The sequence below is a fragment of the Eubalaena glacialis genome, chromosome 1 (assembly GCF_028564815.1).
Source record: "Eubalaena glacialis isolate mEubGla1 chromosome 1, mEubGla1.1.hap2.+ XY, whole genome shotgun sequence".
In the NCBI taxonomy this organism is placed as follows: Eukaryota; Metazoa; Chordata; class Mammalia; order Artiodactyla; family Balaenidae; genus Eubalaena; species Eubalaena glacialis.
The window spans coordinates 160544296-160616384 of NC_083716.1; positions in this window are offsets into that span (position 1 = coordinate 160544296).

A 72089-nucleotide genomic window follows, 5' to 3' on the forward strand; every position below is an offset into this window, starting at 1 on the left:
AAAGTCCTTTGCTCACTTTTTAATTGGGTTATTTGGTTTTTAACCATTAAGTTGTAGGAATTCCTTATATATCTTGGATATTAATCCCTTACCAAATATATGGTTTGCAAATATTTTCTCCCATTATATGGGTGTCTTTTCACTCTGTGGATTATTTCCTTTGCTGTGTAGAAGCTTTTTCATTTGCTGTCATCCCACTGTCTACTTTTGTTTTTGTTGCCAGTGCTTTTGGAATTATACCCAAAAAACCATTACCAAGACCAATGTCATGAAGCTTTTTCACTATGTTTTCTTCTAGGAATTTTACAGTTTTGGGTCTTACATTTAAATCTTTAATCCATTTTGAGTTGATTTTTGTGTATGGTGAAAGGTAAGGGACCAATTTCATTCTTTTGCATGTGTATATCCAGTTTTTCCAGTACCATCTGTTGAAGAGACTATCTTTTCCCCATTGTGTATTCTTGGCACCCTTGTCAAAGATCAGTTGACCATATATACATGGGTTTATTTCTGGGCTCTCTATTCCACATTTTTTCATGATAAAAACTCTCAATAGCTTAGGTATAGAAGTTATCTTTAGAGGTATAAAATTCAAATATGAAAAGTCCACAGCAAACATCATACTCATTGGAAAAAACTGAAAGCTTTTCCTATAAGATGAGGAACAAAGGCAAGGATGCCCACTCTTGCTACTCCTATTCAACACAGTACTGAAATCCTAGCCAGAGCAATTAGGCAAGAAAAAGAAATAAAAGATATTCAGATAGGAAAGGAAGAAGTAAATTTATCTCTGTTTGCAGATAACATGATCTTATATGTAGAAAACTCTAAAGATGCCAAATAAAACTGTTAGAACTAATAAATAAATTCAATAAAGTTGCAGGATACAAAATCAACATTCAAAACTCAGTTGCATTTTTATGTACTAAAAATGAACTATCCAAAGAGGAACTAAAAGACAATTCCATTTCTAATAGAAACAAAAGAATAAAATACTTTGGAATAAACACTTAACAAAGGAGGTGAAAGACCTGTACAGTGAAAACTATAAGACATTGAAAAAGACAAATAAATGGAATGACACCCAGTGTTCATGTATTGGAAGACTTAATATTGTTAAAGTGTCCATACTATCCAAAGCCATCCACAGATTCAATGCAACCCCTAAAAAACCCAATGATATTTTTCACAGAACTAGAAAAGCAATCCTGAAATTCATATGGAGGCATGGAAGACCCTAAGTAGCCAAAGCAATATTAAGAAAGAAGAACAAAACTGGAGTCATCACACTGATTTCAAAATATATCACAAAGTTCCACTAACTAAAACAATATGGTACTGGCATAATAACATCTTCTCGAATCAATTTTTCTCTCAGCTCTCTTCCAGTTAGATAAATGGACCAATGAAAGTGAGTGGATTGCCTAACCACCAAAGATATTTCAATGTTCCCCCCCCAAAAAAGCTCCAATTTGACTTGTGAGGATATGTTTACCAGAGCATTTCCATCAGCCCAGAAGCGGGTTGGGAGAAAGAAAATTATTAATAGGCCTCAACTGCACTCAAGCTCTGGTGGCCCAGAGAAATCATGAATATCATTTTGGAGCCAGGACTTCATAAGAATAATTAATCTTTAACAATATCACTACTGCAAGTCTTAAAGGAATGTTTCTTAACACATAAACCTGGATAAAATGGAAAGTGAGCGCATATTAACATCCAAATGCTCTAATTAGCAGTCTCACTGAATGAACTGTTTCAGCCATACTAGAAATTACATCAGTTCCTTTATCAAGAAATTTTCCAACAACTTTTCCAGGAAATAGTCTTGCTTAACAAACCCAGATATGCAATGTCTTTTTTCCAATATCAAGCGGATTCAGTGGCAGCCCCAAATCATGGACGAGAAACCGGCCCAGTCCACTTCGTAGACCAATATCTAAACAGCCCAAACAACCTTAGCCTGCCACATCCTCTTCTCTGGGCAGAAGAACTGGATTAAGTTCCACTATCAACAGTTTACTAAAAAATGAACAACCGAGTGTCTGAAAATTAGCCAAAAGGACCATTAAAAAGAACTGACAGGTATATTATTGGCCCCAAGAATAAAAACATAAAGTAAGCCAAAAAGAATACTTGAAATATGAGCAGCTTAGAGAGAGACTTGTTATGCCAGACCTATGACAAAGGTACAAGTGAAAAAACCTGAATATTCTACTTATAATCTAAACATGGGGATTTATCAAAACCAGACACACTTTTGACTACTGAGATTAGTTTGAATGATTAAATATTCCCTCTTCTTTGGGAGCAGAGAGTAGCTTCTGTTTCACTATGGCATGAAATGTAATGTAACAAGGACTTAATTAAGTGGAGAATGTCATCCCTCCCAGATGAATCTGCGTTATGGGAGTACATAAAGGGTTTTGTCACTTGTCACTCTCTTGTAGTCTATGGGCAAATTCCTGAAATATTAATTTACCCTTAGTTGCATGAATTAATCAGCAAGTTGAGAGCCCTGTCTTAAGATGGAAAAATAAAATTCTACATTTTTGTGCCTATTTGATTATAATATCTTACCAAGAGCACCTGCCACAGCATGTGTTTGACAATAACAAAATACCCAGGTTTGCTCTTTGTATTTTTCCTGTTAGTTTCAGTTGCTCCCTAAGCCATAAAACCAGAAATAAATCAGTTTAAAAGATAAGCTTGAGATTCTGAAACAGAAGAGAAAGGAACCAATGAGATTGTGAAGCAAAGAGATATAGAGGACAAAGCAAGCAATCAAAAGCTGAATCCAAGAGGAAACGAGGGTTTGGGGAGCCTTTCATTTCTAGATAACCAACTCAATCTGTCAATGATATGTCCCTGTTAGCTTTTGCTAGAAATTGCCACCATCTGACAGATACCTGGTGGATGCTAAAATTCTGTTGTCTGATCTGCTTCTGGGGAAAATCTGAGCCAACCTTTCCTTCTTACCTCTAGCATACAGTCGTCTAGAGTCCCCTTAGCAGATCGGATATCTGGACTCAAGGAAAAACTGCCACAGATATAATGTATAACCACCCTCATCATATACGAAATGTGTTCTTTCCTCTAGAGGGCTGATATATTCTATTACAACCTTCTTACTCCCCTAAGATTGTATCAAAAATGTCTGTCTCCTTGACAACGGCAGACCATGTGGGTTCCCGTTTCTCTCTCTTCTTACTCAAATTAATTTCTACTCCCTAAAATGGAATGCATTTTACGTGACCTCTCGGGCTGTTGTAGAAAATAAGACCACAACACAGAATCTAAACTAAGACCTGGTTGATTTACCAAAACCTACTGTTCTAGTTCCTTTTTTTTAACATCTTTATTGGAGTATAATTGCTTTACAATGGTGTGTTACTTCCTGTTGTATAACAAAGTGAATCAGCTATATGTATACATATACTCCCATATCCCCTCCCTCTTGCGTCGCCCTCCCACCCTACCTATCCCACCCCTATAGGTGGTCAAAAAGCACCGAGCTGATCTCCCTGTGCTATGCAGCTGCTTCCCACTAGCTATTTTACATTTGGTAGTGTATGTATGTCACTGCTACTCTCTTTTTGTCCCAGCTTACCCTTCCCCCTCTCCATGTCCTCAAGTCCATTCTCTATGTCTGCGTCTTTATTCCTTTCCTGCCCCTAGGTTCATCAGAACCCATTTTTTTTTTTAGATTCCATACGTATGTGTTAGCATATGGTACTTGTTTTTCTCTATCTGACTTACTTCACTCTGTATGACAGACTCTAACTCCATCCACCTCACTACAAATAACTCAATTTCGTTTCTTTTTATGGCTGAGTAATATTCCATTGTATGTATGTGCTACATCTTCTTTATCCATTCATCTGTCGATGGACACTTAGGTTGCTTCCACGTCCTGGCTATTGTAAATAGTGCTGTAATGAACATTGTGGTACATGACTCTTTTTGAATTATGGTTTTCTCAGGGTATATGCCCAGTAGTGGGATTGCTGGGTCGTATGGTAGTTCTATTTTTAGTTTTTTAAGGAATCTCCATACTGTTCCCCATAGTGGTTGTATCAATTTACATTCCCACCAACAGGGCAAGAGGGTTCCCTTTTCTCCACACCCTCTCCAGCATTTATTGTTTGTAGATTTTTGGATGATGGCCATTCTGACCTGTGTGAGGTGATACCTCATTGTGGTTTTGATTTGCATTCCTCTAATGATTAGTGATGTTGAGCATCCTTTCATGTGTTTGTTGGCAATCTGTATATCTTCTTTGGAGAACTCTCTATTTAGGTCTTCTGCCCATTTTAGGATTTGGTCGTTTCTTTTTTTGGTATTGAGCTGCATGAGCTGCTTGTATATTTTGGAGATTAATTCTTTGTCATTTACTTCATTTGCAAATACTTTCTCCCATTGTGAGGGTTGTCTTTTTGTCTTGTTCATGGTTTCCTTTGCTGTGCAAAAGCTTTTGACTTTAAGTCCCATTTGTTTGTTTTTGTTTTTATTTCCATTTCTCTAGGAGGTGGGTCAAAAAGGATCTTGCTGTGATTTATATCAAAGAGTGTTCTGCCTATGTGTTCCTCCAAGAGTTTTACAGTGTCTGGCCTTACATTTAGGTCTTTAATCCATTTTGAGTTTATTTTTTTGTATGGTGTTAGGAAGTGTTCTAATTTCATTCTTTTGCATGTAGCTCTCCAGTTTTCCCAGCACCACTTATTGAAGAGGCTGTCTTTTCTCCATTGATATTCTTGCCTCCTTTATCAAAGATAAGGTGACCATATGTGCATGGGTTTATCTCCAGGCTTTCTATCCTGTTCCATTGATCTATATTTCTATTTTTGTGCCAGTACCATACTGTCTTGATTACTGTAGCTTTGTAGTATAGTCTGAAGTCAGGGAGCCTGATTCCTCCAGCTCCGTTTTTCTTTCTCAAGATTGCTTTGGCTATTCGGGGTCTTTTGTGTTTCCATACAAATTGTGAAATTTTTTGTTCCAGTTCTGTGAAAAATGCCATTGGTAGTTTGATAGGGATTGCACTGAATCTGTAGATTGCTTTGGGTAGTATAGTCATTTTCACAGTGTTGATTCTTCCAATCCAAGAACATGGTATATCCTCATCTGTTTGTATCATTTTTAATTTCTTTCATCAGTGTCTTATAGTTTTCTGCATGTATGTCTTTTGTCTCCTTAAGTAGGTTTATTCCTAGATATTTTATTCTTTTTGTTGCAATGGTAAATGGGAGTGTTTTCTTAATTTCTCCTTCAGATTTTTCGTTGTTAGTGTATAGGAATGCAAGAGATTTCTGTGCATTAATTTGTATCCTGCTACTTTACCAAATTCATTGATTAGCTCTAGTAGTGTTCTGGTAGCATCTTTAGGATTCTCTATGTATAGTATCATGTCATCTGCAAACAGTGACAGCTTTACTTCTTCTTTTCCGATTTGGACTCCTTTTATTTCTTTTTCTTCTCTGATTGCTGTCGCTAAAACTTCCAAAACTATGTTGAATAATAGTGGTGAGAGTGGGCAACCTTGTTTTGTTCCTGATCTTAGTGGAAACGGTTTCAGTTTTTCACCATTGAGTATGATGCTTGCTGTGGGTTTGTCATATATGGCCTTTATTATGTTGAGGTATGTTCCATCTATGCCTACTTTCTGGAGGGTTTTTATCATAAATGGGTGTTGAATTTTGTCGAAAGCTTTTTCTGCATCTATTGAGATGATCATATGGCTTTTATCCTGTAATTTGTTAATACAGTGTATCACATTGATTGATTTGCACAGATTGAAGAATCCTTGCATCCCTGGGATAAACCCCACTTGATCATGGTGTATGATCCTTTTAATGTGCTGTTGGATTCTGTTTGCTAGTATTTTGTTGAGGATTTTTGCATCTATGTTTATCAGTGATATTGGCCTGTAGTTTTCTTTTTTTGTGACATCTTTGTCTCATTTTGGTATCAGGGTGATGGTGGCCTCATAGAATGAGTTTGGGAGTGTTCCTCCCTCTGCTATATTTTGTAAGAGTTTGAGAAGGATAGGTGTTAGCTCTTCTCTAAATGTTTGATAGAATTCGCCTGTGAAGCCATCTGGTCCTGGGCTTTTGTGTGTTGGAAGATTTTTAATCACAGTTTCAATTTCAGTGCTTGTGATTGGTCTGTTTATATTTTCTATTTCTTCCTGGTTCAGTCTCAGAAGGTTGTGCTTTCCTAAGAATTTGTCCATTTCTTCCAGGTTGTCCATTTTATTGGCATAGAGTTGCTTGTAGTAATCTCTCATGATCTTTCGTATTTCTGCAGTGTCAGTTGTTACTTCTCCTTTTTCATTTCTAATTCTGTTGATTTGAGTCTTCTCCATTTTTTTTTTTTGACAAGTCTGGCCAATGGTTTATCAATTTTGTTTAGCTACTCAAAGAACCAGCTTTTAGTTTTATTGATCTTTGCTATTGTTTCCTTCATTCTTTTTCATGTATTTCTGATCTGATCTTCATGATTTCTTTCCTTCTGCTAACTTTGAGTTATTTTTGTTCTTCTTTCTCTAATTGCTTTAGGTGTAAGGTTAGGTTGTTTATTTGAGATTTTTCTTATTTCTTGAGGTAGGATTGTATTGCTTATAAATTTCCCTCTTGGAATTGCTTTGGCTGCATCCTATAGGTTTTGGGTCATTGTGTTTTCATTATCATTTGTTTCTAGGTATTTTTTGATTTCCTCTTTGATTTCTTCAGTGATATCTTGGTTATTTAGTAGTGTATTGTTTAGCCTCCATGTGTTTGTATTTTTTACAGTTTTTTTTTCTGTAATTGATATCTAGTCTCATAGCATTGTGGTCAGAAAAGATACTTGATACGATTTCAATTTTCTTAAATTTGATAAGGCTTGATTTGTGACCCAAGATATGGTCTATACTGGAGAATCTTCCATGCGCACTTGAGAAGGAAGCGTATTCTGTTGTTTTTGGATGGAATGTCCTATAAATATCAATTAAGTCCATCCTGTCTTATGTGTCATTTAAAGCTTGTGTTTTCTTATTTATTTTCATTTTGGATGATCTGTCCATTGGTGAAAGCAGGGTGTTAAAGTCCCCTACTATTATTGTGTTACTGTTGATTTCCCCTTTTATGGCTGTTAGCATTTGCCTTATGTATTGAGGTTCTAGTTCCTTTAACACAGCAAAACTATAGGTTTTCTCTTATACATAGCCACAATCTATGACCCTCTTACATAGGTACATTACAACACTCAAGGAATGTGGAAGGGAGAATTCTGTGATAATCAGAGAGGGGAAAATATAGAGCATTAAAAGAGGGTTACAGTTGATGTTATCAAACTTTTACTTAAAAGGCTCTTCCAAAAGAGTCTGTAATTCTCCAGTAAAGTGTCAGCAGTCTGTTAGTTTTCTTCCTCTAATAGGTTATATTACCTGATGACATGCCTATTAGGGAAGCTGATTTCCTCATCAACACTCACCAGTAGACACTGAATGCCACTGAATGACTGATATCAGTGAAACACTCCAGAACTCAAAGCCACCCCAGAGCTCACAGCCCTGAGGATCCCAGGACTGAACCTTGCTGGACGCTGAGCCCCACAGCTCAGCATGTCAATGACATTTGAATGTTCTTCTCCCTTCCCAGTCTCACTCAGCTGGTGGGCTATCATTGTTATAAATCCAAAGACATGGGTTCAACGTATGCACTGCTATATTTAAAATGGATAACCAACAAGGACCTACTGTATAGCACAGGGAACTCTGCTCAATGTCATGTGGCAGCCTGGATGGGATGGGAGCTTGGAGGAGAATGGATACATGTATATGTATGGCTGAGTCGCTTTGCTGTGTACCTGAAACTATCACAACATTGTTAACTTACTATACTCAAATATAAAATAAAATGTGTAATAAAAAAAAAAAAGACATGGGTTCAATTTAGCCCTAAGCCAAATGGTTTTGCCCTGTTCCAAGAGTGTAAAGTGACTCCTTAACCCACAGCCTTCATGCAATTATCCAGTCCAGGTCCAAGTGGGGATGGACATCAGTCCAACTGTGTCTCACTTCTGTAAGGAAACTAAAAACACCCACTCCTCCTGAGGTATGTCAGCTTGCACTTGCTGAGAAGAACAAGGACTCCATGTCTTTTTATTGAATGAAGGCCTTATTCAGGAGATGTGGAGAAAAAGTAATGTTATCCAACAGGACTGCCAGGGGTAGGTATTATGTTCATGTTGAGAGAAGCATACTGGGGTCCAGGCTGTCTTGCATATCACCCTCAAATCTGTCACATTTTGGATTCAAAACAAAGATTTGCAGTGACAATGATGAGTTGTCTCTACAATACCCAGGAAAGTCAGCTTACTGGTCTTCCTACCACCATGCGTCAGAATCAGGGGAGAGTGGCTGGCTGTGTAGGAACCTTGCTGTGCCAAGATGGTACTACCTATATAGGAAAAACATACTCCTGTGTGTTTATCCTTTACTATTCACACAGAACACTTCACTTCTGACACTTCTGGTCACCAAATGGGTGGGGGTTTTTCCCACACCAATCAATTCTCTGCAACACCAGCTGGGTGTCCTCCAATTTCACTCAATTCTGACACCATCTACCTGGAGACAGCATCAGATCCCACAGGTTAAGGGTTCAGTCCCACAAAGCTGCTACCCTCCACTGCAGATGCCAATCTCCAGTCATAGGTTCTCATCTGTACTTCTGATCAACTGCCTGTAAGTAGGGGCTCCCATGATGCTCTCCTTGGATTTGATAATTTGCTAGAATGTCTCACAGAACTCAGGGAAACACTTACATTTACTGGTTTATTATACAAGGATATGATGAAGGATACACATGAACATCCAGAAGGAAGAGATGCCTAGGGCAGGGTATGGGGGAAGTGGTGCAGAACTTCCATGCCCTCACCAGAGGCATGCTACCCTCCCAGTACCTCCATGTATTCAACAACCCAGAAGCTAACCAAACCCCATACTTTCAGGATCTGTATGGAGGCTTCAACACATAGACAAGATCAATCATTAACTCGGTCTCCAGCCCCTCTCCCCTTCCCGGCGGTGGGACTGAATGTTCCAAGCTTCTAGTCATGGTTTGTTCTTTCTGATGACCAGCCCCCATCCGGGAGTTATACACTCAGAGTCACCTCATTAGAACAAAGGATGCTCCTGTCATCCAGGAAATTCCAAGGGGTTTAGGAGCTCTGTGTCAGGAACTGGGTCAAAGACCAAATAGAACAAAAGGTGTTCGTTCCTATCACCCTGGAAATTACAAGGGTTAGAGGAGAGCTACACCAGGAATTAGGAGCAGAGATAAACAGATAGATGAATAGATAGATAGGTAGATGATAGACAGACAGATAGAGATACATAGATAGATACACAGATTTTGCTATTATTTCACACTGCCCATCTGTCCCTTCTTCTCTAGGGGGTCTTCTTGTTCCCAGGTTTCTCACGGTCCAAGAACACTGAAATTGATCCCAAAAGATAGTAAACGCCAGAACCTCCTGGGTTTTTCTGTTTTGTCACTTAATAATTCACAGCATTATCCATTTCATCATCCCCATCAGTGAGCATTCACAAACCTCCCCGGCTTCCCAATACTCCTCCCTGAACCCCTGTGCTGCTTGTTTTATTTTTGAACATCCAAAGGGTTTAACTGTGTTACTATAACTAAGAGGAAAGAGTAAATTAATCAAAATTGTTACCTCACATATTGTTGTCTTGACTCTAAATAGCATTTACTCCATTCTGCCTTAAGATGTTTGTGTCAACTCTGGTAGAACTAAAAAGGGCATCACCTCAGGTTCTAAGCTTTGTGAATAATTGAAAACTATGCTAAAGGAGATGATAAAGAAGGAGAGTGCTTGCCATCTTCGCACTTTGCTGTGACTGGGAACTATCACTGTAGTGAGTCTTCCATGTTTGACACATGAAAATGTTTGACTTCTTACCAGAGGAGGATTACATGTATGGTCTTCACTATCAAAACTCATCTTACCAACCAAAACAAGAGGCAGTTTCAGAGAACCATTCTCTTATCCTAGTATTGTTTGTTTCTCTTCTTCCATTAACTTTTTAATCTTCATTCTTTTTAGCCCAATTACTGATGTACAAATGAACGTTCTTTTAACTTAGGAGTTGCTTTGTCTGCTTCTAAGAGGTATGAAGGGATTTATCATAAAGCTGCCAGGATCTATATTTTAACTTAACATATTTCCTTAGTGTGTTGTACCTGATACATGTCCAGCCCTAGAAATTTCTCTGTCAGATTAAGTGACATTTCATGACTGGATAAGACTTCACTCCACCCCCCGCAATGCTAATCTACCCCCATAAATGAAAGCAACTGCTTTCACAGCCGAAGCCAACACCGAGTCTAACAGGAAATGCCTGAGAATGCTTAGTCTGTCAGGTGGCAATAGCTAGGGCTCATTAGGGAGGCTCTGGTTCCAGTTTTGCCATGGTAACCTCTAAAGATACATATCTAGTATGTTAGTGACATGCTGACATCACAGTTTGCTCCTTGAAAGAGGAACAAACAGAGGCGAGACTCCCTGATTTTCATGTGAGGTTAAAATGATGCCATGTATGGGGAGTGCAGAGAGAGAAAGCTGTTTTTACATGGTTTAAACCGCTGTCCAAGATAAGGGCAGTGAATATGTTACTGTTTTGCATCTTCTTTTTCAGAAGAAATGTGATCTGCTATAGACTAAAAAAAAAAGCCTTTTTTACAGATAAAAAAAAAGTCTATTGGTATCTAACAACAACCAAAAATCTCATTTATTTTTTAAGTTTCCAACCAATACTTTACCTCTTGTGAAAAATAAACTACAGAATACTGTTTATTTGTAATTATGCCACAAAGTTTACATCTTTTTAATCTTAATCATAATTCTTCCTTTCCTTAAGCACTGGAACAACAACGGATTATTACTTTAGCAGGATACTGCAATGAGGGAATATTATTTTTGTGGGAAACTGCAATGATGACTGGACAGGGCATTCAGGTTCTTTCAAAACTGTTGGATTCCACTTCGGTACCCCTGAAGACAGAATGGGCACAGAGAATATGGAGCATACAGGGAGTTAGTGATGATTTTTGAGAGTCACCCTCTCTGTGCTACTCTTTGAGTTGGAAGGAGAGATGTGGAGAGTAGCAAGCAAGTCAGAGAGACAGTAGAGTTGGCAGGGAAGAAGGGGATTATGCTCATCAGAGCCTGATGTGAAGGATTTCCTGTTAAACTCGACCTCTGAATCTTTCAGGTGCGCTTCTAGATCTGGGAAAAGGGGAGAGAAACCGCACAGCCGAATTGAAAAGGTCCCTGTGGCCTGGGTGCTGTCTTCAGGCCTACCCAAATTGGGACCATATCTCTTTCTTTTTTATCATGATGAGACAGAAATTGCAGGACACTAGGAGACACAAACTGGCTAAAAATGTCTCCTCTCACTTTATTCCCCTTTAAATGAAGCACCAAGTCACATCTACACATTATGTTGATTCCACTTCTTCCACCAGCTTCCACCCTGTTTCTTTGCTCTCTGATCTACCCCCAAGGCCTTCAATTCTTTCCCCATTCTCTATTCAAACCAATCCAAAGAGAATTTTGTCCACCTCCTTCAACCAAATCCACTCTTACCACAGTCATAAATGACCTCCCATGGTCCAAAGGACTCTGACTCCATTTGTCTCAGGGATACCAGAGTCTCCAAGTTTTCCCCCTTCCTCATTAGATCACTCTTTTTTCATTTCCTTGGCTGCTTCATCCTCTTTCTCCCCTCCCCAAACTCACCCCAGGACATTAACTCCCTTGATCATCCCAACTAGTCTGGTGGTTTTAAACACCACGTGTGTGCTGACAACAACCAAATTTAACAACTCAGACATGTTCTCTAAACTCCAGACAAAATAGCTTACTTAATATCACCACTTGAACGTCCAATAGAAATTTCAAATTTAGCATGTCAAAAACGCAACTCCTATTTCTGGCAGTGAGAATGGAGGATAAAGAAGCTGCCTGCGCCTTGCAGCTCAGAGCATCGCAGGCTGGATGCAATGGCAGGACATGGGGTTGGCAAAGGATAATTAAAGACCTGTGAGGAACTCCACTGTAGACTATGGAGGTGTTAGTAGTGACAGTAGTCACTACTTTATGTGTGGCATCTACAGTGGGTCAAGGGGCTTCCCTGGTGGCGCAGTGAGTAAGAATCCGCCTGCCAATGCAGGGGACACAATGAGTGATGAGTGGGTTTGATCCCTGCTGGAAAGATCCCACATGCCGTGAAGCAACTAAGCCCATGTGCCACAACTACTGAGCCTGCGCTCTAGAGCCCACGAACCACAACTACTGAGCCCAAGTGCCACAACTACTGAAGCCCACGTGCCTAGAGCCCATGCTCTGCAACAAGAGAAGCCACCCAATGAGAAGTCCACGCACTGCAACGAAGAGGAGCCCCTGCTCGCCGCAACAACAGAAAAGCCCACGCACAGCAACAAAGACCCAATGCAGCCAAGAATAAAAATTAATTAATTAATTTTAAAAATAAAAAAAAAAAATAAGAATAAAAAAAATAAAGTGGGTCAAATATAGGGACTTCCCTGGTGGTCCAGTGGTTAGGACTCCGTCCTTCCACTGCAGGGGGCGTGGGTTCAATCCCTGGTCAAGGAACTAAGATCCTGTATGCCGCACGGTGTGGCCAAAAAAATATGCAATCTAAAGTGGGTCAACAGAAACGGGAAGGACCTTCAAGATGGCAGAGGAGAAAGACGTGGAGATCACCTTCCTCCCCCAAATACATCAGAAATACATCTACATGTGGAACAACTCCTACAGAACACCTACTGAACGCTGGCAGAAGACCTCAGACTTCCCAAAAGGCAAGAAACTCCCCATGTACCTGGGTAGGGAAAAGAAAAAACAGAGACAAAAGAATAGGGACTGGGACCTGCCCTTCTGGGAGCTGTGAAGGAGGAAAAGTTTTCACACACTAGGAAGCCCCTTCACTGGTGGAGACGGGGGTCGGCCGGGGGGAAATTTCGGAGCCACGGAGGAGAGCGCAGCAACATGGGTGCAGGGGGCAAAGCCGAGAGATTCCCGCACAGAGGATTGGTGCCGACCAGCACTCACCAGCCTGAGAGGTTTGTCTGCTCACCCGCCGGGGCGGGTGGGGGTTGGGAGCTGAGGCTCAGGCTTCGGAGGTCAGATCCCAGGGAGAGGACTGGGGTTGGCTGCATGAACACAGCCTGAAAGGGGCTAGTGTGCCACAGCTAACTGGGAGGGAGTCTGGGAAAAAGTCTGGATGTGCCTAAGAGGCAAGAGACCATTGTTCAGGGGTGCGTGAGGAGAGGAGATTTAGAGCACCGCCTAAACGAGCTTCAGAGATGGGTGTGAGCCGCGGCTATCAGCGCGGACACCAGAGATGGGCATGAAATGCTAAGGCTGCTGCTGCAGCCACAAAGAATCCTGTGTGCAAGCACAAGTCGCTATCTACACCTCCCCTCCTGGGAGCCTGTGCAGCACGCCACTGCCAGGGTTCTGTGATCCAGGGACAACTTCCCCGGGAGAACACATGGCGCGCCTCAGGCTGTTGCAACATCACGCAGGCCTCTGCTGCTGCAAGCTCGCTCCGCATTCTGTATCCCTCCCTCCCCATGGCCTGAGTGAGCCAGAGCCCCCTAATCAGCCACGCCTTTAACCCCATCCTATCTGGGCGAAGAACAGATGCCAGACCGTGACCTACATACTGAGGCGGGGCCAAATCCAAAGCCGAACCCCAGGAGCTGTGCGAACAAAGAAGAGAAAGGGAAATCTCTCCCAGCAGCCTCAGGAGCAGCAGATTAAATCTCCACAATCAACTAGATGTACCCTGCATCTGTGGAATACCTGAATAGACAACGAATCATCCTAAAATTGAGGCGGTGGACTTTGGGAGCAACAGTAGACTTGGGATTTGCTGTATGTGACTGACTAGTTTCTGATGTTTATGTTTATCTTAGTATAGTTTTTATCACTTGTTATCATTGGTGGATTTGTTTGTTGGATTGGTTGCTTTTTTTTTCATTACTTTTTTTATTTTAATAATTTTCTTTTTTTATTTTAATAACTTTATTTTATGTTTTTTCTTTCTTTTTTTTCTCCCTTTTCTTCTGAGCTGTGTGGCTGACAAGGTCTTGGTGCTCCTGCCTGGTGTCAGACCTGAGCGTCTGAGGTGGGAGAGCCGAGTTCAGGACATTGGTCCACCAGAGACCTCCCAGCCCCACGTATATCAATCAGCAAGAGTTCTCCCAGAGATCTCCGTCTCAATGCTAAGACCCAGCTCCACTAAATGACCAGCAAGCTCCAGTGCCGGACATCCCATGCCAAACAACTAGCAACACAGGAACACAACCCCACCCATTAGCAGAGAGATTGCATAAAATTATAATAAGGTCACAGACACCCCAAAACACAAAACTGGACACAGTCCTGCCCACCAGAAAGACAAGATTCAGCCTTATATCCCCAGAACACAGGCACCAGTCCCCTCCACCAGGAACCGTACACAGCCCACTGAATCAATCTTACCCACTGGGGACAGACACCAAAAACACGGGAACTACGAACCTGCAGCCTGTGAAAAGGAGACCCCAAACACAGTAAGTTAAACAAAATGAGAAGACAGAGAAATATGCAGCAGATGAAGGAGCAAAGTAAAAACCCACCAGACAAAACAAATTAAGAGGAAATAGGCAGTCTACCTGAAAAAGAACTCAGAGTAATGATAGTAAACATGATCCAAAATCTTGGAAATAGAATGGAGAAAATACAAGAAACATTTAACAAGGACCTAGAAGAACTAAAGAGCAAACAAACTATGATGAACAACACAGTAAATGAAATTAAAGATTCTCTAGAAGGAATCAATAGCAGAATAACTGAGGCAAAAGAACAGATGAGTGACCTGGGAGATAAAATAGTCTAAATAACTATCACAGAGCAGAATAAAGAAACAAGAATGAAAAGAATTGAGGACAGTCTCAGAGACCTCTGGGACATTAAACATACCAACATTCAAATTATAGGGGTCCCAGAAGAAGAAGAGAAAAAGAAAAGGACTGAGAAAATATTTGAAGAGATTATGGTTGAAAACTTCCCTAATATGGGAAAGGAAATAGTCACCCAAGTCCGGGAAGCACAGAGAGTCCCATACAGGATAAATCCAAGGAGAAACACACCAAGACACATATTAATCAAACTATCAAAAATTAAATACAAAGAAAAAATATTAAAAGCAGCAAGGGAAAAGCAACAAATAACATACAACGGAATCCCCATAAGGTTAACAGCTGATCTTTCAGCAGAAACTCTGCAAGCCAGAAGGGAGTGTCAGGACATATTTAAAGTGATGAAAGGGAAAAACCTACAACCAAGATTACTCTACCCAGCAAGGATCTCATTCAGATTCGATGGAGAAATTAAAACCTTTACAGACAAGCAAAAGCTAAGAGAATTCAGCACCACCAAACCAGCTTTACAACAAATGATAAAGGAACTTCTCTAGGCAGGAAACACAAGAGAAGGAAAAGACCTACAATAACAAACCCAAAACAATTAAGAAAATGGTAATAGGAATATCATACCAATAATTACCTTAAATGTAAATGGATTAAATGCTCCACCCAAAAGACAAAGGCTCGCTGAATGGATACACAAACAAGACCTGTTTATATGCTGTCTACAAGATACCCACTTCAGACCTAGGGAAACATACAGACTGAAAGAGAGGGGATGGAAAAAGATATTCCATGCAATTAGAAATAAAAGAAAGCTAGAGTAGCAATTCTCATATGAGACAAAATAGACTTTAAAATAAAGACTATTACAAGAGACAAAGAACAACACTACATAATGATCAAGGGATCAATCCAAGAAGAAGATATAACAATGGTAAATATTTATGCACCCAACATAAATACATAGGAGCACCTCAATACATAAGGCAAATGCTAACAGTCATAAAAGGGGAAATTGACAGTAACACAATGATAGTAGGGGACTTTAACACCCTGCTTTCACCAATGGACAGATCATCCAGAATGAAAATAAATAAGGAAACACAAGCTTTAAATGACACATTAGACAAGATGGACTTAATTTGTATTTATAGGACATTCCATCAAAAAACAACAGAATACACTTCCTTCTCAAGTGCTCATGGAACATTCTCCAGGATAGATCAAATCTTCGGTCACAAACCAAGCCTTGGTAAATTTAAGAAAATTGAAATCATATCAAGTATCTTTTCCAACCACAATGCTATGAGACTAGATATCAATTACAGAAAAAAAAACTGTAAAAAATACAAACACATGGAGGCTAAACAATACACTACTAAAGAACCAAGAGATCACTGAAGAAATCAAAGAGGAAATCAAAAAATACCTAGAAACAAATGACAATGAAAACACAATGACCCAAAAACTATGGGATGCAGCAAAGCAGTTCTAAGAGGGAAGCTTATAGCAATACAAACCTACCTCAAGAAATAAGAAAAATCTCAAATAAACAACCTAACCTTACACCTAAAGCAATTACAGAAAGAAGAACAAAAATAACCCAAAGTTAGCAGAAGGAAACAAATCATCAAGATCAGATCAGAAATACATGAAAAAGAAACGAAGGAAACAATAGCAAAGATCAATAAAACTAAAAGCTGGTTCTTTGAGAAGAAAACCAAAATTGATAAACCATTGGCCAGACTCATCAAGAAAAAAATGGAGAAGACTCAAATCAACAGAATTAGAAATGAAAAAGGAGAAGTAACAATTGACATTGGAGAAATACAAAGGATCATGAGAGATTACTACAAGCAACTCTATGCCAATAAAATATAGACAACCTGGAAGAAATGGACAAATTCTTAGAAAAGCACAACCTTCTGAGACTGAACCAGGAAGAAATAGAAAATATAAACAGACCAATCACAAGCACTGAAATTGAAACTGTGATTAAAAATCTTCCAACAAACAAAAGCCCAGGACCAGATGGCTTCACAGGCGAATTCTATCAAACATTTAGAGAAGAGCTAACACCTATCCTTCTAAAACTCTTACAAAATATAGCAGAGGCAGGAACACTCCCAAATTCATTCTACGAGGCCACCATCATCCTGATACCAAAACCATACAAAGATGGCACAGAAAAGGAAAACTACAGGCCAAAATCTCTGATGAACATAGATGAAAAACTCCTCAACAAAATACGAGTAAATAGAATCCAACAGCACATTAAAAGGATCATACACCATGATCAAGTGGGGTTTATCCCAGGGATGCAAGGATTCTCTAATAAATGCAAATCAATCAATGTGATTCACCTTATTAACAAATTACAGGATAAAACCATATGATAATAGATGTAGAAAAAGACCCAATGCAGCCAAAAATAAAATAAATAATTTTATTTAAAAAAAAAAAAGAATGTTTCTTGCATTCATTCCATTCTTTATTTGTGTCATAGTCACATTTCCTTTGGCCTGCCTCCAGCACAATTTCAATACCCAGCATGAAAGCCACTTACTGCAAAGCATGACTGGCCCTTGCTCAAGTTTCTGTAAACCAGAGTTGTTATCTGCTTTATTCCTAATCTACTCTATTGAACATTCTTGTTTTAAAAAATCAGATGCTTAACACCCTTGAGTGTATTGCAAATTTTAACTTGAAAAAAAGTTATATGTATAATGTTTATTACTGATATATATACTTTTAAATTTATTTGTTAAAAAGAGGTAAACCTCTTGTCCACTCACCAAATGGCAGTTATAGTCCCTTTAAGCCACATCAGTTTGAAGTAGGTCCAAGTCTAGAGTCCTTGGTCCAGCACTACAAACTCACCAGCTGCCCATCACTAAAATAAATTCTGTGTATCCTCCATCCTTCAGTTTTCTTTACCTTAGTCATCCCTGATTAGTATCAGCGTTGGGGAGGAAGGGGGAAGGGGGTAAATTAGAAACTTCCCTTCTTTCAGATTTGGGGTGAAATTTATAATAAAATAGAAATTAATCCAAGTTGACATTCTCTTCAGACACATACCACTTCTTTATGGCAAAAAAGTAGTCATTTGTAGGTAGTGTGTAATCCTTACAATATTCATTTATTCAACAAATATGTATTGAGCACTTATTTGTGCTAGGCACTGTTTCACAGACTGGGATAGAACACTGACCAAAACTAACACCACTGCCCTTATAAAATGTCCATTCTAATGGAGGAGAAATAATCCATGGATATGAGAAATAATCCAGGGAAATGACAAATAAATTGCTCATCTGCAGAGAAATGTAGTGGCTGATTATTTTATAGGGGGCACAAAGTTATGTGACAGGAAAAATAGTTTGGGGGGGTTCCATGTGTGATTAGAAAAAATAAATTCTCTCCTTAATGTAGTGTGCTTGCTTCTTAGGGAAACCAGTGAGGGAATCAGCCATAGGTCACACTATTGGGTAGACAAAACAGGAACTGGGTACCACATTCATTCTCAGTCATGGTATCTGAGCCCAGCTCCTACTGATGAGTAGCGGAGAGCTTCCACTAGCACCCAGACAAATATGAGGCCCTGGGGGTTATAAGACCCAAGAGAGGATCAAGGTATGTGTTGAGGTGGTTGTTTCTTCCTCTTGTGAAACGACTGAAGCTTCCCAATAGAGTTCTGTGGCACCTGACCAAGGAACATGAGTGGCTGCTTTGAAGCTAAAGGAGAAAAAGGAAAGAGGAGGGATCAAGAGAGAGCACCTATACCTTGAAGCAGGGAGTCCACAGACCCTTCCCTTGGGTCTTATAAGGGAACAACAAAGTTACAACTTTGAGATTCGTGCCTTATCTCCATTATAATCAGGTGTGTGTTTGACCTGGGAAAAACTAAGCACATAGGAGCGTCTCAGGAAAAAGATGGCAAATGGCCCTGAAACATACTGCTGGACTTTCCAATGGAGACAACACACGTGCATGCGTGTGCACACACACACACACATACAAATGCATGCACACACACAGACTTGGCAGAGCTTCCATGGGTTATCAGCAACAACACAATGATCCCTAATAGAGGGGAAAAAACCCCACAACCTCTCTACATAAGATTGTGAGGCTAAATTCTAGGTTATCCCCTATACACACACAAGTGAGCAAAGAATATTCTTTAGGACAGAGAAGGGACTTTGTCATACCAGAGTATAATCATGCAAGTAAATTTCCAAGCACTTCTATAAGGTTCTACACCAAGTAATTAGGTAAAAATAGAGTCTAGGCCCTATGTGACCAATTAACTCTACAAAAACACACACAAAACCTTAGGACAAATTTGAGCCACATAACTGACTGATATAAAAATCTATACTCATGCTCTGCCTACTACTATTTTACATGTGGATTTTACATATAAAATATATTATATTACTGAAAATGGCCCAGAATACACAGCACACTTTTTATTAATATTTCTTGGGGACCTATAGTATAGAGTAGAGCCCACAGGAAAAAGAGTTCAGCAGTTGCAGGACTGACTTTTTGGTTAGTATATTACATATAGTATATTTCTTTCCTTTACATAGAACTTGAGCCATGTGTATAACACAATTTATGAATACATACTTTATTAATTAAATTCTAACCTTACAGAGGTAAAAATATGGATAAATCATTCAATTATTTTTAAAAGAAATTTTTCAAAGTTTTGATGTTTGAATAACTACTTTAGTTAATGTATTGAATATGTTTATATTTTGTTCATGCCCATTTACTGAGTATCAACTGAGTGCATTGCAGTATAATTAATTATAGAGCTACCAAAACATTTGCCTGGCTTCAAAAAATAAAACGATGGCTCAAAATATGTTTCACTTCAAAGCATCAACTTACTATACTAAATTATTTTAACAGCAGCCAAAACAAACACATTTTTATAGCAGGACAATTTTAAATACAGAGTTGGTAGTATTTCAGGTTATCGTTACAAGTTCTCCTAGACAGTTTACCTACTGGCAAATATGCTCGCAAAGACAGAGCTTTTGAATAGTGAGGACAACATTGGGTTTCATACCACATTCAGCCTAGACAGTCTTGAGGATCCTAACTTCTTTGGAGTGCAAACAGCCTGGCTTCAAAGAGAATGAGAAAGCTGAACACACTCGCCAGGGACATCAGATATTGCCAAAGCCCACAGCCAACAGGAGACACGCTGGGAAGGTGGTCTCTCTTACCTGCCTCCATCATTACTTCAGAAAAGAAGACAAATATCTTGCAGACACAGCTCCCTAAGCAGGATCATTCTCCAAAATACTGGAGGAGGAGCTACTTCTCCCTAGTACAATGACCCCTGCAGCAGCTGGGCCAGGAGAATAGGTATTTCCATGAGCCTGCTAGGAAAGACGGTGTAACAGGCTTTTTGTGACTTCACTTCTGTGTCTTCTGCTGGAGGTTTACAGAAATGCAGAAAACTGACCCATTCTTTACCCCTAGGGCAGGTGTGTTTCTAAAAGTGACTCTGAAGATAGTTCCTAGTAAGTCTAACAAATATCTTCATACAGATGAAACGGTAAGGAGAACCTGAATTTGGCTTACTACAAATAGAAATTCTATTTTAGACATCACTGGATTTAGATACAATAAATATGTGCGAAATTGAAATGATGTCTATTATCTCGGTATAACTTCTAATATATATGTACATTTTGAAGAACATCATTCTAGATGGACAGGGATCTGGATTACCAAATAAAACAAGGTGAGGACAGATTTTCTAACTCTAAATATCCATATCATGCACAGTGTCAACCACCTAGATGACTGACTTTATTTTTGTTTTTATTTTCCTTGCTGGATATACACAGGGTCCACCTTCAGCTTGTTCAGATCCCAGAGTCACTCCTCAAAAGGTTTACTCTGACCATCCTATATAAAATAGTATCCCCCTGCTCTCTAATTTTCTACCTCGCTTTATTTTTCTTAATGACACATACATCATACTAACATTATAATACATATTTGTTTGCTTATTGTCATATCCTTCAGTAGAATGCAAGGCTCTTCAAAGAGGAGGGTATTTTAATTAAATTCATTGCCATATTGTCATCGATGGATGAATGGATAAAGAAAATGTGAGATATACATTATTCAGTGATAAAAAGAAAGAAGGAAATCTTGCCATTTGCAACAACATGAATGGAATTTGAGGGCACTATGCTAAAGGAAATAAGTGAGACAGAGAAAGAAAAATACCACATGATCTCACTTATATGTGAAGGGGGGAAACAGCTCATAGATACAGAGAACAGACCTGTGGCTTCCAGAGGCAGGAGGTGAGGGAATGGGCCAAATGAGTGAAGGTGGTCAAAAGGTACAAGCTTCTAGGTATAAAATAAATAAGTCCTGGGGATGTAATGTACAGCGTGGTGACTATAGTTAATAATATTGGATTGTATACTTAAAGGTGTTAAGAGAGTAGATCTTAAAAGTTCTTATCAAAATAAATTTTGTAACTATGTGTAGTGATGGATGTTAACCAGATTCACTGTGGTGATCAGTTTACAATATATACAAATATCAAATCATTATGTTGTACACCTGAAGCTAATATGTCAATTATATCTTAATTAAAAGACTATTTTAAAAAATCACTGCTAGACTCACAGATATAGAGAACAAACTAGTGGTTACCAGCGGGGAGAGGGAAGCAGGGAGGGGCAATACAGGGGTAGGGGATTAAAAGGTACAAACTATTACATATAAAATAAGTTACAAGGATATATTGTACAACACAGTACAAATGGAGTATATAAATTGAGTATAACCTTTAAAAATTGTCAATCAAAATATTGTACACCTGTAACATATTTTACATCAACTATATTTCGATTTTTAAAGAAAAAATTTTAATGAAGAGGAAAAAAAAATCACTGCTATATCCTCAGCACCTAAGTCAGGGCTTTGCGCAAAGTAAGAGCTCAATAATTATTTGTGGATAGAACAAGTGAATAGAGACTTTTAGGGCAAATAGTTTCATTGAAATGAAGTACTAATTTCTGAATGCTGACCCTTACATTACATCAGTAACTTTTGTATACTTCCAGGACACATGCACATACTTGGAAAGCCATGTTACAGTGTTCTCTAGAAGTCTATTTTAAAAAATGATTGTGTAAGGACTATGCAATAGGATAAAATACATTAATAAGAAATAATTCTATTATGAAGATCATTTTATCCTCATTATATAATTGCTCTGTATTTCTTGAGGCAGACTCCCAAGTAAAGTCAGGACATACCTTGAGTCTCATTGAACATCAAGTGCTTCAAAAACGCAGTTTGTGTGAGCTGGTAAAATACAAGAAATGAGAGAGAGGATTAAAGGAAAATAGTGTCCCACCCCATTCCATTTCTAACTTTGGCTACAGTTTGGTCAATATCATCGCTGATAGTCAAGCACCATTTGTGTAAGAAGTAGTATAAGAATACAATTCCAATTTTTTTTTTCAGAAAGGAAATTAACAGTGGGACTTGTGGTTAAATAATTTATTACTTCTACTCCCTCCTAAAATCCAACAAAATAACAATAAAAGGATGGATTTTTAAAAAATACCCAAGTACCAAAAACTCTGTGACTGCGAAACAGATGGATAAATAGTAACTGACTTGGCAGAGAGAGGGAAGCCCAGAGTTAAGTCAGCAGAGGAGAAGGTACAGAAGCAGCTAATTGATACTTCAGAACCCCAAAAAAGTTCAGGAATTAAAGACACTAGGTAGGTAGCTCTTGAGGTGGGGATTCAAGTGAGGCAGAATACAGAAGGGTAGATTGAATGTCTGTATAAACTTGTACGTGTCTTTATACAAAGTATGCCCCAAATCATACACACACACATACACACAACCCCCCCTTGTTCAGCATGCAGCTATCTCTGTAACATGTAGGTTACAATCAAGTGATATATGTGTAATCAGAGTCTCAGAAGGCCAAGTGAGAGATAAAAATCCATTTTTCTAAAGAAGATATACAAATGGCCCTCAGGTACACAAAAAGGTGCTCAACATCACTAATCATCAGGGAAATGCAAATCAAAACCACAATGAGATATCACCTCACACCTGCTAGAATGGCTATTCTCAAAAAGACAGTGGAAAAGTGCTGGTAGGATGTAGAGAAAAGGTACCCTTGTACACTGTTGGTAGGAATGTGAATTGGTGCAGCCACTATGGAAAACAGTATGGAGGTGCCTCAAAAAAGTAAAAATAGAACTGCCATGTGATCCAGCTATTCTACTTCTATTGATAGATATATATCCAGAGGAAATGAAATCACTATCTTGAAGAGATATCTATACTCCCATGTTCATTGCAGTATTATTTACAACAGCCAAGACATGGAAACAACCTGTCTGCCAATAGATAAATAAAAAAAGAAAATGTGGTGTATACAGATAGAGAAAGACAAACAGGGTATGATCTCACTTACATGTGGAATCCAAGAAGCTGAATTCATAGAAACAGAATAGACTGGTGGTCGCCAGTGGTGGGGAGTGGCAGAAATGCGTGAAGGTGGTTAAAGAGTACAAACTTCCAGTTATAAGATGAATAAGTTTGAGAATATAATTATAGCATGATGATTATGGTTAACGATACTGTGTTGTATGTTCGAACACTGCTAACAGAATAAATCCTAATAGTTCTCACAACAACAACAACAACAACAAAAGGTAACTATGTGAGGTGATGAATGTGTTAATCATGTGGTAATCGTGTTGCAATATGACAGATGTATATCAATATACTGTATATCAAATCATCACTTTGTACACCTTAAACTTAAGCAATGTTATATGTCAATTGTACTCAGTAAACCTGGGGAGGGGGAGATCTGGGGAAGAACACGTGTTTTGCTTTTGTTTTTGTTTTGAGAATTAAATAGAAGCACTATTTGCAGGAAAAATGGCTGAGATTTTCTAAAACTGATGAAAAACATTAACCCACAAATTCAAGAAGTACAATAACCCCCAAGCAGAACATGTGAAAAGAAAGCCTCCCCTAGGCACATCATAGTAAAACTGCTAAAAAAAAATCTTAAAAGTAGCCAAAGGAAAAAATTTGTATTACTTTCTAAGGAGCAACAATAAAACTGAGACCTGCCTTCTCCACAGAAATATTAGAAGACAGAAGACAATGAAATGACATCTTAAAATCTTGAAAGACAATCATTGCCAACCTACAATATTATATAGTTAGTGAATACACACTTCAGAAACCAAGATAAAATAAATACTTTTCCAACAAACAAAAGCCCTGAGAACGTATCACCAGCATACCTGAATTAGAAGAAATACTAAAGGAAATTCTTCAGGCAGAAGGAAGATTAGTCTAGAAGCAAAGAAATACAGAAAGGAATGAAGACTGCCAGGAAAGGTAAGATTGAAGTAAATATAAAAACAAAGAATTTGACTATGCAAAACAATGATTGTAGTGTTTTTGCGTGATTTCACATACATGTAAAATACTTGCACAACATGAAAACAATCATTCAAAAGGCAAGAAGAAGAGAAATTGCATTAAAGTTTTCAAATTTTCAAACACTATCAGGTAAGTGGTAAAAGTAAATGGACAGCCCAGTGTCACCAGCTACTAGAGGAAGACTCCTAATATGAAAGGCAGATGACAGTAACAAACAAAGAGAAACTGTCTTAAAAGAAACAGAGACTACATAGATCTATACTTAGAAAGATAAGAAAAGACAGTGTATCCATGAAACGAGAAAAGAAGTGAAAAAGGAACATTTAGAGAACAAAATATAAAGCGCTTTTGAAAATTAAAATGACAGCAGAAATTAAAATTTCAACAAAAGGATTTGAAGATAAAATTAAGTAAATCTTTCTAAAGGTAGAATAAAAGTAAAAACATATAAAATACAGGAGAGAAAAGATTAGGATTAGTCCAAAAGATCCAACATCAGAATAATAAGATTTTTAGAAAAAAGTAGAAGAGATAAAACAGAAGGAAGGAAATTATTTTTTTTAAATTTTTCAAGAAAATTTCCTCAAATTCAAAGGCAGGAGTTTCCAGATTAAAAGTAGTTAACAAAAGGATTGGAAGAAAACTCATTATAAGGCACATCAATAAAATTCAGATCAGCAGGAGCAAAGAAAAGATTAAATAATTTCCATAAAGATTTTTTTAAAAGTTCAGATTCAAAGGATCAAGAATCAATATGACATCAGATTTTTCAATAGCAACACTAGAAGCTCCAAAATTAGGGGCAGTTCTTTCAAATATTCTGCAGAAACCTGACTTCCATCTTAGACATCTAAACCTGACCAAACAAGAAAACATTTGTGATAACAAAACAAAATTATAAGCAGACATGTAAGTTTCCAAAGGATGTTCTCAACTAAAATACGGGAGAAAACCATGAAAGAAGACATGAGATCCAGGAAGCAGGGGAGCCATCACAGAAGCAAGGTAAAGAGAACCTTCCCAAGGGCAGGAAAGGGGAGTCACAGGATGGCAGTTGTGCACTGAGCCTTGTAAGTACACAGTCCAGATCAGAACAGAAGAAAGGGGCCCCAGAATGATGTGCTTTCAGCTCTCCACCTCCCCGCAAAAAAGGACATAGATAGATTACCAAATATTTTCATATGTTTTTGAGATGAGATTTACACTTCTGGCAGTTTCAGAATGAGTTACTAATCATTTTTGCTAAATTACATAGAAACCTAAGGAAAGATAAAAGAAGGGAAGAGAGAGTGAGACAGAGAAAGCCAATTATTAACTCCAGGAAAACCCAAGCTTGTAAAGTATAGAAAATGTTACCATACCTTGCCATACTTCACAGCAGTGAATAATATTTCTATCGTACCAATAGTGTAATTGGTGACTACTGATGTAATCAAAATGATCATGCAACAATAAAAGAGGATGAAGAGGGGTTGTGGGAGGTGGTTTTAAAGCACTAAATTCTTACCTTCCATAGTAAGAAGCCAGTAAATATAACCTAAAACTGAAAAAAAAATCAAGAAATAAGATTGCACACAAGTTATTTAGAAATATAGCAGTAAACAGCAGAAGAAACAGCTTAAAGTTGAAAGAGACTCTGGAGACTAGAAATCAAAGAAGGAAGGGGTGGAGCAGGAGACAGCTGTTTTTCATTATGAGATTTGTAAAATATTTGACTCTTTAAACAACGTACATGTAGAGCTTTGATAAAATAATATTAAATTTTAAAAGAGAGGGTGGCATGAAGCTTTGTGAGCCCCAAAATAAAGCTAGAGTGAGTCATTGGTCTGACACTAAACTTGAAATGCTTGGATTCTAAAGCTAAAACCTTGATTTTCTATTCCCCATTCTTCTTAGGGGATTGATTAATTTATAGTGGGGGGGGGGGGAACCTCTGTGAACTACTAATTACTAGCAATTAAAGTCCCTTTTCCTTATGTCCAGTTGCAAATCGTTGCCTAACAACGAGGACTGCCAAGCTCATTCTAAGGAGGTGTATAGCTTATAATGTACCTTATAAAAGCCAAGGTGAAAATCTACACTTCTTGTTCCAGTTTCCTTGTGTGACTAAACAAAAGGAATGAATAGCAATGTGACTCTGGAAAGCTGCGTGTGTACCAGGTGCAAGGACAGATCGCACTTCATGTTAGTGAATACACCAAGGATTTCATTGCTAAACGACTTCACTCTGTTGAAAAGAATTACTGCCACCAGAGGACCTTTATTAGCAGAAGCAACTACGAATGAATGAAAATGCAACATAAAGAAACACAGGCATTTCCAAAAAGCACTGGAAGATCAATGGCTCTTTTAGATTTATCCAAAGAACAGCTCCTCCTCCCCCTTCAGATCCAGCCGGCACTGGTACGCTGCTTTCTTTATCACCAGTTTTCCAGACAGATGTTAACAAAGAAGCCTCTCCACTGTTGCTTCCTTCTGCCTATAAGCATTTTTAAGCTAATATCAAGCTTAGAATGACATCTGGTTAGCATGACACTGCAGCCATGATTCTCACCTCTGGTTTGGGGGAAACTAAAGTATAATCACGGAATTGTACTGGGCATCCTCTAAATTCCCTCATTACCTACTTGTGTAAATACTGATTCTTGCCCGATGACAATAAATGGTGAAATTTACAATGGGGATTTCTTTGTCCCCCTGGTTGAGTGAGCCCACCAAATATTGGATTCTCTATCTCCAGTTAGTGAGTTCAGCCACATCTGATTTTACCAACTCCTAGCTGCCAACGACAGAATATGCCTCCCATTTTGAAACACATCTCCCACAGAGGGAATAAGAATGGCTATAGAACAAGCAGTTACACATCATGTGTTGTGAAAAGAAATCAATGTGATCTGGGTTTTGAGAAGTTCTCGCTGTGGAATGTTTCTGAAAATAATTATGCAGTCACAGCATCCAGTTAACCATTCCTGAAAACCTGATTTCCATTGTGCTGGCCACTGTGGTATGCTTTCTAATTCTCAGATGGTTCCCATTCATACAACTCAAAAATGTAAGTGCTAATTGCCTTGTTCTGGACTCTCTTAGTAGGTATAAACCTTCCATCTGAGGCATGAGGGCCTAGTCCCATGATTCTTTTTAATGTTAATAAATAAAGCGCTATAGTAAAATGTTGGCCAGGGTAAAATAACTCCCAAAACATATGGACTCAAGATGATCATTCACACACAGGCAACAAAGAACTGAATCCAAGAACCTAAATGTTTAGTTTTCTTCCTAGCTCAGACTGGTTTTCTGCCTCATATATCTGAAAATAGGCGAAAAGAATGTATCCCTTGACCCTTCTATTCATCAGTTTCTAGTTGGGAAAATTGTGTTGCACTTTTCCTGTGTAGAGAGATATTGTCAAGGTTGGCATTTTTCACCCATCAACACCTGATGCAAGTAAGATATTTACTGGGCATGATCCATGGAGTTCAAATCTTTGGGGACAGACAGGATCTACACATGAAACAGTTAATTAACAATGATAAGGAGAGTTCCCTATATGACAAATAAATAAATGAAGCAAATAAAATAACGCTATAGGAATTGGGGGAGGGGAGGTACACTAGGCAGGGGTTATAGATGGGGAGGAAGAGACAATAAGTTGAGATTTTAAGAAAGTTTGAGACTGAACAAAATGGAGAGGCAGCATAGTTCTATAATTTTTAAGAGTATGAACTCTGGAACAAACCACCTGGCTTCAAATCCCAGCTCTGCCACTTAGTAGCCTTGAACAGGTTGCTTATCATTGCTGAGCTCTAATTTCTGCACTTGTAAAAGTGGGATTAAATAGTATCTGTCATATTAAGAGGGTGGTGAGATTAAATTTAGTTAAAACATGTAAAGGTCTTAGAACAATGTGTAGCACAGAGCAAGTCCATAAATATAGTTGCTGTTATGATGATTATTATGATTATTATAAATGAGAGAAGAGTGGAGAAGACATTCCTGGCAAGGAAAATATCCCAACACATCAAACTAATAAATTATTAAATCACATTTAATCACATGATTATGCTGATAAGAAAAGCTCATGGCACACCAGCATCAGGAACTTTTTCCATTTGTCCCTGATACTAGTGAACTGGCAGTTTGGAAAGGTAAGTATTCAAATGGTGAGATTTCACTTAAATTATAAATTACCCATAGCTGCACTGGAAATTTTCATTATTTGCCCAAAACATAAAGAGTGGAAGCATATGTCATTAATCTAAAAAGAGACAGTTCACATATTTGTTTAATGACGTCAGCTCAGTCAAACATGAAGACCCAGGTGCACTGGATGCAGGCATTAGTACAACACTAGAAAACAAGAAAATGAGGTGCCAAACAGTCCACATGATTTAGAACCCATTCTTCCAGTCACTATGAATGCAAATGTCTCATTTACATAAAATCCACTCATATTGATGCTAATCGGGAGCAAAGGAGAGGCTATCACTTCTCTTATCTAGAATCAGAAACAGGAAATTAGAATTCAAATTATTCCCATTGGAAATGATGATAGGATCTTTCAAATTGTTATGTTGATCAGCTTTAATATTTGGATATTAATACAAGAAATATTCATTGAATAAAGAGCACTTATTGACTGTTAACCTGACCCAAAAATTGTCCTAAATGTTTTTTATACATTTGTTCATATAAATTTTTACAATAATCCTAACAAGAAGGTTCCATTATTATCCCCTCTTTTACTGATAAAGAACTGAGGCTTAAAGAGAATGAGCAAATTGCCTAGTATCCTACAGGGTGTCTATCTGATTTTAAAGCCGGTGACGCCTACTTAATAAGGGGTTTAATCTAGCTCCATGGGCTCCCACCTCCATCCCCTCCTTCCCACTTCCATTCCTAGAAACAAAGTATCCAAAGAGAGGTTCCTTTTCCTTTAAGTCAGGCAGAAAGTGACGCCAGGAAGACATATGGAAGGAATAAGAATGGAACAAGTGAAAAAGCCATTGAATTGTCCACCTGAGTACAAAGGAGAAAACCCAATACTCATATTGTCATTACATGCCATTATGCCAACAGTAGCAACAGTCTAAGCTTAACTAGGAACTACATTGCCACATCAGATAGAAGAAGCCAGACTGACTAAATGGTTGTCTTTAGCAACTGAAGACAATTTGAGAGATCTAATGCACGGAAATAAATTTTGTGTGTTTATAGCCAGATGCATCTGATAATTTCTCATGGTACCAGAGTTCTTAAAATGTTTTATTTCAGGCAATCTGTAGGAGTAAGACACAGGAGCCAAGTGAATCAGCATAGAAACTTGCTGTTGATTCTTTGATTTTTGAAAGCAATACTTGTTTTCATCTTGAGAAGATTGTTTTGGAATCTTACATGGGCTTCTGTGACATTCAGCTGGCAGCTGCTTCTCCCCAGTGCTTCTCCCAAACATCAGTGGGTCTCAGCTCCACCAAGGACTCCCACGCCCTTGGGCCTCTCCCTGGGTCCTCAGACCCGCACTACTGTGCAGGCTCCCACGAGTTACCCTTTTAATACTGCATCTCTTAATTCCAAGCACCACCCACATTACAAGAATCACGGGAAATTCACTTTACAAACAAGTTGTGGGTAATTGAAATCAAGACCAACATGAGGAAACAACTTTAGAACCTTTATTTAAATATGGTTATTTCCACAGTTCATGGGAAAAGTAAAAAAACAAAGCAACAAAACACAAAAGTTAAACCCTTCTCAGATGAATCCCATGGAGACACATCCATATTAGTCCCTGTCCAACTTTTTCTTCCCTCTTCTGAGATAGCTTCTTCTTCAAACCTTTAAATCACAGATCTACACCCACCCTTTTAGGAGAAACCCACTGCCAGACCACAAGAGTTTCTTTTACTTTATGATCAAGCCATAAGGGACCCGCAGCAGTAAAGTCCCAAACCTACATTCAGCCACAACTAATACCATGGTGGATGGTGAAGTGAAGTGAAGGAGTTTCAATCCTCCAGGTCTGATGCCACCCAAACCCAGGTTACCCTCTCATGCTTCCTGGTTCTCCAGCAGAGAAGCACTGTATCAACACACACACAGCAATTCTCAGCAAACGTTATCAGAGAAGTTTCAGAAAATTACAATCTCAATCCATATTAAGGAAAATAAATATTTCCTTAAATACAACACACACCGACTTTATTCTCAGACTGTATGATTCCCCATGGACTCATTCTCATGCCCAGAGGCCAAGTGCAAGAAAAGCAGTCTCTTCACACCACTAAGCCAGTTGCCCCTAATTACCATCTTCTGATGACACCAAGGTCTGATCAACAGTTCAGAAAGATCCCTTTTCTTTCCCTTAAGCTTGACCAAATGCCTTGACATGACATCTCTCATACTGATCTCCATAAACAGAAGGATCACATGAGGATTCACCTCTGTCTTGTTTACAGGAACTGTTCTGCAGTCAAGAGTAATGTTCTACCATTTACACTCGAAAAGACAAAAAAAAAGTTATTTAATGCAAACAGAAATCAAATAAAATTTCTTTACATACTTTCATTCTAAAATCGTAGCATTTGAAGAGAAAGCCCATGCATTGGTTCTATAAGTTTTGTACAATAGGTAATGGTGGTTGGTTCCATTGTTCTAGATAACACCTATTTAGTTCAATAAGTTTGTGTGTGTGTTTATTAGACAGGACTGTGCTATCCATAGTAGGCCTTTCATGAGTTTCTCTATACTACAGAAACCTGAGTCTTAAGAATGTCATAAATAAAAAAAATAAAAAAATAAAAAAATTAAAAAAAAAAGAATGTCATAAATACTCATTTTCTTTATAGTCCAGAGTCCCCTGCTCCCTGATCTGTTTCCTCTCTTCTCTTTTTCTGACTTCCCTTATTCTCTTTCCCCATCTCTCCCCTCTTTCTGTGACTATATTCCCCCCAACACACACACGATATTTGAAAACTAAGAGCTGGAAACAAATCTGAAGCATCTCAATTACAATAAACTAAAATTGGGTACCCGTGCCTTCTGCAGGTCTTTGACAGTCAATGAATGTAAAGCAATGAACAAACCATTGAGTTGGCTGTTGCTTATAGAGCCCTAAATTGATTTAATATCTGAGAAACATTTTCAAAAATCCCTGGATGGGAAGAATAATGAAAGCCTGCCAGAGAAACTAAAAAGGAGTTCCAGGACTTACCTGGTGGTGCAGTGGTTAAGAATCCACCTGCCAACGCAGGGGACACGGGTTCAATCCCTGGTCTGGGAAGATCCCACATGCCGTGGAGCAACTAAGCCCATGTGCCACAACTGCGGAGCCTGCGCTCTAGAGTCCACGAGCCACAACTACTGAGCCCACGCGCCTGAGCCCACGTACTTGTAACTACTGAGCTCACGTGCTGCAACTACTAAAGCCTGCATGCCTAGAGCCTGTGCTCTGCAACAAGATGAAGCCTCCGCAATGAGAAGCCCACGCATTGCAACGAAGAGTAGCCCCAACTCGCCGCAACTAGACAAAGCCCGTGTTCAGCAATGAAGACCGAAAGCAACCAAAAAAAAAAGTAGTTCCATTATTAGGTGGTTCTTAACAGAAGTGCAGAGGGAATAATTTGAAAGATGTGCACAATCTCAGTGGTAACCTGACAGGACAGAAATTATTTATGCAAACCAAGAGTCAGGAAACTAAGGGCCATGGACCAGACTCAAGCCACTGCCTATTTTTGTTAATAAGGTTTTATTGGAACAGAGTCACACCCATTCAATTATATAATGTTCGTGGCTTCTTTTGCTCTGCAGCGGCCAAGTTGAGTAGTTGCGAAAGAGACCCTGTGGTCCATAAAGCCTAAAATGTTTACTATCTGGCTCTCTACAGAAAAACTAATGTAATATTTAGAAAACTTGTATCTCATACATTAATTAATACAAACAGAAATAGATTGTACCTTATATTGTCCCTGTATTTGGAAATTGCCACTACTGTTGTGATTGTTATAACATGTTGGGTCTACGTCCTAAAGTGCTTCTCAGTAATTAAAAAGAGTGATGGGAGCCTGAACCAAGATGGCGGAGTAGAAGGACGTGCTTTCACTCCCTCTTGTGAGAACACTAGAACCACAACTAGCTGCTGGACAATCATCGACAGGAAGACACCGGAACTCACCAAAAAAGATACCCCACATCCAAAGACAAAGGAGAAGCCACAATGAGTTGGTAGGAGGGGTGCAATCACAGCAAAATCAAATCCCATAACTGCTGGGTGGGTGACTCACAGACTGGAGAACACTTATACCACAGAAGTCCACCCACTGGAGTGAAGGTTCTGAGCCCCACGTCAGGCTTCCCAACCTGGGGGTCCAGGAAGGGGATGAGGAATTCCTAGAGAATCAGACTTTGAAGGCTAGTGGGATTTGATTGCAGGACTTTGACAGGACGGGGGGAAACAGAGACTACACTCTTGGAGGGCACACACAAAGTAGTGTGCGCATCGGGACCAGGGGAAGGAGCAGTGAACCCAGGGGAGACTGAACCAGACCCACCTGCTAGTGTTGGAGGGTCTCCTGCAGAGGCGGGGGGTGGCTGTGGCTCACCATGAGGACAAGGACACTGGCAGCAGAAGTTCTGGGAAGTACTCCTTGGCGAGAGCTCTCCCAGAGTCTGCCATTAGCCCCACCAAAGAGCCAGGTAGCCTCCAGTGTTGGGTTGCCTCAGGCCAAACAACCAACAGGGAGGGAACCCAGCCCCACACATCAGCAGTCAAGGGGATTAAAGTTTTACTGAGCTCTGCCCACCAGAGCAACACCCAGCTCTACCCACCACCAGTCCCTCCCATCAGGAAACCTGCACAAGCCTCTTAGATAGCCTCATCCACCAGAGGACAGAGAGCAGAAGCAAGAAGAACTACAATCCTGCAGCCTGTGGAACAAAAACCACATTCACAGAAAAGACAGACAAGATGAAAAGGCAGAGGGCTATGTACCAGATGAAGGAACAAGATAAAACCCCAGAAAAACAACTAAATGAAGTGGAGATAGGTAACCTTCCAGAAAAAGAATTCAGAATAATGGTAGTGAAGATGATCCAGGACCTCGGAAAAAGAATGGACGCAAAGATGGAGAAGATGCAAGAAATGTTTAACAAAGACCTAGAAGGATTAAAGAACAAACAAACAGAGATGACCAATACAATAACTGAAATGAAAACTACACTAGAAGGAATCAATAGCAGAATAACTGAGGCAGAAGAACGGATAAGTGACCTGGAAGACAGAATGGTGGAATTCACTGCTGCAGAACAGAATAAAGAAAAAAGAATGAAAAGAAATGAAGACAGCCTAAGAGAGCTCTTGGACAACATTAAACACAACAATATTTGCATTATAGGGGTCCCAGAAGGAGAAGAGAGAGAGAAAGGACCCGAGAAAATATTTGAAGAGATTATAGTCGAAAACTTCCCTAACATGGGAAAGGAAATAGCCACCCAAATCCAGGAAGCGCAGCGAGTCCCATTCAGAATAAACCCAAGGAGAAACACGCAGAGACACATAGTAATCAAATTGGCAAAAATTAAAGACAAAGAAAAAGTATTGAAAGCAGCAAGGGAAAAATGACAAATAACATACAAGGGAACTCCCATAAGGTTAACAGCTGATTTCTCAGCAGAAACTCTACAAGCCAGAAGGGAGTGGCATGATATACTTAAAGTGATGAAAGGGAAGAACCTACAACCAAGATAACTCTACCCAGCAAGGATCTCATTCAGATTCGATGGAGAAATCAAAAGCTTTACAGACAAGCAAAAGCTAAGAGAATTCAGCACCACCAAACCAGCTCTACAACAAATGCTAAAGGAACTTCTCTAAGTGGGAAACACAAGAGAAGAAAAGGACCTACAAAAACAAACCCAAAACATTTAAGAAAATGGTCACAGAAACATACATATCAATAATTACCTTAAACATGAACGGATTAAATGCTCCAACCAAAAGACACAGCCTTGCTGAATGGATACAAAAACAAGACCCATATATATGCTGTCTACAAGAGACCCACTTCAGACCTAGGGACACATTCAGACTGAAAGTGAGGGGATGGAAAAAGATATTCCATGCAAATGGAAATCACAAGAAAGCTGGAGTAGCAATACTCATATCAGATAAAATAGACTTTAAAATAAAGAATGTTACAAGAGACAAGGAAGGACACTACATAATGATCAAGGGATCAATCCAAGAAGAAGATATAACAATTATAAATATATGCACCCAACATAAGAGCACCTCAATACATAAGGCAACTGCTAACAGCTCTAAAAGAGGAAATAGACAGTAACACAATAATAGTGGGGGACTTTAACACCTCACTTACACCAATGGACAGATCATCCAGACAGAAAATTAATAAGGAAACAGAAGCTTTAAATGACACAATAGACCAGATAGATTTAATTGATATTTATATGACATTCCATCCAAAAACAGCAGATTACACTTTCTTCTCAAGTGCACATGGAACATTCTCCAGGATAGATCACATCTTGGGTCACAAATCAAGCCTCAGTAAATTTAAGAAAACTGAAATCATATCAAGCATCTTTTCTGACCACAACGCTATGAGATTGGAAATGAATTACAGGGGAAAAAACGTAAAAAACACAAACACATGGAGGCTAAACACTACGTTACTAAATAACGAAGAGATCACTGAAGAAATCAGAGAAGAAATCAAAAAATACCTAGAGACAAATGACAATGAAAACGCAACGATCCAAAACCTATGATATGAAGCAAAAGCAGTTCTAAGAGGGAAGTTTATAGCTATACAAGCCTACCTCAAGAAACAAGAAAAATCTCAAAAAAATAATCTAACCTTACACCTAAAAGAACTAGAGAAAGAAGAACAAACAAAACCCAAAGTTAGCAGAAGGAAAGAAATCATAAAGATCAGAGCAGAAATAAATGAAATAGAAACAAAGAAAACAATAGCAAAGATCAATAAAACTAAGAGCTGGTTCTCTGAGAAGATAAACAAAATTGATAAACCATTAGCCAGACTCATCAAGAAAAAGAGGGAGAGGACTCAAATCAATAAAATTAGAAATGAAAAAGGAGAAGTTACAACAGACACTGCAGAAATACAAAGCATCCTAGGAGACTACTACAAGCAACTCTATGCCAATAAAATGGACAACCTGGAAGAAATGGACAAATTCTTAGAAAGGCAGAACCTTCCAAGACTGAACCAGGAAGAAATAGAAAATATGAACAGACCAATCACAAGTAATGAAATTGAAACTGTGATTAAAAATCTTCCAACAAACAAAAGTCCAGGACCAGATGGCTTCACAGGTGAATTCTATCAAACATTTAGAGAAAAGCTAACACCCATCCTTCTCAAACTCTTCCAAAAAATTGCGGAGGAAGGAATACTCCCAAACTCATTCTATGAGGCCACCATCACCCTGATACCAAAACCAGACAAAGATACCACAAAAAAAGAAAATTACAGACCAATATCACTGATGAATATAGATGCAAAACTCCTCAAGAAAATACTAGCAAACAGAATCCAAAAACACATTAAAAGGATCATACACCATGATCAAGTGGGATTAATCCCAGGGATGCAAGGATTCTTCAATATATGCAAATCAATCAATGTGATACACCATATTAACAAATTGAAGAATAAAAACCATAAGATCATCTCAATAGATGCAGAAAAAGCTTTTGACAAAATTCAACACCCATTTATGATAAAAACTCTCCAGAAAGTGGGCATAGAGGGAACCTACCTCAACATAATAAAGGCCATATAGGACAAACCCACAGCAAACATCATTCTCAATGGTGAAAAACTGAAAGCATTTCCTCTAAGATCAGGAACAAGACAAGGATGTCCACTCTCACTGCTATTATTCAACATAGTTTTGGAAGTCCTAGCCTTGGCAATCAGAGAAGAAAAAGAAAGAAAAGGAATACAAATTGGAAAAGAAGAAGTAAAACTGTCACTGTTTGCAGATGACATGATACTATACATAGAGAATCCGAAAGATGCCACCAGAAAACTACTAGAGCTAATCAATGAATTTGGTAAAGTTGCAGGATACAAAATTAATGCACAGAAATCTCTTGCATTCCTATACACTAATCATGAAATATCTGAAAGAGAAATTAAGGAAACACTCCCATTTACCACTGCAACATAAAGAATAAAATACCTAGGAATAAACCTACCTAGGGAGACAAAAGACCTGTATGCAGTATAAGACACTGATGAAAGAAATTAAAGATGATACAAACAGATGGAGAGATACACCATATTCTTTGATTGGAAGAATCAATATTGTGAAAATGACTATACTACCCAAGGCAATCTGCAAATTCAATGCAATCCCTATCAAATTACCAATGGCATTTTTTACAGAACTAGAACAAAAATTCTTAAAATTTGTATGGAGACACAAAAGACCCCGAACAGCCAAAGCAGTCTTGAGGGAAAAAAACGGAGCTGGAGGAATCAGACTCCCTGACTTCAGACTATGCTACAAAGCTCCAGTAATCAAGGCAATATGGTACTGGCACAAAAACAGAAACATAGATCAGTGGAACAAGATAGAAAGCTCAGAGATAAACCCACGCACCTATGGTCAACTAATCTATGACAAAGGAGGAAAGGATATACAATGGAGAAAAGACAGCCTCTTCAATAAGTGGTGCTGGGAAAACTGGATAGCTACATGTAAAAGAATGAAATTAGAACACTCCCTAACACCATCCACAAAAATAAACTCAAAATGGATTACAGACCGAAATGTAAGACCAGACACTATAAAACTCTTAGAGGAAAACATAGGAAGAACACTCTTTGACATAAATCACAGCAAGATCTTTTTTGATCCACCTCCTAGAGTAATGGAAATAAAAACAAAAATAAACAAATGGGACCTAATGAAACTTAAAAGCTTTTGCACAGCAAAGGAAACCATAAACAAGACGAAAAGACAACCCTCAGAATGGGAGAAAATATTTGCAAACGAATCAACGGACAAAGGATTAATCTCCAAAACATATAAACAGCTCATGCAGCTCGATATTAAAAAAAACAACCCAATCAAAAAATGGGCAGAAGACCTAAATAGACATTTCTCCAAAGAAGACATACAGATGGCCAAGAAGCACATGAAAAGCTGCTCAACATCACTAATTATTAGAGAAATGCAAATCAAAACTAAAATGAGGTATCACCTCACACCAGTTAGAATGGGCTTCATCAGAAAATCTACAAACAACAAATGCTGGAGAGGGTGTGGAGAAAAGGGAACCCTCTTGCACGGTTGGTGGGAATGTAAATTGATACAGCCACTATGGAGAATAGTATGGAGGTTCCTTAAAAAACTAAAAATAGAATTACCATATGATCCAGCAATCCCACCACTGGGCATATACCCAGAGAAAACCACAATTCCAAAAGACACATGCACCCCAATGTTCATTGCAGCACCATTTACAATAGCCAGGTCATGGAAGCAACCTAAATGCCCATCAACAGAGGAATGGATAAAGAAGTTGTGGTACATATATACAATGGAATATTACTCAGCCATAAAAAGGAACAAAGTTGGGTCATTTGTTGAGACGTGGATGGATCTAGAGACTGTCATACAGAATGAAGTTAAGTCAGAAAGAGAAAAAAATATTGTATATTAACGCATATATGTGGAACCTAGAAAAATGGTACAGATGAACCGGTTTGCAGCGCAGAAATTGAGACACAGATGTAGAGAACAAACGTATGGACACCGAGGGGGGAAAGCTGCAGGGGGTGGGTGGGGGGTGGTGTGATGAATTGGGCGATTGGGACTGACATGTGTACACTGATGTGTATACAATGGATGACTAATAAGAACCTGTTGTATAAAAAAAAAAAGGGATCAAAATAAATTAATTAATTAAATTAAATTAAAAAAAAAAAGACTCTGCCCTCCCAAATGCAGGGGACACAGGTTTGATCCCTGGTCGGGGAAGATCCCACAGGCCGCGTGGCATGGCCAAAAAAAAAAATACAAAACAAAATTCATTATGCTAAAGGAGAAGCAGCAGGAGATGAAATTGGGAAAGTGGCAGTGGCCGTATTTTGTCTTGGGGATGGGGAACCATTAAAAGGAAATGAAAGGAAACAGTAACTGTGTTTGGTGCCTTACATTTTATCTCATTTAATCTTCAAAGTAACTCAGAGGCTCATTGCCTTTTTTTACAGATAAGAAAATAATTAAAGTAATAAAGCATTGAACTATGTATACAGCCCCATTTAGGACTAGGCACTTTGCATGCCTTATCTGTAATTCTTATAGCAATCCTTTTACAAGGTAGATATGGCTTGCATCATACAGAAGAGAAAACTTGGTCTTAGAGAGGCTATGGGTCCTTCTCAAGGCCACAAAGCTAAGTGGTGAAACATGGTTCAGGAAGAAACCCACTTTCTTTGCACCTTACTACCCTGAGATGCTCAAACACCTCAGTCAACATGCAGTTTAGAAGGTCATGGTATTGGTCGTAGAGGGTGGATTGGAGCTGTGCAGGGGCAGTAGGGGTAGTGAGGGGAGGACAAACCTGAGGGCTGTTTAGGAGGTGTAGGGTGGAACGCGGTGTTGGATGTGACTGGGTGTGGAAAGTGAGGAAGAGAGTAGATTTGAGAATATCAGGATGGATTAGAAGGTGGTTCCATTCACAAAGGAAGGTTCTAGGGGGAAAGAGCAGTTTCAGAGGGTAAAGTTGATGACTGAGTTATATGAGTTTTTTAAGTTCATGTTTTCTTTTTAGGGGAGGCATAAGTTGCATGATAAATTAAAATACTCAACTCTCAGTTTAATGAAACAAGTGAATAAAAAAAAAAGTGATGTTCAGTCCTTTTTTCACAAGTGGGAAATGTGAAAATTGGCATTTGACTTAGTCATTGCCAAACCTATCGGCAAAACCTTGTGCAGACTTCTTAAAGACCTTTTCAGTGCCGCTTCTAATTGCTATAAGACATGATGTTCCAACGACCTGAAGGCATTAATGCCGAACTTAAGTACCATATTAATAGAGCCGGATTCATTAGAGCCAGATTTCATTAGTTCAAATTCTGATTCTACAATTAATAGAAACTGTGCCTCAGTTTCCTTGTCTATAAAAGAGGGATAAAAATAGTACCTACCTCACAGGTAAAGATGTCTAGAATAGTGCTGGGCCATATGTGCTTAATTACCACTCCATAAACGTTAGCTGTAATTACTGCTATTTGAAGGTGAGCTTTACTCTATCCTGAAACATGTGTTGTGTACTCCAGGATAACAGTAACTTAACTTTTCCCTATAATTCTGGAATTGATTGTGTGTTCCACATGATGGTTTCAAGTTAAGCATGGGTATGTCCTAGAATTAACCCATTAGTCAATCAGCAAGTATTTATAGAGTTTCCACCCCATGCAGAGCATGAAAATTGTGAGGATACAAAGTAACCATGAGATATAGTCAGGTCCCTGATAGAACTACTAGCACTGATACCTGGGGGAATGGATCTATCTACCCATGACACAAGCAAACAGAAATGAGACAGTGATTATCCTCTGACATTCTCCCAGGCAAAAGGGGATGGAGAAGTCAGAACATCTTTAATATGGAATGAGTCATGAAAGTCCCATTGTAATCAGTCTGTGCTACTCAATTTACCATTTGTAAAAATTCAGAGGGGAAGAGAGAGCTCAATGAAGCCTGCAGTGGTCACATAAGAAAGGCTTCACAGACGAGGAGAAATATGAGTTGATGCTAGTAGGTAGAGAGGGCAGGAGAGATCCTGCAAAACAAAGAATCACAAATGCAGTCTGCTGGGCAGTGGATAGACCACACTGACTGTGGTTATGGGGTGCAGTGGTCAGATGCCATATGTGAGATGTGGACTTGGCCTCAAATTTTTTTTGGTAATTTCTAATTTATTTTGCCAATACTAACTACAGAAGATGAAAAATAGAACTATTTTTACACCTTAAAATATATCTGTTTATTCATTATATCTCTCCAATGAGCTGTTATCCAAAGCACTGTCCTGCTTGTATCAAAAAGAAAAAATATCCTTTGGAGAGGCTTGAAAAACAGTTCACACAGTTCTGAGCCTACCAAATGTGTTTCTTATGGTTGGAGTTCTCCCCCTTGGAAGGCAATGATAAAAGCTGGACTTGGCCTCAAATTTAACGGCACAAATAATATAAGAAAATGAATGAAGGATGTAGAGGGGCTTAGTGTGGGCTTTTTATGGAAACTGCCAGCCTCTCAAGCTTTCAAATGGGAACATTAGTTTGATAGTATATGATGCATTTAAAACCTGTTCAGCTCATGGTTGGTTGTCATGTGCAATCCCACAAGTGGGGACAGGAAAGGAGGTTGGGGCAGGTCAGTCACTTTAACTTAGAGTGGAAAAATAAACTGGAATGTTAGACTCTCGACAATTTGTCAGATGGTTCAGAAGAGAATCACATAGAGTCAATGAGGAAACTAAGCCGTGGTCAAGGTGTAAAGTGGGAAGTACATTAACATGGAGACAGGAAAGACTTTCAGAGTGATAAGTGAGGTCAATAACACACCAGTCACAGGGAATGAAGTAGGGGAGGGGAATTAAAGATCACCCAAGGGCTTCCCCAGAGGACGTTAAGAATAATGATGCCCTTGGCCACAATTAGAAAGTGGCACGGAATACAGGCTCTGCACCAATACTTCCAGTTCTCTGCAATGGTACCCCAGAAATGAACTGTCAGAACAATAACTTTACTGAATTCCTTTCAGGTGAGCTTCAGAAGAATGGTCATAGCTCCAATATTTTTTATGGTATCCATAACTCATTATCTTGAAAATACTTCTTATAAAACTGAAACTCCAATCTGAATATGGGAAGCTGACTCAGAGCCAGGCTATGCCTTTGGCAGCAATCTGGGGAAAACCACCTACTGCTGCAGAGTCAGCTCTTCTGACTGTGTATTTGGTTAAACAGAAAAACTTAGTGCCCTGAACACACTTCCCAGTTACACCTACATTCTAAAATTTCTTGTGTGAACAACCTACTACTCAATAGTCCTAAATACTCCGAGTCCCCAGAACAGAAAAGAATGACTTAGACACCCAATGGGGCGATCATGGTGTGAAGGAAAAGATGGGAGCATGTGTCTGAAATTTACCAACTTATGGTAGATCTGATTCTTTCAATTTAAGCAATCTCTTGTAAGTAAATGCTGTCTTTCAGATTTCTCCCCTTCCTCCGCTACTCCCCAAGGTGGCACCGGGCCAGATTTATAGGTTAAAAGAGGTTGAGGTGGCAGGAGGGGGCTCTAGATCTATGTACTTGGCTTCTTGTGCTGGCCTCAGGACTCCATGGCAATGTGGCCATTGGAGGGTCCAGCCCTTCTGATGGTGCATACGAGAAATGAGAAGACAGGTGTTGGCTCCTTCAACAAAAACATTACACTGCTTTCCTGCCTTACAAGCTCCAGTGCACCAAGGTGAGTGATGCCCAGCAGACAGGGCAGAGTAATGGCAGCCTCTCTGCTACACCAGTGGCAGTGCCTCCTGGTTCAGCAGTGCCCAGCAGGAGGCGCCACAGTGCCTGGATAACTGCCTAGAATCCAGGGCCAGGAAAATAGACGATCAAATAAGTGCTGATATTCATGAGCTCATCTAAAAAAAATATTGGGTTGGGTTTTCAAAGGACTTGAAGCTCTGCAATGTCCGACAAAGGTAAAAGCCAGTATACAAGTTACGTACATATTCAGACTGCATTATCCTGTCTTTAGGCAGTGTCTCACTCTGTTGCCATGGTCAGCAGCTTTAAGAGAAGAGCCTGCTCCCAGCCTCTGCTTCACTAGCACCACTGACCCAGCCCCATCTTCTTAGGGCTTCTCCTTAGCTCAGCTGTCTTGCATTCCAGCTCCTAAGGTCTAGGACTTGGGACATATTTTTGAAGGAGAAGGGCCTAGCTACCTTACACACACACACTCTCTCTCCCTCTCTCTCTCTCTCTCTATATATATATATATATGTGTGTATATATATATATATATAAAATTATTATTATTATTATTTTTTGGTTGGGTTGGGTCTTCGCTGCTGTGCGCGGGCTTTCTCTAGTTGTGGCGAGCGGGGGCTACTCTTCGTTGAGGTGCACAGGCTTCTCATTGCGGTGGCTTCTCTTGTTGCAGAGCACAGGCTCTAGGCACGTGGGCTTCAGTAGCTGCAGCACGTGGGCTCAGTAGTTGCAGGACATGGGCTCTAGAGTGCAGGCTCAGTAGTTGTGGCACACGGGCTAAGTTGCTCCGTGGCATGTGGGATCTTCCTGGACCAGGGCTTGAACCCGTGTCCCCTGAATTGGCAGGTGGATTCTTAACCACTGTGACACCAGGGAATTCTATATATATATATATATATATATATTTAAATTCATTTTAAATGTCAGAGGTTGACCCAGATTATGATAATGGCTAACATTTGCTGACACTGAGTTCTTACATTGTGCTCAGCACATTTACACATGTAATACAGCAACATTTGGATAGATAATATTCGCCCCTCCCACCTTTCCATAGCTGAGGACTGAAGCACAGAGAGGTTAATTAGCTTATTTTAGGTCACACAGTCAGTAAAGTGGTAGAATGAGACCACAAACCCAGGCATTCTGATTTCAGAAGTATTTTCTTAATCATAGATACAAACATACATACACACTTACATACATGCATACACACATACAGATAGTGGATGGATGCCTGAGCAGACAGACATGGCCTGACATGATACCTGGAAAATTAAAAGGAAGCAATACTGTAGCTAGACTTTTAGACCTTAATATGTGAGAAGCACTTCAGAGGCCACCTAGTACAGCAGTTTTCAAACTGGACTAAAGCCTTTCCATGGAGCAGACTTGAGAAATATCACGTAGGTTAGGGAGGCAGGGAATAGGCAAGCCAGCAGGCCTCAGAGCCCCTCTGTCCCTGCAACCACCTGCACAGCTCCCCATTTGTCTGTTTTGTGAACTGGGATTCTATGCAAGATATTTTTATAGAAAGAATTATGCTGTTACAAATAATCTGAGGATCATTGTTATCTATCCCAATGCTCTCTCAAAAATGAGAAAACTGAGGCCCAGCTTCATCTGGATCACATGAAAGGCTATGGCAAAATTGAACCAAGCACTCACTCTTCTAACTCACTGGTGGAAAACATGGAACGCCTAAAGGTGACTTTCAACATTCCCATCAGAGGCTGTTGAGGAAACTGCCTCCAATTTTTTTCCATTTTTAATTTTTTTTATTAAGGTATAGTTGATATATGATATTATATTAGTTTCAGGTATACAACATAGGGATTCAAAATTTTTATAGATTATACTCCATTTATAGTTATTATAAAATATTAGCTATATTTCCTGTGCAGTGCTATCCTTATAGCTCATTTATTTTATATATAGCAGTTTTTACCTCTTAATACCCCACCCCTACCTTGCCCCTACCCGCTTACGTCTCCCCACTGGTAACCACTAGTTTGTTCTCTATATCTGTGGGTCAGTTTCTGTTTTGTTATATTCATTCCTTTGTTTTATTTTTTAGATTCCACATATAAGTGATATCATACAGTATTTGTCTTTGACTTATTTCACTAAGCATAATTTCATCTAGGTCCATCCATGTTGTTGCAAATAGCAAAATTTCATTCTTTTTCACAGCTGAGTAGTATTCCATTGTATATATGTACCACATCTTCTTTATTCATCTGTCGATGGACACTTAGGATGCTTCCATATCTTGGCTATTGTAAATATGCTGCTATGAACATTGTGGTGCATGTTTCTTTTCAAATTAGTGTTTTTGTTTTCTTTGGATATATACCCAGAAATGGAATTGCTGGATCATATGATAGTTCTATTTTTAGTTTTTTGAGGATCCTCCATATTGTTTTCCATAGTGGCTACCCCAATTTATATGCCCACCAACAGTGTATGAGGATTCCCTTTTTTCCACATCCTCGCCAGCATTTGTTATTTGTGGTCTTTTTGATGATAGAATTCTGACAGGTATGAGATGGTAACTCATTGTAGTTTTGATTTGCGTTTCTCTGATGATTAGTGATGTTGAGTATCTTTTTATGTGCCTTTTGGCTATCTATATGTCTTTTTTTGGAAAAATGTCTATGTTTTTGGAAAAATGTCTATTCTGCCAATTTTTAATCATGTTGTCTTTTTGATATTGAGTTATATGAGCTGTTTATATATTTTGGATATTAATCCCTTATTGGTCATACCATTTGCAAATATTCTCTCCCATTCAGAAGGTTGTCTTTTCGTTTTGTTAATGGTTTTTTTTTTTGCTTTGCAAAAGCTTTTAAGTTTAATTAGGTCCATTTATTTATTTTTGCCTTTGTTTCCTTTGCCTTAGGACTGACACCTATTTTTTTAGAGGGAGCAGGAAGGATGAAGGATTTGCCATGTTATGACAAATGAACAATCCTTCAATATTAAGGTAAATGTGACCTGGAAAAAAAATTGTAAGGGAATCCTAGTCTGTTACCTGCTACCTGCCCATTGATTAGGAGTTTGTCCTGTGATCTACTTGAGTATCATACTCAAATAAGAGAACCCTCCACTAGTGCTATGTCTGATACTGTGGGCCAGGACTGCTGAACAAAGAAAGACTTCTTTAGCAATCCTCATCCTATGTCAGCTTGTTCTCTTAGGCATCGAAGAAGGACCAGTTTGCTGGCAGAGAGTTCCTAGTAAGTACAGATATTGTGCTGCAAGGAGCACATAAAGGCACAGTTCTCTTGCAGGCTGCTTGGATAACTCAAAATGGAAGGTGTACTGTGGTTAATCAACTTACAGGCTCAGAAACCTGAGATGCTATCCCAGTCCTATCAAGAGGGACTCTGTCTCACAGGAACAGCCTCACAAGATTAAGCAAACACACAGATACTTGAATACACACACACACAGCACAATGCCCATTTATTAACTCACAATAAGAAATTCTGCTCTTAAGCAGACTAAATTGTTCACATCTACAAAGTATCATTTTCCTTCCCAATAAGCAAGATAGGCACATAGCAGATGCTCAATACGTATCTATCTAATTTAATTAATTAAACTATCCAATTATAAGTAGAATGTGGAGTCATCAACTTACAGTCAGGGACACATCTCTCAAGGAAACTGAATGGTCATACAGTCGGCACATTCATTCCCTGTAAATGAATGGCTTATGCAGAATGCCAATTTATCTGAAGGTGGCTGGGAAACTGTAGAATTAGAAATGAGGGACAAGGTATCTCAAGAAATGACTCTCAAGAAAGGAAGATTAAGACCTGTTCGTGTAATACTGGGTGAGTCCTGTGAAGGAAAACATAATGCTTGAGTGCACTAGAGATACCTCTTCTCCTTGATGAGGTTGGATGTGCCCTGCCCACACTGACCCTAGCTCTCCTTCTGTAACTCCATGGCTGGCCAGATGCATTCTGATGCACTCAGATTTTTTCCCCCTCGGATCATAGCTGTCTCACCAGCTCAAATATGGTTCTAACTCTCTTTTCACATTGCCCCAAGTCTGCTCAGATCCATAAGGTACTAAACTTAAATGTTAAGCTTTCAAAAGCAGTACCATTTTCCTCATTTTTTGGTTATTTTTGATAGACAAAGGAAAGAGGGGGAGATGAAACATATTGTAGCCTCTGGGTAGCCACAATCCAGATTATATAAAATGAACTCTGTAAGTTTAGAATTCCATATAGAATTTTTATGCCTGCCAAAGTAAGATGAAGCACGTTTTATGAAAGAATCAATAATATCTGTCACATATAGACTACTACTGCTTAATTATAAATCAATTCCTTCCCTTTGCACTACTTTGGAAGTATGTTTTTAAATCCTTACCAAGCTAATAAGATTTAAAGTGTTTATTTTATTGATATAGTAAACCTATAATAAATGTTGTGAGCTCTTTGAGCTCTTTGCACTATTTTGGAAGTATGTTTTTAAATCCTTACCAAGCTAATAAGATTTAAAGTGTTTATTTTATTGATATATTAAACCTATAATAAATGTTGTGAGAACAAATGTAAGGACAGACTCACCAATATTCTGTGTATTAACAAAACAAAATAGGTCACGTCTTAATAATTTCATGTCACATGCTCCTTCCACTAAAACTCAATCATCCGTCCTTGTGTCTTAAACCTACTGCTCATCCTAAGCACAGCATGTGTCCAAATAGATGCATCTTATATCATGTTCTCTACTTTAACAAACTTCTATTAGCACATGTGAGGTGTATCTATTCTGAATCTAAAGCCTTTCCACCAAGAATATGTACCTTTCTCTTGTTCTGTAATAGGCAGAAATATAACCAAAATGTCACAAAGGCAATAGAGAGCCCAGCAGACAGACAAAGAAACAAAAATTCCCTCCTGGATGCATCAGGGTCGAGGCCAGTGAAACTCTATCTGAATTTGCCAGCTCTGGGATTTCTCCAAAAACAAATGAAAAGCCTACATAGAGCATGCATTCCAGAGATTATGAACTCATTTTGGTTTATGCTCTTTAAAAAGGTCTACAGCTGTATTCAAAATACATCCAGCTCATCTCTAGGCCTGGGGATGGACACGAAGCCAGGAGCCCCAGCTGGGACATACAGGCAGGAATCAATTTAAACCCTTTTGGCAGGACATGGGGCGGTTTGCTATAATGAATGTTAAGGAGGGATACCAGACCATGGAGAATTGGGTGTTTATCTTTCCTGAGTATTAAAGAGATGATAAACTGATGGATAGAAGTATGTAGGAGACTCTCAGAAAAGCTATTGTTCAAGCTGGGTAGGTGCTATGTCAGTGTGACAAAGAAGACTTAATAAAAATAAATCAGGGTTTAAGGGCTGGGGAAGTCCTGACTGTGCTATTGAGAGGAGAAAGATCACCTAGGACTTCAAGCTGGGACTTAACAGAAAAGAGAGGGCATTCATTTGTAGACACTTCAACATCAGTGAAGCAACAAAGCTCCCAAAGTTCTTAGAATTCTACATGTTTCTTAGTAACTACTTCCAAGGGAGCTAATAATCGTATTGGAGAACCATAATTCAAAAGTAAAAATGATAGAGGAGGGGATATTTAAAGCTTGAAATCAGTTTTGTAAGTACCAAGTGAAGTGATCTATAAATATAGTTATAATCCAAAATATGCCTGTTCAGGTTATGAGAATTCACATTTATGAAGCGTTTTATATAATACTCCTTCCTTTGGCTTCTGAGGCATTTCTTCCCATTAACAGGGGCCAGTTTGGATTTCCTTCACCTCCTGAGCCACATGTAGTCACCCTTGCATATGTAGTTAGCTTGTACTGCATCAAATTCTCCCCTCAGGAAACTTTGGTTTTGCTAATTTAGAGCAGCAGAAATAATCTCAGACCAATTATGATGTCAACATGTTTAGTGAATGTGACATAATTTGCCTTGTTTTCATTGCTTTCCTTTGTCTTTGAATTGTGTTTATTATTGTTAAACGTTTGTTTGTTTTGCGGTAAAGTTTGAGTCATAGTATTATCTTGTAATAGTAATACTAATATATAACCTTCTGAGCACTGACAATGTGTGAGGCACTTATACCAAGCACTGTGCACACGTTAATTTGTTAATCCTCGCACATCCTAAGAGGTAAGTATTATTATTATTCCTTTATCTGACGAGGAATCTGAAGCACAAATTAATTATCTTATTCAAGATTATGGAGTTAGTAAGTGGCAGAACTGGGATGCTTTGTGTTTGAGTGTAGTCTTAAGTATACTATGATAAGGGGTAAAAATTGCCTAACAAGAGCAAAGGAACAGCTGTTTTCTAATTAATGAAGGGGAAACACCTTGTCAGGGTCCATTATGACAACTTATTTTAACAACTATTAAAATAATTGTGCCCAATTTAATGGAATATTGTGTTGTTTTAGTCTAAGTAAATGTTCATGTGAGGGCTCAAAAACACATGACCTAACAAAACATGTACAAGGATCTGAATGCTGAACATTATAAAATGCTGATTAAAAACAAAATCAAAGAAAATCTAGAGAAATGTACCATACATTGGAAAACTCAACATAGTAAAGATAGCAGTCCTCCCCAAATTGACCTATAGATTTAGGAGAATTTCTATCAAAACCCCAGCCAGGTTTTTTATAGACGTAAAACAGCTTATTCTAAAATTTATATGGAAAGACCAAAAGAAATTAAAATAGCTAAAACAATTTTGAAAAAAGTGAATAAAATGAGTGAAGTCACTCTACCCAATACTAAGGCTCACTACTAGCTGCAGTAATTCAGACAGTTGGTACTGGTGGAGGGAAAGACATATAGATCAGTGGAACAGAAGACAGAACCAGAATGACCCATATAAATATGCCTAATTGATTTTTGACAAAGGTGCAAAAGAAGTTCAGTGGAGAAAGGATAGCCTTTTCAACAAATGGTACTGGAGCAATTGGACATCCTGGGAGAGAGAGAGGGAGAAAGAGAGAGAGAGGAGGAGAGAAGAGAAAAAGAAGGAGGAGGAGGAGGAAAAGGAAGGAAGGAAGGAAGGAAGGAAGGGAGGGAAGAAGCTACACCTAAACTTCATAACTTATGAAGAAAAATTAACTTATGTGAAAAATTAACACAAAATGGATCATGAACTTAAATGTAAAATGTAAAACTATAAAACTTAAAGGAAAAAAAAAACATGAGAAAATCTTCAGGATTTAGAGTTAGGCAGAGTTCTCAGACTTGACATCAAAAATGCAATCCATAAAAGGAAAAATTGAAAATTGGACTCTAAAATTAAAAATGTTTCTTCTGCAAAAGACCCTGTGAAGAGGATAAGAATACAAGCTACCGACCAAGAGAAAATATCTGCAAACTACAAATACCTATCAGACAAAGGATTAGTATCTAAAATACAGAAAGAACTCTCAAACTCAACAATTAAAAAAAAAAGATCCAGGGGGCTTCTCTGGTGGCACAGTGGTTGAGAATCTGCCTGCCAATGCAGGGGACACGGGTTCGAGCCCTGGTCTGGGAAGATCCCACATGCCGCGGAGCAACTGGGCCCGTGAGCCACAACTACTGAGCCTGCGCGTCTGGAGCCTGTGCTCCGCAACAAGAGAGGCCGCGACAGTGAGAGGCCCGCGCACCGCGATGAAGAGTGGCCCCCACTCGCTGCAACTAGAGAAAGCCCTCGCACAGAAACGAAGACCCAACATGGCCAAAAATAAATAAATAAATTTATATTAAAAAAAAAAGATCCAATTAGAAAATGAGCAAAAGACATCAACATACATTTCATTGAAGATATACAAATGATAAATATGTTAACTTCATTAGCAACCAGGAATATGCAAATTAAAACCAAAATGAGATATTAGTATACACCCATCAGAATAGCTAAAATAAAAAATACTGATAACATCAAATGTTACCAAGGGTGCAGAGAAACTGGATCACTCTTGCATTGCTGGTGGGAATGTAAAATGATACAGCCACTCTGGAAAAATGTCTGGCAGTTTCCTACAAAATTAAAAACTGCACATACACTTACCATATGACCCAACAATTGCACTATTGGACATTCATCCCATAGAAATGAAAACCTATGTTCACACAACCACCTATACATGAATGTTCCTAACAGCTTTATTCATAATAGACAAAAACAGGAAATAATCCAAATGCCCTTCAAAGGGTGAATGGTTAAACCAACTGTAACACATCCTACCATGGAATAGTACCTAGCAGTAAAAAGGAACAAACAACTGATGCATGGGACAATTTGGAATGGATCTCAGGGAAATTAGGCTGAGTGGGGAAAAAAGCCAATTCTCAAATACACAGTGAGTTATTCCATTTATAAAACACTTTCGAAATAACCAAATTATAGAAATGGGAAACAGATTCATGGTTGTCAGGAGTTAGGGATGGTAGAGACAGGGTGATATGTGGTGACTAGGAGATAATATGAGGGAGCCTAATAGTCATGGAACACTCTTGAATCTGGATTGTGGTGGTTGTTACACAGATATACACGTGATAAAATTAAATACAACTACACATACATATGAATTCAAGTGTCTGGATTGTACCAATGTCAAGTTCCTCGTTTTGGTATTATATTTAAGCTGTGCAAAAAGTTACCATCAGGGAAAACTGGGTGAAGGGTAAGCAGGACCTCCCTGTACATTTTTGGGCAACTTCCTGTCAATCTGTAATTATTTCAAAACAAAAATTTAAAACAAAACATGAAATTTTCCCCATTTAAATTTTTGGCAATCACATTTTTGAATTACAATGATTTACCCCTTTAAGGTTTTTCTTTCAGGGGTAAATTATACTTGCAAAACAGGGGAAGACTGTTCAGATAAAAAGCTGTCCTTTTTCTTTGAGCAGAATGTTCCCTAGAGGGATTTGGGATAAGACATAAAACACATTATGTGCTGGGTTCCCCTCCCTGAAGCACCCATATCAACTCCCAACATTCTGATACCAGGAAAACCAAGTTCTATCAACATCAAGGATAACCTTGAGGAGAAAACAAGTCACTGAAAAACAACACTCAGAGGGAGAAATTTAAACATGCATTATGGTTTTCATTAAGAATCAAAAACAGATCTTATTAACTTAATTAATTCAAAATATCACTGTGTAACAAATTAAAGATTCACCATCTGCAAAACTTCATCTATAAGCTACATGGCACTATACTACTATATCTATATAGGTATAGATACAGAGATAGATAGGGAGATACACATAGAGAATATACATAGATCTAGATCTGGATCTGGACGTGTACCTACCTGGTGTAATACAACATAGTTTGGTTCTTTTTTTTTTAATACAACTGATTTTTTAAAATTTATTTATTTTACTTTTTAAATTTATTTTTGGCTGTGTTGGGTCTTTTTTTTTTTAACATCTTTATTGGAGTATAATTGCTTTACAATGGTGTGTTAGTTTCTGCTTTATGACAAAGTGAATCAGCTATATGTAAACATATACCCCCATATCTCCTCCCTCTTGTGTCTCCCTCCCACCCTCCCTATCCCACCCCTCTAGGTGGGCACAAAGCACCAAGCTGATCTCCCTCTGCTATGTGGCTGCTTCCCACTAGCTATCTATTTTACATTTGGTAGTGTATATATGTCCATGCCACTCTCTCACTTTGTCCCAGCTTACCCTTCCTCCTTTCCATGTCCTCAAGTCCATTCTCTACATCTGCATCTTTATTCCTGTCCTGCCCCTAGGTTCTTCAGAACCATTTTTTTTTTTTTTTTTTTTTTAGATTCCATATATATGTGTTAGTATACGGTATTTGTTTTTCTCTTTCTGACTTACTTCACTCTGTATGACAGACTCTAGGTCCATCCACCTCACTACAAATAACTCAATTTCGTTTCTTTTTATGGCTAAGTAATATTCCATTGTAATATTGTAATATATGTACCACATCTTCTTTATCCATTCACCTGTAGATGGACACTTAGGTTGCTTCCATGTCCTGGCTATTGTAAATAAAGCTGCAATGAACATTGTGGTACTTGACTCTTTTTGAATTATGGCTTTCTCAGGGTATATGCCCACTAGTGGGATTGCTGGGTCATTTGGTAGTTTACTTTTAGTTTTTTAAGGAACCTCCATACTGTTCTCCATAGTGGCTGTATCAATTTACATTCCCACCAACAGTGCAAGAGGGTTCCCTTTTTTCCACATCCTCTCCAGCATTTATTGTTTGTAGATTTTTTGATGGTGGCCATTCTGACTGGTGTGAGGTGATACCTCATTGTAATTTTGATTTGCATTTCTCTAATGATTAGTGATGTTGAGCATCTTTTCATGTGTTTGTTGGCAATCTGTACATCTTCTTTGGAGAAATGTCTATTTAGGTCTTCTGCCCATTTTTGTATTGTGTTGTTTGTTTTTCTGATATTAAGCTGCATGAGCTACTTGTAAATTTTGGGGATTAATCCTTTGTCAGTTGCTTCATTTGCAAATATTTTCTCCCATTCTGAAGATTGTCTTTCCATCTTGTTTATGTTGTCCTTTGCTGTGCAAAAGCTTTTAAGTTTCATTAGGTCCCATTTGTTTATTTTTGTTTTTATTTCCATTTCTCTAGGTGGTGGGTCAAAAAGGTTCTTGCTGTGATTTATGTCATAGAGTGTTCTGCCTATGTCTTCCTCTAAGAGTTTTATAGTGTTTGGCCTTACATTTAGGTCTTTAATACATTTTGAGTTTATTTTTGTGTATGGTGTTAGGGAGTGTTCTAATTTCATTCTTTTACACGTAGCTGCCCAGTTTTCCCAGCACCACTTATTGAAGAGGCTGTCTTTTCTCCATTGTGTATTCTTGCCTCCTTTATCAAAAATAAGGTGACCATATGTGTGTGGGTTTACCTCTGGGCTTTCTATCCTGTTCCATTGATCTATATTCCTGTTTGTGTGCCAGTACCATACTGTCTTACTGTATCTTTGTAGTATAGTCTGAAGTCAGGGAGCCTGATTCCTCCAGCTCCGTTTTTTCTTTCTCAAGATTGCTTTGGCTATTCGGGGTCTTTTGTGTTGCCATACAAATTGTGCAATTTCTTGTTCTACTTCTGTGAAAAATGCCACTGGTAGTTTGATAGGGATTGCATTGAATCTGTAGATTGCTTTGGGTAGTATAGTCATTTTCACAATGTTGATTCTTCCAATCCAAGAACGTGGTATATCTCTCCATCTATTTGTATCATCTTTAATTTCTTTCATCAGTGTCTTATAGTTTTCTGCATACAGGTCTTTTGTCTCCTTAGGTAGGTTTATTCCTAGGTATTTTATTCTTTTTGTTGCAATGGTAAATGGGAGTGTTTCCTTAATTTCTCTTTCAGATTTTTCATCATTAGTGTATTTTAGTGAACATGCGTCTGGATTTTGCAACCAAACCTTTATGGTATGTAACTATAGCTTCCTGGAGGATGGTTTCAACAATCATAATAATTCGAAAATAACACATTGAAATCAGAGGCCATCTAGCTCTCCTGTAAAATGACAAAGATGTCTGCTTAAATACTGCGTAAAAACAGCTTGTGCCTGGAGCTTGCTAAGGAAGCAGGTGACGGTTAAATTATTCTCGCTTATGCACCTTTCACTCCGGTGCTCAATTCAACATAGCCTGTGCTGGTTTGTCATGTCCAGCATTTATTGTGCTTCTTTGTCATAAAATCCAAAGCTCTCTACCATATGGTGTCATTTTTGAAATGTTAATCTGAGTGGAGCTTGTGATGCCAGTTAGGTTCCCAGCTGGTCTCTGTATTGGCTATTTCACAGACATTAGCCCTGTTTTGAATTAAACTAAATTAGAGAATAAAATGAGATATTGTCATGCAAAGTCAGGCAATATTATTTGACATCTGCACCATCTCTGAGAGCTTTATTGAGTGGTTATTTTAAAATTTAAGCTAAGAAGGAAAGAACATACAAACAATAAGTTAGGGCCAGATAACATACCAGTGTAGCAGATAATTAATAATAATATTTAATAATAATAATAATAATAAATGATTAAGATGTTCCCCTCCCTTTGGGCCAAAGACTAGGAAGGAAAATAACTTTGTCTAAGACATTTACAGACGCAAATCTTCAGTTCTGCCTGGCTAAAAAAACAGCCATTAAGACGGATATGGGTCGGAAATGCGCCTGGTTTTTCCCCTTCTTATCAAAGGGTACTATTTGAAAGCAGAGAGATGAATAAAAGGAATTAACCCTACTTTGCATAATAACTTAACATACTAAGTCCATTGTAAGAGAGGAACCTTGCTAATAACTACACGGGGTTGAGGGTGACTAAATTTCCTCATTCTCCTATGACTTTATACTGTCCTTTCCCTGAGAATCAGTATTTGTCCATGGCAGGTGTGTGTGTGTGTGTGTGTGTGTGTAAGGGTGCATTCATGTGCACCAGTATATGTTCACGTGTACATACAAATAAACAGTTAGTTGCTGGAAAATCGGAAACAAAAATTCATCTCTGTAACTTACACTGGGGGTAGACCTTAAAAAGGACAGACTTGGAACACCAAAACTCCTCCCCACCATCCTTCACTTGCAGATTTTCTGCAGGACTTGGGAAATCAAAAGTTGTTAGAAACTCTCCTGCTATAGCAGCAGAGCCTAATTCCATCCCAAATCCCCAAATACGGGGAACAGTTTTACTGCAAAGCAGAAGTGGGTCCAGCATGCACAGCCCCTGTGGTGAGGGAGGTTTCCTACAGGGTGAGGGGAGATTTGCCCAAGGAGGTTTAAAAAGTGGCTCCCACAGAGAGAGGGAGATCTGAAGTCAGGTGGACAAGGGCAGGAATTTGGGTGTGCCCCTGAGAGGACCACTTGTGAAGCCTTTAACTTCCCCTTTGAATGTTTTCTTTGGACAGTATCAATGCTTTTCTGTGTAAATTCCCTTTAATGGGGCCCCAACCCTTCAGTGATACCTAGCTCACCCATCAGCTGGGTGTTCTGGTGGTGCAATGAGAAATAATGGCAGGAGGTAAGAGGAGTCTCACATTCATTTAGTCCTCCATTTAGTCCTACACAGTCAAGACACACACAGCCATATACACACAGCCACACACACACAGCCACACACACAGCCATACATACACAACCACACACAGATGCACACACACACACAACCAAGACAAAGGAGAAGGGCAAAGGCCTGAGCCAACTACCTCTAATCCATTTTATTAGGAAAGCAAAGCTTTTTCAAACACCCTCAGGATATGCTCCCTTTAAGGTCTCATTGGCCAAAACTTCTCCACTTAGTATCCTAAGTGTCAAAGAAATTAGGAGTGAATATTTAGCTTTCCCAGTCTCCATAGTAGAAAACCTAGGAGGAAAAGGGTTGGTAATTGGCATGTAGAGAGCAGTTCTGTGGTATCTGCCTTTCCCTGGGTCTGGGCTATAAACCAGTTATCATTAACTTGTCCACTAGCAAGCGAAGGGGAAGATGACACACGAGATGGTTTAGAGACCCATGGCCTGGGTTCCATAAGCAGCTTTGTGAAGTAAGATGAAAAGAACCCCTTCCCCCTCCTTTCAATGTCCCTTTCAGGCATTCTAGGGGTTCATTCTCCTGTCTCAAGCTCATACCCAATTCCAAACACCCATGTTCTGGGCTTCACAGCTCCACAGGATATACCTATAGAACTACATGAATACAGGTTTCCCAACATGACCTGGTGTGGACTCTGGGCTGCTGAGGAAACTGACTAACCAAGAGTTAGACTTCTGGGGTGGTAGTCTGGGAGACTGGCAGAAAGACAAGAACAGTGATCTTTGCCCTGGAAAGTCCTAAATTATTGGCAATGGCTTCATCTTTCATCCTAACTCTCACTGCACTTCCATATCAGGTTAGTAAGTTCTCCTGAGGGTTATATAATCTATGACTCAGTTAATAGGGGCACTATGTGCCCAGGAGGACTTCTAATGGAAAATGCATCCATACGGAAATGCAATCCAAAAGCATCAAGAGCACAGACCATGCATTATGATAACCTTAGTTCATTCAGTAAATCAGCAAAAGTGTGTGTCATGGTAAATTAAAAATAGCCTTTTTTGCCCATTTTAAGTAATATTCCTTAATGACCTTAAATGAAACAGAAAATTAAAAATCTGTGAAATGAAAAGAAGGGCAAATTGAAACATTTATTTATATGTGGTAAGAAGGCAGCAAGAAGTTAATAGTTATTTCTATATTTAGTGCACTGATGGAAAAAATGAGTTGTTTACAAGTTCTTTACAATATTACAATGTGAATGCTATTTTTAAGGTTACTTTTCATTCAAAGGCAGAATCCAAGAGATAAATAAGAAAGGTAATATATAGAAAAGAAATGACTCAGTGTGTGGGCCAGGTCAGAACTTGGTATATATGTAAGATACTTAACTTCTTCCAGATTTGATTATTACAATGATGCCTTACTCAGGAATAGTAGTCTTAGATACCAGCCCATAGATGAAGGGAGAGCTTTTTGCTACACACAGTTTGACAAAGGAAATTTGATTTGGATGTCACAATTCCTAAAAAGTCCATGGGTTTGCACTTAAAACCTATCAGAATGAACTTACGTATATCAAAATTGACCCACTGAAATGTGAACATTAAGAGATCATCACACTGTGGAACTCTCTTGCACTGTTGGTGGGAATGTAAATTGATACAGCCACTATGGAGAACAGTATGGAGGTTCCCTAAAAAACTAAAAATAGAACTACCATATGACCCAGCAATCCCACTACTGGGCATATACCCAGAGAAAACCATAATTCAAAGAGTTATGTACCACAATGTTCATTGCAGCTCTATTTACAATAGCCAGGACATGGAAGCAACCTAAGTGTCCATCGACAGATGAATGGATAAAGAAGATGTGGCACATACATACAATGCAATATTACTCAGCCATAAAAAGAAATGAAATTGAGTTATTTGTAGTGAGGTGGATGGACCTAGAGTCTGTCATACAGAGTGAAGTAAGTCAGAAAGAGAAAAACAAGTACCATATGCTAACACATATATATATGGAATCTAAAAAAAAAAAAAAAGGTTCTGAAGAACCTAGGGGCAGGACAGGAATAAAGATGCAGATGTAGAGAATGGACTTGAGGACACAGGGAGGGGGAAGGGTAAGCTGGGACGAAGTGAGAGAGTGGCATGGACTTATATATACTACCAAAAGTAAATTAGATAGCTAGTGGGAAGCAGCCGCATAGCACAGGGAGATCAGCTCAGTGCTTTGTGACCACCTAGGAGGGTGGGATAGGGAGGGTGGGAAGGAGACGCAAGAGGGAGGAGATATGGGGATATATGTATATGTATAGCTGATTCAGTTTGTTATAAAGCAGAAACTAACACACCATTGTAAAGCAATTATACTCCAATAAAGATGTTAAAAAAAAAAGAGAGATCATCACACTGTTCTTTTGGCTAAGAGGCCACTTTGGTATTGTAAATGTTTTCATATATTCGTACACTCCTGTTCATAGTAGCATTATTCACAATAGCCAAAAGGTAGAAGCAACCAAGTGTCTATCACAGAAGAATGGATAAACAAAATGTGTACAAAAATCTCTTTGAGTCCCTGCTTTCAATTCTTTGGGGTATTTATGCAGAAGTGGAATTGATGGATCATATGGCAATTCAATATTTAATTTTTTGAGGAACTGCCATACTGTTTTCCACAGTGGCTGCACCATTTTACATTTCCACCAACAATACCCAATGGTTTCAATTTTTCCACATTTTTTTTCATAATGGGTGGGAAGTGATATCTCATTGTGGTTTTGATTTGCATTTCCTTAATCATTTGTGATTCTGAGCATATTTTCATGTGTTTATTGGTCATTCGTATATCTTCTTCTGGAGAAATGTCTATTCAAGTCTTTGCCTATTTTTCAATCAGACTGTTCTTTTTTTCATGCTGAGTTGTAGGAGTTCTTTACATATTCTGAATATTAATCCCTTTTCATATCTATGATTTTCAAATACTTTCTCCCATTCCCTGGGCTGCATTTTCACTCTGTTGGTAGTGTCTTCTGTTCCACAAAATTTTTTTTCATTTTGATGTAATCCCACTTATCTATTTTGGCCTGTGCTTTTGGTGTTACATCTAAGAAATTGCTGCCAAATCCAATGTCATGAAGATTTTTCCCTATGTTTTCATCTAAGAGTTTTATAGTTTTACCTCTTCATTTAGGCCATAGATCCATTCTGCATTAATATTTTTATATGATTTAAGACAAGGATCTGCTTTCATTCTTCTGCTTGTGAATATCCAGTTTTCCCAGCACCAATTATTAGAAAGATTATCCTCTCCCCATTGAACATTCTTGACACTCTTGACAAAAATAATTTGGCTACATATGTGAAGTTTATTTCTTGGCTTGCATTATGTAATTTCTTGTACAATATTTTGTTTTCTTTTGAGTTATTAATGGCCTCATTCTTTCATTTGCTTCATTATCTATGTACTTATCATTAATTCACACCAACTGTCCCCAAGATATATAAAATTCCCCTCATTATAGTTTTTAAAACCTGACAATATATCAGTTTGATACATTTTCTTAATTGCTCCTTGAGAGACATTGCTCTTAGAGCCCTCTGCCTTCCTTCTCCTCTTTATAGGCTTCTGCACAGCTGTTATCTGGAAGTTTCCCTTCACTATCATCCTGGAAATCCACACTGCTGCTTCTTGTGGTAGGTCCCCCAGGACCTAAGATTCCATATATATTTCCTTTCCATTTACTTGCTTGTACTGATGAAGCACATCATTCAGTAGCTTCCTGAAAATATTTATTTTTGTCTTCACACTTTAGTTTTAATATAAGTATAGAATTCTAGGTTTGAAATATATTACCTCAGAATTTTGAAAGCTTAGCTCCACTGTCTTCTAGCCTCCAGTGTAGCTATTACAAAGTCTCATTTTAGTAAACAGGACATCACTAAAGGATTTTAGATGGAAAATTTTAGGGTCATACCTTTTTAAAATAGATCACATTGACTGCCGTGCAAAGGATGAAACTAAGAGGTATATATATTTTAAACTTTAAGTCAATCAGGTCAAGAGAAAATGGACTAATTGATCTTTTGCCAAGATATAGTGTAAAGAGGATTTTTGCGTTGACTATGAGGAAAGATCAACGACCTCTAATTAGCTTCCAACTTCCCTTACATTATTCTAATTCTATAAATAATAAAGTACTGTCTATTAGCTGTGTCCCAGCACCAAAAATGCATTTCCAAACTCATCTCATCATGGTGCCATTAATTATTTACATCTTGACCTCCTTGAGGTTAAGGTCTTCCTTTTACTCATTTTGATATCGTTGTCTTGGAGCACAAGGTTTACTTAATAAACATTGTGCAATGGTGGCCTAGGGAAACCAAACTAGCATAACCTGTGCCCCTCTAGCAACAAAGTTTATTCTTTTTCTTTCCTTCATTGATCACCACCACAATTATTACCCACTAAAATTATACCCAATCTCTCACGTTGACTTCTGTGTCCTAAAGAATTTAACATGCCTATGGGACCCCTGGACATACTTACTATTAAGGAGTCATATAGAATTTGTTTTAGATTTTGAAAGAACTTTTGATGCCCCTAGTACATTTTCCCCAACAACAAAAATCAAAAAAGATTTTAATTTTTTGCTTGCTGCTTGAGGAGACATTGTGGCGAAATAGAAAGGCATTAGACTGGAATTTGGGCATTAATATCCAGTCCTTAACTTACTTTGAATCCAACTCTCTTTCTCCGCCTGGGCTTCAGTTTTTTCATCTGTAAATAAAAAGATTTGATTGGACCTTAGTCCAATCAAATAGGCTGGATAGGCTTTATTTAGGACTAGCTCTGATTGGCTAGCTCTAACGGTGGTGCACTGTATGAGGAGGATTATGCATCTAGGTCTGGGCTCAGGGCTAAACAGCATCCTGTTTGAATAGCAATGTCTGCTGTGGAAGGGGCAGCACCATGCTGTTAAGATGCCTGCCCTGGAATGGATAATCACTACAGTCCCTTTTAGTTTTCAGATACTGTGACTAACCTACCTTATTTTTCAGACCATTTGCCTTTTTTGTTGCCCTAAAGTGTCTCTGAGTTTTCCATGTCCCCTTTTAATGGAAGAGACTAAAATTGGATAAAGATCTCTTGAAAAACTTATCAGATCTAATATGTCATAATTCCTAAATTCTACATTCTTTCTTACACACCGTATTTGCTTCTTTAATTACGGAGTTGAAGTGCCAACCCATGAAACATGGGACAGAGGATACTAATAATAACTAATTTCCAACTATAGGAAAATATGCAAAATAAAGTAACTCAGCACAGCATATTGCATTAGTTTTCCAGGGCTACTATAACAAATTACCACAAACTGGCTAAAACAACAGAAATTTATTCTCCTACTGTCCTGGAGGTTAGAAGTCAGAAATCAAGGTGGTTTTGGTGGGGTCATGTTCTTTCTAAGGGCTCTGGAAAGAGTCCTTCCTTGCCTATTCCTTGCTCTGGTAGTTGTTGGCAATCCTTGACATTCATTGGCTTGTAGATGTATCACTCCAATCTCTGCCTCCATAGTCACACTGCCTTCTTCCCTGTGTGACTGTGTCTCTAAATCTCTCTCTTTCTAAGAAAACCAGTCATTGGATTTAGAGCCCATCCTAACCCAGTAGGACCTCATCTTAAATTGATTACTTCTTCAAAGACCCTATTTCCAAATAAGGTCACATTCACATGTTCTGGGGGTCAGGACTTCAACATTATCTTTCTGAAGGTCACAATTCAACTCACAACTTATAGCAACTTCTACATTTGCCAAAAATAATAAAATTATTAAATTGTGATAAATGTTCATCTTCTATTTGGCATATCTTGATAATATCTATAGTTATTTACCTAGACTGGTATCCATAGTTTATTTTGAATAAAAATACCAGACTATAGTACAGTAGGATCTTATTTACAAGATGTTATAGAAAATGTCTACATGTATATACATGGACCAAAAGACATTTGGCTAAAGCAAATATCATTTTTATAAGGAAAATAAAGCTTTAAATTTATAAGCTGGCCATAACTACTAATAATAATAACACCAACAATAAAAACTTTACATTGTTTACAATGCTTTATACTTTTCAAAACAATAACAGCAAAAGTAAGAATAAGAACATCATTTTAAAAGACATGTTTTTTTTAATATTTATAACAAATAAAGATGTTTTAGTTTCTGTGTTTAGTCCTTATCCTTCTAAAATTTTTCATTAATCAGTAATCAAAGATGAAGAGTCTTACCTTCTTCCTCATAAAGGAAGAAATCCCTTCAGTGAAGTCCAAAGTAACTTTATTCAAATAGGTCACTTTGTGTCTCTTAATATTATATAAAAGACTGTCCCTATTATGTTATCACTAACTAGGTTGTGGTAAAAACAAAGATGACATCAGGTATTCAGCCTTAAATGAACCTACAGAAGTGAAATCAGAAAAGCAGTGCAAAGAAGGAGCCAAGCCAAACATGAGCCTGGGGGCTGATCGGAGACCCAAGTATGCACTGTTCAGCTAATCTGCAGGGACATCCTTGGCTGAGAAATAAAATCTGTGGTCAGTGGGGCATGCAGCTTCACTACTTCCACCTGTCTTTTAGTGTGTCACTATTGCAAATTAAATAATTCAGTTGAAAGCTAAAACATTTGCTGCTCTGGCTGTAGAACCTCTTGACTCCAACATGTGACATACTAAATTGATCCTCTTTCACTAAAAGTCAGAATATCATGGAGTTCAAACCTGAGTCTCTCAGACCTCCTCTGCCCCATTTTAAGAAGGATGAGTGTATAGAATCTGACATAGTTGACTTTTTAACTGCTAAGGAAGGAAGTTCCTTTAAGCCTAAGAAAGCAAAACCATCTGGTATTGCACAGCTGTGGAAATATTGTGTATCTAATTATTTATGGAGGTACTTATAATTTGGTCTTGGTATATCCCAGAAGACTTTGAAAAAGCAGAGTTTCATCATGATTTCAGATCAATAGCTTCTAAATCATTATTCTGGTTCAAGATTTTTCTCATCAGAATGAAAAATGTTTTCATTAAAGGAATACAGAAATGTCATACTGGTTTATGCAGAGGCATGACAGAGGGCATGTGTATGTAGTGCCGTAGGAAAAGTAATACTGTCAGTCGTTCCACAACTTTGGCCTTTTAATTCCATCAATCAGAACAAATGAAAGAAATATATTTAACAACAAATGGGCCATCTAAACACCCAACTATTGAATATTTACTGTCTTATACCCTCTACAGGTTGATTACTAAGAAAGAATAATTCACCCTTTTAAAATAAAATCATAAAAATATAGAATGTTACAGTTTAACACTTGAGAGAGATTTTCTGCTTCCTGTAAAGGCAGGTTAGAGTTTTGTTTTTGGTCTTCTTTGTTTTTTGCCAGACAAATCTTCCTTCTGAGAATAAATGGAAAACTAAAAAGATTTTTTAAAAATATAAATATTTGAAGCATCAGAGAGTTTCAAAAACAGTGAGATTTTGAAAAAGCGGACTCCATAGAGGAAAGGAACACAGAGAAAATGAGCTCAACAGTCAGTGTGTTACTTTTATCCAGAAGGTGTTTGCCAATTTACCAGTGGTGGCTTAAAGTCTGAAAAGCCAAGTAGAAGGCTGTGTCTGAGAGGATGAGAAGCTAAATAGAACTTCCAAACATCTTGAGAAGCCGAGGAAGACACAAACTGGAGTTCAGAGCACACTAAGGAAAAGGAATCTCGATAAGTCACCAAGACTTTCAGTCAGGACCCCTGAAAGACTGTTGTGAATCCCTACAAATAGGGGTGAATCAGACAGACAGTATTCAATCAGCCTCACAAGTACTGGAACCCAGTTTGAATCAGCTCAATTCCTGGCTAGATTAAGGTAGCACCCCCTACCTTAACTGCCTGTTTAAAACACAAGAAACTCCTTTCTGAAAAATAAAAATAAAAATCATTCAGAACCAAATTTTTCATATATGATATTTGGCATTAAATCCTAAATTACCAGGAAACAAAAGCACTTGATCAAAATCAAGAGAATAATAAACAGTATAAACAGATCCACAGAAAGTTTATTGGCATTATTAGATATGACTTTTTAAAACCACGAGTAATACCTTCAAGACGTGAGACGTGAGATTATTAGATATGACTTTTTAAAACTATGAGTAATACTTTCAAGACGTGAGATGGCAAGTTGGAGAATTTCAGCAGAGAAATGAAAATTATTAAGAAAAAGTCTAATAGCAATTGGTGAGTCTAACAGCAGATTAAATAAAGCTGATGAGAAGACTCATGAACTGTAAGGCAGGTCAGGACAAGTATACAGACTGATACATGGAGAAACAAATAGAAAATACAGAAAAGAGCACAAGAGACATGTGGTACACACACGTGTAATGGGAGCCCAGGAAGGAAAAGCGGAGAAAAAGTAGAGAAGCAACACTTAATGAAATGATTTTCCAAAACTGATGAAAGAAGCCAAGCCACAGATTTGAGATGTTCTATTGTACAAACCCCAACAGGATAGATACAGATAAAAGAACACCTAGGTACATCATTGTACAACTGCTGAAAACCAAAGACAAAAAAAAAATTATTAAGCAGCCAGAGGAAAAAAAGACAATGCTTCATGCAAAGAAGCAAATAAACTGACAGATGTTGCCACAAAAGAAACAATGAAATCCAAACAAGTTGGAGTGACATTTTCAATGTGTGGAAATAACCCTACTAGTTATTTAGTCCCACTCTGCCTCATTCATACCTAATGAGAAAATCATATCCAGAGGGGCTAATTATCTAGCCCAAGCACAGCCAAACCAGACCTTCAGGTTGCTCACCACTCTCCTAGTTTACATGCATTCTTCCCCATTATCCCAGTCATACAACCGCTAAAAGAAAATAAAAAACATTCTACTCCAACAAAGGAACTCCTATTTTCTGTATACATTCCTTTCCAAATATGTATTTGGGCATCCTTCTGAAGAAAATCCCTTTACATAACCCAACTGCTAAATTACAATCAAGCATATTAACTCAGCTAAAAACATACAGATTCCATTTTCACTCTTTGCAAATATTTCTTGCTGGGAAAGTGCCCACTAAAAAAAAATACCGTAGTCCTGGCTACTGTAAATAGTGTTGCAGTGAATACTGGGGTGCATGTGTCTTTTTGAATTATGGTTTTCTCAGGGTATATGCCCAGTAGTGGGATTGCTGGGTCATATGGTAGTTCTATTTTTAGTTTTTTAAGGAACCTCCATACTGTTCTCCCTAGTGGCTGTATTAATTTACATTCCCACCAACAGTGCAAGAGGGTTCCCTTTTCTCCACACCCTCTCCAGCATTTATTGTTCGTAGATTTTTTGATGATGGCCATTCTAACTGGTGGGAGGTGATACCTCATTGCACTTTTGATTTGCATTTCTCTAATAATTAGTGACGCTGAGCATCTTTTCATGTCCATCAACAGATGAATGGATAAAGAAGATGTGGTACAAATATACAATGGAATATTACTCAGCCATAAAAAGGAACAAAATTGGGTCATTTGTAGAGACGTGGATGGACCTACAGTCTGTCATACAGAGCAAAGTAAGTCAGAAAGAGAAAAACAAATATCGTATATTAACACATATATACGGAATCTAGAAAAATGGTACAGATGAACCTATTTGCAAGGCAGAAATAGAGACACAGACGTAGAGAACAAACATATGGACACCAAGGTGCGAAAAGGGGGGTGGGATGAATTGGGAGATTGGGATTGACATATATACACTACTATGTATAAAACAGATAACTAATGAGAACCTGCTGTATAGCACAGGGTACTCTACTCATTGCTCTGGGGTGACCTAAATGGAAAGGAAATCCAAAAAAGAGGGGATATATGTATACATATAGCTGATTCACTTTGCTGTACAGCAGAAACTAACACAACTTTGTAAAGCAACTATACCCCAATTTTTAAAAAAGTACTCTAACCTATAAGCTTTATTGATTTATTTTAATTGCTACATTCCCAACTCCTCTGGAAATTGGGTAGGTGAAGCATCATTATTCTGTGTGTGACCCTTTATTCGTATGAATACTTTTCATTCCAATATCTCAAACAGGACACACCTGCATTTTCAGACAACCTCAACAGACCCATTTTATTAAGTTTTGCATATACAACAAAGATCTTCTGGTGCATAGGAACCTCCACTTTCCTAAGTCACCTATTCCACAGCTCCAGCAGTAGATATTTATAAATGTCATTCTCCTTAATGCCACAGCAGAAAATGTGGCCTTTCAACATGCACATTTGTGCAATTCAGAACAATGGGGGGTCTCCTTAAACGACTTTCCCTGAATACTTTCAGGGATACAAATTGCTCTGCATGATGACGGAGATTGGTAATACTTCTCATTTTTCTAAAACATTATTTCCCTTTTTTCCACAATTGAAATAGTTAAAGCGCCTCTAGCAAATAAAATGGAGGCTGCTCACATTTAGAAATATAAAGGTGATAAAGCCTACTACAGGAGTTTTCTGTCAGGTTTACAGGAAAGAATCAGAGACTGGAAAGCCTAAGGATTTAACTCGGGGAATGTGAGAGCATTTTGTGTCACTGACTTAGCAGTGCCCTCTGATCTTCTCATGAAATGCTGCCTAGCCCTCAGGGCACCAAATGAATAGGGAAAAGCATATTCATTTGCTGCTACTAAATTCAGAATTTTGTATCTCTGACTAATGTTTTAAAGCTAGTCATTACCTAAAAACAGTCTCATTATTTTTATTAATTGCAGCTCAAAGTTTGCCCTTTAAGTAAGGTTCATGAGTGGGCAAAGTCTATTTTTGCCATTTTAATCCTGTACCTTCACAGTAGCATCTGTTTTAACATTACGTTGCTGCGCTAAATATCTCAGTAACCACCCGTGTGTGTGCCAGATGGAGGTGGCTGCTCTAACTCTATGTGGTACCTGTCAGCAATCCAACAAACTAAAGGAGTTAAATTACTCCATCTGCTCTTCCAAATTGCCCGGAGGCTACCCCTCAAATGTTAATGTCTTTGTTTATTAATAAATAATAAAAGGATACTTTGTCAATTATGTGTCTTGACTGACTCATAATTTGTGCTAACAAATATCTGTCAATAATGAGTGTATCAGCCAAGAAGCATTTATTAAATACCCACTATATATTTTTATTGTACTAGTTACTTTAAGATATTGGAGAAAATAACTATACCATTTAGGAGGAGAACATACCCAGAGAATAGTTCATGGTTCAATCAGCATTATGCATCATGGGTAATATAATAATGTAAATTAGATGATACTGACAATTAAAGAAGAAAACATACAAAGAAAATAAAATTTTTAAAAATAGGAAAACAAAGACATCAAATAAGAAGTGAACATAATGTTCACTTGTTTGTTTGGGAGTGCAGGTGGGGAATCCACATTTATTTAATCAACAAATACTATTAAACGTGGACTACATGTTTCAAGCTATGCTAAAGGCAATAGTGGAGAAAAGAAGAATAGAATGTAGATCCCTCCTTCCAAGAGTTTTCATGCTAGTAGCTGTAATAAGACACAATCACAAGGTGGTGAAGGAAGACCCTGAGCTCACCACCTCCCACAGACACACCAAATCTATAACAATATATAGAGCAATTCCTCCCAAAGAAGACCTGAAGGCTGATTGAACAGTTGCTGCACATATAGAAGGACCACTTAGAAACAGGTAGGAAAGACAGACACAGTATCTATGGGAACCCCATCCCCAACACAGCGACCTGCAGTAGGGAGGGATGTTGCGGAGGAGCCCAAGTGTAGACTCTCCTGCCCTAGGACACAGTCCAAAAAAAAAAAAAGTTTAAATAGCACCTGGGTGGGAAATCCATTTACTAACCCTAGAGTTTCTGCCAGACAGTGAGGGAACGGCTAGAGCCTTCTCCGAGGTCAAAGGCTCTGGTGAGCACCATTGTCTGCATTCCCCCAGGACTTCCCCTCAGCCTGTGCCCATTCCACCTCTAGCCATGCCACCAATGCAGCCTTGGGCACAGCACTCCCAAGGGACAGCCCCCAGCCCATGCCCACTCAAGCACCAGCTTTCCCACCAAGGTGGTCTCAGGGCAGTGCTCCTCAGGCACTGCATCCAACCCACCCACTCCCTCTAGCCAGCCTGCCAAAGCCTCCAGGCACAAGCAGCCTACACAGGGGATGCTCCCACAGGAGGCCACTCCTTGAAAACCAGTGGAGGTAGCTGTTTCACCTAATTCTCCTACAAACCAAAAACAAAACTCAAACAAAATGAAGAGACAGAGGGATATGTTCCAAATGAAAGAACAAAATAAAACTCCAGAAAAAAACCCTAATGAAATGGAGATAAGTAATTCACATGGAAGAAAATCCAAAGAAGCAGTCATAAGGATGCTCACCAAACTCAAGAGAAGAATGGAGGAACTCATGCATTGTAGCCTCAAAATGATATGTTCAAGTACTAACCCCCAGTACCTGTGAACATAACCTTATTTAGAAATAGGGTCTTTGGAGATGTAATTAAAGATCGTGAGATGAGATTATCCTGGATTTAGAGTGGGCCCTAAATCCAATGACTAGTGTCCCTTATAAGAGAAAGAAGAGGGGGATCTGAGACACAGAGACACACAGAGGAGAAGATATGAAGATGGAGGTGGGGATTGGAGTGATATGCCATAAACTAAGGAATGCCAAAGATTACCAGGTAGCCAGCCACCAGAAACTAGGAGAAAGACATGGAACACCTTCTTCCACAGAGCCTCCCAAAGAAACCAACCCTGCCAATACCTTGATTTCAAAATCTGTCTTCCAGAACTGTGAGAGAATCAATTTCTGGTTTTTTACGCAAAAAAAAAAAAAGAATGGAGGAACTCAGTGAGAACTTGAACAAACACTTAGAAAATATAAGAAAGAACCATCAGAACTGAAGGATACAATAACTGAAATTTAAAATTCTCTAGACGGAATCAATAGCAAATTAGATGATACAGAAAAATGGATAAGCAATTAGTGGAAATCATACAATCAGAACAACAAAACCAGACAAAGATGCCACACACACAAAAAAAATTACAGGCCAATATCCCTGATGAACATAGATGCAAAAAACCTCCACAAAATATCAGCAAACCAAATTCAACAATGCATTAAAAGGATCATACAACATGATCAAGTGGGATTCATTCCAGGGATGCAAGGATGGTTTAAAATTCCTAAATTAATCAATGTGATACACCACATTAACAGAACAAAAGATAAAATCTTATGACCAGTTCAACAGATGCAGAAAAGTATTTGACAACATTCAACATCCATTTATGATTAAAAACTCTCAACAAAGAGAAACTTCTTTCCTCTCAACCAAAGCAGGTATAGAGGAAACATACCTCAACATCTTAAAGACCATATTTGACAAACCCACATCTAACATCATACTCAATGATAAAAAGCTGATCAAGATCAAGACAAGGATGCCCATTCTCACCACTTTTATTCAACATGGTATTGGAAGTTCTAGCCACAGCAATTAGACAAGAAAAAGAAATAAAAGGTATCCAAATTGGAAAGGAAAAAGTAAAACTGCCACTATTTGCAAATGACTTTTTTTATTTTTCATTATTCTCTTACTCTTATTTTTATTTTTTTTTTTTATTTATTTATTTTTTTAACATCTTTGTTGGAGTTTAATTGCTTTACCATGTTGTGTTAGTTCCTGAGAGCGCAGCCACAGGAGGGCAAAGCGGAGAGATTCCCGCACAGAGGATCGGCGCCGAGCAGCACTCACCAGCCCGAGAGGCTTGTCTGCTCAGCCGCTGGGGCGGGCGGGGGCTGGGAACTGAGGCTCGGGCTTCAGTGCTAGCCGGGAGGGAGTCCGGGAAAAAGACTGCAGCTGCCGAAGAGGCAAGAGACTTTTTCTTGCCTCTTTGTTTCGCGGCGCGCAAGGAGAGGGGATTCAGAGCGCCGCCTAAACGAGCTCCAGAGACGGGCGCGAGCTGCGGCTATCAGCGCGGATCCCACAGCAACAGGGGCGCAGAGGGAAAAACGGAGAGATTCCCGCACAGAGGCTCGGCGCCGAGCAGCACTCACCAGCCCGAGAGGCTTGTCTGCTCACCCGCCGGGGCGGGCGGGGGCTGGGAGCTGAGGCTCGGGCTTCGGTGGGATCGCAGGGAGAGGACTGGGGTTGGCGGCGTGAACACAGCCTGAAGGGGCTAGCGCACCACAACTAGCCGGGAGGGAGCCCGAGAAAAAGTCTGCAGCTGCCGAAGAGGCAAGAGACTTTTCCTTGCCTCTTTGTTTCGCGGCGCGCAAGGAGGGGGGATTCAGAGCGCCGCTTAAACGAACTCCAGAGACAGGCGCGAGCCGCGGCTATCAGCGCGGACCCCAGAGACGGGCAGGAGACGCTAAGGCTGCTGCTGCCACCACCAAAAAGCCTGTGTGCGAGCACAGGTCACTCTCCACACTGCCCCTCCTGGGAGCCACTGCAGCCCGCCACGGCCAGGCTCCCGTGATCCGGGGACAACTTCCCCAGGAAAGCACACGGCGCGCCTCAGGCTGTTGCAACGTCACGCCGGCTTCTGCCGCCGCAGGCTCGCCCCGCCTCCTCCGTACCGCTGCCTCCCCCCCGGCCTGACTGAGCCATAGCCCCCGAATCAGCTGCTCCTTTAACCCCGTTCTGTCTGGGCGGGGAACAGACGCCCTCAGGCGACCTACATGCAGAGGCCGGTCCAAATCCAAAGCTGAACCCCGGGAGCTGTACGAACAAAGAAGAGAAAGGGAAATCTCTCCCAGCAGCCTCAGAAGCAGCGGATTAAAGCTCCACAAACAACTTGATGTGCCTGCATCTGTTGAATACCTGAATAGACAACGAATCATCCCAAATTTAGGAGGTGGACTTTGGGAGCAGGATATATTAATTTTTCCCCTTTTCCTTTTTTTGTGAGTGTATATGTGTATGCTTCTGGGTGAGATTTTGTCTGTATAGCTTTGCTCTCACCGTTAGTCCTAGGGTTAGGTCCGTCCGTTTTTTTTGTTTGCTTTTTTTTTTACTTAAAAAAATTTTTTTTCACTAATAAATGTTTTCTTAATAATTTTTTCCTTATTTTCTATTTTTAAAAAATTTTTAAAAATTTTTTAATAAATTTTTTCATATTTTTTATTTTAAAAAATTAAATTTCTTTTCTTAATAAATTTTTTCTTAATAATTTTTTTCTTATTTTTTATTATAAGAGCTTTATTTTATTTTATTTTATCCTCTTTCTTTCTTTCTTTCTATTTTTTCTCCCTTTTATTCTGAGCCGTGTGGATGAAAGGCTCTTGGTGCTCCAGCCAGGCATCAGGGCTGTGCCTCTGAGGTGGGAGAGCCAACTTCAGGACACTGGTCCACAAGAGACCTCCCAGCTCCACGTAATACCAAATGGCGAAAATCTCTCACAGATCTCCATCTCAACATCAAGACCCAGCTTCACTCAACGACCAGCAAGCTACAGTGCTGGACACCCTATGCCAAACAACTAGCAAGAGAGGAACACAGCCCCATCCATTAACAGAGAGGCTGCCTAAAATCATAATAAGGCCACAGACACCCCAAAACACACCACCAGACGTGGACGTGCCCACCAGAAAGACAAGATCCAACCTCATCCACCAGAACACAGGCACTAGTCCCCTCCACCAGGAAGCCTACACAACCCACGGAACCAACCTTAGCCACTGGGGACAGATACCAAAAACAACGGGAACTACGAACCTGCAGCCTGTGAAAAGGAGACCCCAAACACAGTAAGATAAGCAAAATGAGAAGACAAAAAAACACACAGCAGGTGAAGGAGCAGGGTCAAAACACACCAGACCTAACAAATGAAGAGGAAACAGGCAGTCTACCTGAAAAAGAATTCAGAATAATGATAGTAAAGATGATCCAAAATCTTGGAAATAGAATAGACAAAATGCAAGAAACATTTAACAAGGACGTAGAAGAACTAAAGAGGAACCAAGCAACAATGAAAAACACAATAAATGAAATTAAAAATACTCTAGATGGGATCAATAGCAGAATAACTGAGGCAGAAGAACGGATAAGTGACCTGGAAGATAAAATGGTGGAAATAACTACTGCAGACCAGAATAAAGAAAAAAGAATGAAAAGAACTGAGGACAGTCTCAGAGACCTCTGGGACAACATTAAACGCACCAATATTCGAATCATAGGGGTCCCAGAAGAAGAAGAGAAAAAGAAAGGGACTGAGAAAATATTTGAAGAGATTATAGTTGAAAACTTCCCTAATATGGGAAAGGAAATAGTTAATCAAGTCCTGGAAGCACAGAGTCCCATACAGGATAAATCCAAGGAGAAACACACCAAGACACATATTAATCAAACTATCAAAAATTAAATATAAAGAAAACATATTAAAAGCAGCAAGGGAAAAACAACAAATAACACACAAGGGAATCCCCATAAGGTTAACAGCTGATCTTTCAGCAGAAACTCTGCAAGCCAGAAGGGAGTGGCAGGATATACTTAAAGTGATGAAGGAGAAAAACCTACAACCAAGGTTACTCTACCCAGCAAGGATCTCATTCAGATTTGATGGAGAAATTAAAACCTTTACAGACAAGCAAAAGCTGAGAGAGTTCAGCACCACCAAACCAGCTTCACAACAAATGCCAAAGGAACTTCTCTAGGCAAGAAACACAAGAGAAGGAAAACACCTACAATAACAAACCCAAAACATTTAAGAAAATGGGAATAGGAAAATACATATCGATAATTACCTTAAATGTAAATGGATTAAATGCTCCCACCAAAAGACACAGACTGGCTGAATGGATACAAAAACAAGACCCATATATATGCTGTCTACAAGAGACCCACTTCAGAGCTAGAGACACATACAGACTGAAAGTGAGGGGATGGAAAAAGA